Source organism: Cyprinus carpio, chromosome A4, assembly GCF_018340385.1.
Source record: "Cyprinus carpio isolate SPL01 chromosome A4, ASM1834038v1, whole genome shotgun sequence".
NCBI classification, from domain to species: Eukaryota; Metazoa; Chordata; class Actinopteri; order Cypriniformes; family Cyprinidae; genus Cyprinus; species Cyprinus carpio.
The window spans coordinates 6,991,963-7,063,725 of NC_056575.1; the positions used below are offsets into that span (position 1 = coordinate 6,991,963).

The 71,763-nt window shown below is 36.3% G+C and overlaps 5 protein-coding genes across 20 annotated transcripts in view; 1 reads left to right on the forward strand and 4 right to left on the reverse strand.

Moving 5' to 3' along the window:
- LOC109079849 (endosome/lysosome-associated apoptosis and autophagy regulator family member 2-like) overlaps positions 1-2,279 on the forward strand; it is a 9,187-nt gene extending 6,908 nt beyond the window's left edge. For both annotated transcript variants that reach the window (XM_042748861.1, XM_042748870.1), the window contains 5 exons: positions 54-155; positions 719-845; positions 920-1,098; positions 1,180-1,348; positions 2,208-2,279. In XM_042748861.1, the coding sequence (XP_042604795.1) occupies positions 54-155; positions 719-845; positions 920-1,098; positions 1,180-1,348; positions 2,208-2,276 (646 nt within the window). In that variant the 3' untranslated portion in view covers positions 2,277-2,279. The remainder of the gene's footprint in view (positions 1-53; positions 156-718; positions 846-919; positions 1,099-1,179; positions 1,349-2,207) is intronic.
- A 3,069-nt stretch (positions 2,280-5,348) lies between these two features.
- LOC109079848 (tetraspanin-9-like) lies at positions 5,349-21,568 on the reverse strand. Of its 2 annotated transcripts, XM_042749165.1 has the most exons (8): positions 21,285-21,568; positions 14,406-14,485; positions 8,718-8,909; positions 7,243-7,317; positions 6,877-6,978; positions 6,528-6,659; positions 5,530-5,613; positions 5,349-5,420 (listed from the first exon to the last, which is right to left on the reverse strand). In XM_042749165.1, exons 2-8 carry the CDS (start codon positions 14,466-14,468, stop codon positions 5,355-5,357), a joined length of 714 nt encoding a protein of 237 aa, XP_042605099.1. In that variant the 5' UTR covers positions 14,469-14,485; positions 21,285-21,568; the 3' UTR covers positions 5,349-5,354. The 2 variants fall into 2 exon arrangements, with proteins under 2 accessions (XP_042605099.1, XP_042605095.1); XM_042749161.1 differs by lacking the exon at positions 21,285-21,568 and having other exon boundaries at positions 14,406-15,644.
- Positions 21,569-22,146: 578 nt separating this feature from the next.
- Positions 22,147-44,766, reverse strand: LOC109079851 (protein-methionine sulfoxide oxidase mical3b-like). Of its 14 annotated transcripts, XM_042748720.1 has the most exons (32): positions 44,241-44,739; positions 41,403-41,737; positions 41,100-41,307; positions 40,066-40,179; positions 39,888-39,989; positions 38,974-39,129; positions 38,672-38,772; positions 38,331-38,588; positions 37,354-37,469; positions 37,129-37,255; positions 36,970-37,054; positions 36,750-36,897; positions 35,081-35,277; positions 34,876-34,982; positions 34,727-34,798; positions 34,404-34,571; positions 33,017-33,127; positions 32,258-32,441; positions 31,652-31,737; positions 30,879-31,156; positions 30,604-30,794; positions 30,242-30,319; positions 27,887-29,107; positions 27,695-27,783; positions 26,353-26,460; positions 26,177-26,270; positions 25,352-25,402; positions 24,761-24,826; positions 24,547-24,639; positions 23,260-23,359; positions 23,023-23,096; positions 22,147-22,907 (listed from the first exon to the last, which is right to left on the reverse strand). In XM_042748720.1, exons 2-32 carry the CDS (start codon positions 41,661-41,663, stop codon positions 22,723-22,725), a joined length of 5,229 nt encoding a protein of 1,742 aa, XP_042604654.1. In that variant the 5' UTR covers positions 41,664-41,737; positions 44,241-44,739; the 3' UTR covers positions 22,147-22,722. The 14 variants fall into 14 exon arrangements, with proteins under 14 accessions (XP_042604654.1, XP_042604651.1, XP_042604648.1 ...); XM_042748717.1 differs by having other exon boundaries at positions 30,604-30,791; positions 36,750-37,054; positions 44,241-44,763; XM_042748714.1 differs by having other exon boundaries at positions 36,750-37,054; positions 44,241-44,744.
- Positions 44,767-45,731: 965 nt separating this feature from the next.
- On the reverse strand, positions 45,732-51,603 carry LOC109075445 (putative transporter SVOPL). The gene is made up of 16 exons (XM_042749025.1): positions 51,249-51,603; positions 50,627-50,775; positions 50,402-50,493; positions 50,211-50,309; positions 49,893-49,964; positions 49,690-49,814; positions 49,231-49,294; positions 49,027-49,152; positions 48,818-48,946; positions 47,962-48,035; positions 47,544-47,740; positions 47,334-47,445; positions 46,406-46,487; positions 46,225-46,314; positions 45,995-46,108; positions 45,732-45,888 (listed from the first exon to the last, which is right to left on the reverse strand). The coding sequence occupies exons 2-16, from the start codon at positions 50,748-50,750 to the stop codon at positions 45,877-45,879; spliced, it is 1,512 nt and encodes a 503-aa protein (XP_042604959.1). The 5' UTR covers positions 50,751-50,775; positions 51,249-51,603; the 3' UTR covers positions 45,732-45,876.
- A 3,455-nt stretch (positions 51,604-55,058) lies between these two features.
- The window catches only part of LOC109111267 (UPF0606 protein KIAA1549-like), a 17,385-nt gene continuing 680 nt past the window's right edge, over positions 55,059-71,763 (reverse strand). Inside the window, exons 2-22 of the mRNA XM_042749372.1 lie at positions 71,221-71,447; positions 65,176-66,516; positions 64,513-64,601; positions 64,262-64,436; positions 63,979-64,109; positions 63,622-63,808; positions 63,464-63,523; positions 62,714-62,868; positions 62,456-62,633; positions 61,828-62,012; positions 61,427-61,632; positions 60,867-60,994; positions 60,558-60,572; positions 60,245-60,471; positions 58,944-59,173; positions 58,712-58,853; positions 58,291-58,644; positions 58,163-58,215; positions 57,789-57,934; positions 57,463-57,599; positions 55,059-56,713 (exon numbers count right to left, since the gene is read on the reverse strand). Of these exons, the coding sequence (XP_042605306.1) occupies positions 56,483-56,713; positions 57,463-57,599; positions 57,789-57,934; positions 58,163-58,215; positions 58,291-58,644; positions 58,712-58,853; positions 58,944-59,173; positions 60,245-60,471; positions 60,558-60,572; positions 60,867-60,994; positions 61,427-61,632; positions 61,828-62,012; positions 62,456-62,633; positions 62,714-62,868; positions 63,464-63,523; positions 63,622-63,808; positions 63,979-64,109; positions 64,262-64,436; positions 64,513-64,601; positions 65,176-66,516; positions 71,221-71,344 (4,494 nt within the window). The 5' untranslated portion in view covers positions 71,345-71,447 and the 3' untranslated portion in view covers positions 55,059-56,482. The remainder of the gene's footprint in view (positions 56,714-57,462; positions 57,600-57,788; positions 57,935-58,162; positions 58,216-58,290; positions 58,645-58,711; positions 58,854-58,943; positions 59,174-60,244; positions 60,472-60,557; positions 60,573-60,866; positions 60,995-61,426; positions 61,633-61,827; positions 62,013-62,455; positions 62,634-62,713; positions 62,869-63,463; positions 63,524-63,621; positions 63,809-63,978; positions 64,110-64,261; positions 64,437-64,512; positions 64,602-65,175; positions 66,517-71,220; positions 71,448-71,763) is intronic.

Sequence of the window (71,763 nt, forward strand, 5' to 3'; positions counted from 1 at the left end):
TGATGTGTGCAATGATATTACATTTATAACACAAAGTGTTTTTTTCTCCTCAGCTCTCCACAGCCCACAGCATCCTGTCTGAACGGCCGTAGCACAGTCGTGACTCTGCGTTGCAATCCTGAGAAGAGTGCACGTGGGGAGCTCACTGTGCCAAGGTGCATGTGTTTCGATGCTCATTATCTGTATTTGTTTGCAAATGTATGTATTTTACGTCCAAATATGTTTATTGCATTTGCATTTTTAAAAAGTGTTTAAAATGGGCATAGCAGAGTGTCTCAGTAAATGTAAGAAAAACGATAAAAATGGACAATCAACATTTAAAAAAAACACATAAATAAAACACAGACAGGATGTGTAACAAAAATTAACATTTGCATTCTTTGTATATTATCAGTAAAGTTCAACAGCTGAAATATTACCTATGAGTGAAACATCATTATTATTATAAACGCTAATTCAAATAGCATTTAAAGTTTTGCCGGCCAGTTGCAAATATGCAATGAAATATGCAATGATTTGCATTTTCAAATTTAAGTTTTGCGTGTGATTTGGGTTAGGAATGCCTTGAAATGAATCATTCAGCTACAAATAGCATCCACAGAAATTGTCGGACTGAATTAACAAAAAACAACTTTGAACAAACAATTTTAATTGCTTAAAGACAATGTGGTAACGTTAATCACGAAAAAACACTTTTTAATTGTGTTTGTGTGTTTAGCAAGTGCCCAGCAGGAACATGTAATGGCTGTGAGTTCCATTTCCTCTGGGAGAGCTCTAGCGCTTGTCCTCTCTGCACTGAAACAGACTACCATTCGATTGAAGGAGCGTGCAAAGGAGGAGTGCAGGTACCTCGCTTTCCACTAATGCATACAATTTATTTGGCATCTTTCTGATTTTTCATGTATCCTTCTCATAACAGGACACCCTCTATGTGTGGAACGAACCAAAATTTTGCACCAAAGGAGTACCGCTCCCGAACAAGACCTCCGCCCACTGTGAGGTGGTCAGCCTTTGGGTGAAGGCCGGAATTGGGGGCGGAGCCTTCATGGCTGTGCTCTTGGTTTGTCTCACATGTTATTTCTGGAAAAAGAACAAAAGGTAACAAGCTGTCAATGGAAGTTGAGCTTGAGATGCAAAAAGTGCTTTTTGTTTTTTGACCCTCTTTTCTTTTTTGTACAGGCTTGAATATAAATACTCCAGGCTTGTGATGTCGGCCAATAAGGACTGTGAGTTGCCAGCAGCGGACAGCTGTGCACTAGCAGAGGGAGAGGGGGAAGAGAATGAGGATGATGTTGTCTACTCAAATACTCCTTCTTTACTGGGTAAACTGAAAGCTATCGCGAGCAAGGTCAGTTAATTGTTATGAGCTTGATGCCATGACCAGATGTTCTCAGTATATGTTTATTTATTTTATATATATTATATTAATTGAAGTGCTTATGGATATAGCTAGTGGACATACATAGATATCATGTGATATCATATATTATTACTAAATTACTGGCAGCACAACACAAATCTGCAACAGACAAATATATTTTATAATTAAAATAATATTAAAAGAAAATAAATATATTAAAAATGCACGCACTCAATTCATCAAAAATAACATAAAATAAATTCATAAAGTATTTTTAAAGAAATTTAATAGTTTTATTCAGCATGGACGCATTGCATTGATCAGAAGTTACAGTAAAGGCATTTAGAATGTTAAAAAATAATTGTATTTTAAATGCTGTTCTTTTGAACGTTGTTCACCACATATCTTGAAAAAATTTATCATGGTTTTCACCAATATATTAAGCAGCTCAGCTGTTTTCAGCACTGATAATAATAAGAAAATAAAAAAAATAAAAATAAAAAATTAAATTTAAAATTTTACAGACCCCAAAAGTTTCTTTTTTTACTGTATTGATCAAATAAACAAAAAATTTTTACAGACCCCAAAAGTTTGAATGGTAGTGTATGCTGCAGAAATGGCTTTTGTTAGAAAGAAAAAAACATCATGAGAATCATGAGAAACTAAAAAACAAGACATTAAAAAATAATGCATGGCCTCTTAAGACTTCTGTAATAACTTGGAGATGATACAAACATATTTTCTGTGGTAAGCGACATGCCACAGATGCTTATTGAGCTTACCTAAAATAAATCTGGTATAGTTTTTGTTTTCATCTGATGTTTTATTTACCTTTGTTTGGCTGCAGGCAGATGGAGACAACAGTGAGTCAGTACAGCTGAAGTCTTCTCAGTCAGAGAGATGGGTTTGGGGATAACTGGAAAAAAAAAAAAAAAAGGACCGCCACTGATGGAGAGAAAGAGACAAATACTCATGGAGTTTTCAGTGTTTTGACACTCCTTCTTCAGTTTCTCAATATTTCCAGCCATCCCCCGTCAAATGTCTGTAGGGTCTCAATACAATATGCTGTGAGTTAAAAAGCAGTAAATCTCTCTAGTTAAAATAAAATTCACCCCATAAAGTAACTGTATCACATATTTACAGCTAAAACATGTCAAGAGTATCCAAGCACTGCTTTCTGAAACACATCACAGTATACTAAGAATACACCCACAATCTCACCCACAGACACAGGGGCATCAGAGATACATTTGCATCATGGTTTGTGTGAACAGTTGAAACCACTATACTGCAAAGTGAGCCTGAAAAACCGTATGTTTGCTGGTGTCTGCATAAAAGTATGTTTAAGAGAATTTCTTTATTTTTAAGGGGGTTTTTTTCCCTGCTTTTTCACACACACTAGCATTCCTACAAATATATCTAGTGTTTGGCCAACAGATGGAGACAGAGAGACTTACCGCCAAACAGAGCTTCTTTAGTTTTATCTCAGCGCCATTGCCAAATATCACAAAGCAGAATCTCTAAAAGAGAGAAGAAAGCCCCTTCCTTTATGAATTACAGAGAGGTCCATCCTCTCTCCACATCTCTCCTCTGAGGAGAACATGAGACGATACTGTTTTCTACTTTGTATTTTGTATTGTTGTGTATTTCGAGCTGTATAAAGTTATGTTGAAATATATGTTGTTTTACTCCCTGATTCCGGTTATGATTTAATAAACTTTAAGAGTGCTTTAAACATGGAGCAAGTGTGTTAAAGCATACAGAAAAACACTTCAGACCAGCTAACAATATTAAAATATTAATGTTCTCTGAACATTAAAAATGTCCAGTTTTTAAAGTGTTTTACTTTACATAAAAAATAAAATAAAATAAAAAACATTAAGGTAACTTTCCATTTTATAATTTTCCAAATATTATGGGAATGCTTTGTTCTCTGAACATTCTAAACATTCTGTAATATTTAAAACATGTTAGATAACGTCCAACAAAAACATTTCTTAAATAAAACATACAATGAATGATGTATAAATAACACATTTGTGCTAATGTTTTTAAAACATTAGTAAAGACTCTGAACGAACATTATATTAACATTACTAAAAGAACATTTGTTCATAACTTTGAGAGAACCTTGCCAGAACGTTAGCCAAAGTTCCGAGAATGTTGCTTGTTAGCTGAACAGCATTTCACTAAAAGATACTTCATGTAAATGTCCAGTCTTTTTAGAGTCAATGACTTGTAGAATGAATTACAAAAATGATAAATATTGTAACACCCTATGAAAACACAAGATGTGACTCAGCTGGCTCATTCCTTGGTGACATAAAAAAAAAATCGATGGCCACAAGTGAAGTCCATAAGTTTGAAAAAGAGACTAATTATCGGAATATCCCATGGTGTGAGATCTACTAGACAACCAGTTAGACAAATTACGTTTGCACTCACTAATATTAGCATAAAAAAATACATAAAATTGGGCACTAATATGCATTTATTTAACATGTCTGAACAATGTATTTCCTAAAAATCTTCTTTTTTTTTTATTTAGCTTGCCAGTGCTTCACTGTAATGCATGCTAAAAATAGGAATATTTCATATTTCTCCTAGTTTTTGGAGGCAGTTATTTTGTAATACTCATTTCAGACAAGAACAAGTTACTTAAAACATTTTTTTTCTTTTTATTTAAAATAATATGTTGATTAAACAGTAATGCAGATATGTCATTTGGTAATAAATTATCCTGATAATTCAATACTGTGTAAGGATGCAACTATTTAATCTGTGGATCAGAATATACCTATAGCACTCACAAAATGTATATGAGTAGGAATGTATTTTAGGAAAATGACAGGAGCAACAAACAGTTTACAGAGGTTATGGCTTATAAGTTAACTCTCATTGCACTCTTTTAGGTGCCACTGCATGATACTGTTTGTTTTCAAGAGAGGCCGTTATTAGGGCTTTCTCCCCCTCTATTTCCTAACCTCTATATCCTGCATCCTTTGATCTCATCTCCCTCTCTTCCCTGACAGTAGGCGGAGTAGGACAGCTCATTTGCCTCCCAGCAGTACAGATGCACTTTGAAAAGATCAGTGAGTGAGAAAACAAAGAGAGTAGACAGAGACGAGTAGAGAGTCACCAGGACACAAAAGCCCCAGAGCGAGCAGATGACTAGTCCAGACTCTCTCTCTCATACATGGAACATACTTTTTACAAATAAACACATTCATACTTCTAACAAATGAAAGCAGGGAAGAGTGGGGTAAGCTGTGACACTTTTCAAATGTGAAATCAATTTGAAATACCTTAAAAATATTCAGAATATTTGAAGCCAATATATATATATAACAAATACATTTAGAGCCTGTCTGAATATCTGATAATCTGACTATTTATTTTTTTTTTTTTTTTGGTAGATTAATGGGGTGACATGTCTTACCCCACTCTCCATAACACTTAAGTCATCAGACAATCAAAGGATTGTTTGTGTGCAATTGTACAGTACTTTTATGTGAATGTGAAATATATACAGCATGCGATTGATATATTACATCAGCAAAGAGAACTGCGCCTACGTGTACACAAGTGTCCAATAAAGAAATAGTGAATGTATCCGCTTACGAGCATTGCAGATATCCCAAATCCAATTTAAATGATGTGGGCATCTTTTTTAACAGTTCATATGCTATCAGACTATTTCCAAGACTGTTCGGCTTAACAGCTGCATCCATAACTACGTCTCACCATGTATCTCCTTCATTAATTTTCCTCTTACAGTTGCTGTTAGCCCTCAGGCCAAAACAATTAGCCACTCAGCAGCCAAGCAAAAATATCTACAGTCTGTTCTACATAATTAAATCTGACAGAAAAAAAATCCAGCTTCATTTTCACTGGTTATAGTTTGTGATGGCATGAAGCGGGGCTTGAAACAATACATTAGGTGTTCTTTGAGTTTTTTTGTAGTGTAACACTAACACTCCTCTACCCATAATAATCATACCCCTTTCCTTGTCCTGTGGATTTGCTGGTACAAGGTCATGGAGAATGCCATCCCGAGCAGCTGCAGAACAGAGAAGATGGCATCAGCATGGATGTGCATCAAACAGGATGTGGCATCATTGGAGGCACAGCTATTTTCCAAAACAGCTATTTTCCAAAAATGTTTGTACCTGTAAGACCAGCACACACATCGCGATGGTTCCCAGCAAATGTTTGTTGTCGTTCAGCCATTCCTCAACCTTCTCATAGCAACCCTAAGAGTCAGAAAGAAAAGTGTGTTGGCCCACAGATGTGTAGTAACATTATGAGTTACGGTTGGGAGGCTATTTTGAAACTCTTCCTAAATTCTGAAACTTTACAATGTGCACAATATTAATAATAGTAGTAAGCTACCGTATGAGCTAATAACAAAGAGTAGCTAACTACATTAAAGCTATTTAAGCAGGAAATACAGTTACATTATCAAACTGGATGATCACAGAGTATTTATGACAATCTCAATTAGGGCAACTCACCCCGGTAAATTTTTTAATTACTTCTAACTACTAACACTAGCTAACAAAAAGAAAAAAAATCTAATTTCTACAACTGAGTCAAAAACAGTGTAGTGTTTAACTAAATAATTCTGCATTAACTACTGTTTATATTTGCTATATTTGCTGTTTATATTGCTATAAAAACAGTATAATGTAATTTAAAATAATCAAGGCATGTTTCCAAATTAAACTTATCAGTGTTAAATTATTAATCATTTTTTATTTATATGCACCAATAAACCGCAATATTTACCTACATATATTGACACTAACATATCTACTGAAACAATCAGTTTGATTGCTGGAAATGAGTCTAGCTCAAATAAATAATAATAATAATAAAATAAAATAAAAAAAAAAAAAAAAAACTAAACAAAAAAAAATAATCATAAAAATATAATAAAAATAAAAAAATAAAATATAAAAAATAAACTATAATTAATAAAATATAAACTACTAAAATAAAATAAAATAAAACAAGATTTAAGATAAAAAAATAAAATAAGTTTTACTTAAAATAGAATAAAAAATAAAATAAAATAAAATAAAATAAAATAAAATAAAATAAAATAAAATAAAATAAAATAAAATAAAATAAAATAAAATAAAATAAAATAAAATAAAGGCCATACCTGTGACCAGAAGACGTTAGTGGCATTGCGACCACACTCTCTGTAGTGTTCCTGGCAGCATTTGTCTGGAACTGTTTTCTCCTGCAGGGCATCATGCCAGTCTGTGTGACCAGTTACACCACAACACTGCCACTGAGAGACAGAGTGAATATTCAGATTCATCATTTACACACTAAGCAAAGAAAATTTCTGCAGACGCCTGCATATTGTTCAACACTGGAGGGCTTCATGAGTTATCTTCCATTATTCTGCGGAGAGCATCTGCAGATAAGGAGCAGCTGAACTCACAGTGACCTGCCATTTCTGTCACTGAAAACTGTATATCCCACTTGCACTCATCCACACACACCTCAGCTTGGATAATGTTCCAGGCGTTGCGGAGGCCGATGTTATTGTCCGTGTTATAGAGCCTCAGGCCATCTTTAAGATCCTGCTTAGCGTTCTCGCTCACCTGCACAAGAATTTAAAGTCACATGATGCATTTTTAATCCAAATATGAGTTAATATGTTGAGTCAATGTTTGGAAATGAAGAAAACAAGAACACTCAGAGAGTAAACTAGAAGAGCAGGTGTGTGGGCTGTTGTTGTTGTCAGGATTCGTGTGGGTATTGAAAGTCTGTGTGCGGTGGGGTGGTTAGTTCTGTGTGTGTGTGTGTGTGTGTGTGTGATAGATGGATTGAGGGGGTGTGTGTGATGCTTGGTGTTCATCCTGTACCTTGTCCGTGTACACAAAGAAAAGGATGAGCAAAATCAGCTCTGCCAGCAGAATAATCAACAGAACAATGAAGAACTACAAGAAAAGAGAGTAAAGTAAGTAAACTATTTATATACAACAATAAAGTGCTTTACAGAAGACATATATGTAGTTATTATAGTATGGAATATTTGATTCTAATCAGTTATTGAGTCGATATGAGTTACATATACATTATATGAGTTACATATACATACATATGTGTGTATGTGTGTGTGTGTGAAAACTTTTTTCCCCACATAAAATAAATAAATAAATAATAATAATAATAGTATATCACAAAGCATGTTTTAAGTCAACTGTGTCACATCTAAGATGATTTAGAGAGTTCACATAAGCCAAAGCCCTGAAACTAACCATGTGTTTTGCCAAAGGCTGACAGAAACTATAAGCAAGTGGGATATGGCATGTTTTTGCACTATTCATGATGATGGAAACAGTTTGAATGTGGGACTGGAGATGCTTTTGTTTCTCACTTGCAGCATCTGCCTTTCCCTACACTCCCACACTCTCCATCAATGTAGCGCTTCAAAACCCCTGGTGTTATACTGTGTATTGTGAAGCATTTACATTAGGTACACCAGTGGTTCTCAACCACATTCCTGGAGGACCCCCATCACTGCACATTTTGCATGTCTCCTTAATTTAACACACCTGATTCAGGTCACCTGCTCATTAGGAGAGATTCACAGACTTGAAATGGGTGTGTCAGACAAAGGAGACATGCAAAATGTGCAGTGCTGGGGGTCCTCCAGGAATGTGGTTGAGAACCAGTGAGGTACACAATGGTCTGCCAACTAGTTGATTACTCTTCTGGACAACTAGTGTAAATGCTTTACTATACAAACATACTCATTTACATCTTTACATACATTTTGTCTGACAAACAAACCAGACAGGAGAGTAGATTAACATTGGTGTACTTGAACTTGAAAAATGGTGTTTAATGACATCTATCTGTGGTTGAAACAAGATAACTTCTGATGTTCATTCATGTTTATTTTGTGCTATAACTAGTAAAGAGGAAGAGATGATCAGTTCATGTGCTGATTTAACTGAGATGCTGCAGTGATCCATCACGACACATTAAAGAGCCACAAAACGCTATTTATTGTTTGAATTTCTTAAAAAAATGACAAAATTTGAAAGCTGACACTTTGTTTCACACTGAAAGTAATCTGCTCTGTCTTCTCTGTCGTTGTCTATTCATTGCTTGAGAACATGATGTGTGGAGTAAGGGCAGCATGGCTTGTCGAACGTAGCAACAGTTACTAAGGGGGGCAGGTCTTTGTGAAGGGTCACTTTAGACAGAATTTGAAAATGAAATCTCAAAACCTGACAACTCAGAATTACACCAACCCAGGGTTAAAATAACCCTGGATTAACAATAAATTCCTCATGCATTGTGCATTGTGGAAGTTTAGGTGTCGACTTACACTCAGCAACAGGCACTTGTTCTCCTTGATAGCACCGAGGCAACCAAGAAAGCCTGTTACCATGATGACGGAGCCCAAGGTAATGACCAGATTGGCAGCTGAGAGGGAGGGGAAGGAGGGGGAGAATGTGGCAAAACTGCCCTGAGAAACGGACAGCCATATGCCCACACCTAGCAACCCGCAGCCCGACAGCTGAGGAGAGACAGACAAGGCAGAGCATTTCATGTTAATAAACACACAGAAACTCATTCATTATGGATCAGTCGCACATAAACATTCAGTTGGACAGTGTTTCCTCAGGCTTTTACGTGTGAAACTGACTCTTCGGTTTCATTCACTGAAGTCAGTAGGTCTCAGTAGGACCTCAGTGCCACTTTGTGAACTCAAGTTTACTCAAGGTAAGGTGTATTTACTGTTGCAGGACTGAGGAAGGTATGTGTGCGCATGCCTAACCAACAAAACAATACAACAATCCCTGCTGTGAGAGCAATATAAATGCTAATGGAAATGCAATAATGGTTTTTGTTGAGTTTTGAGGTGTGAATTGTGTGTGTGTGTGTCTATACTGTAGGAAAGTAGAAGGTATGCTTGTTCACATCTCATTTTGGGAGAAACTCTTGTAATTTCATGCTCAGGTAACCGAAATGTAAAAGTAATCCAGTCTGCTAAAGGCCAGGCAAAAGGAGAAAGTTAGCTAACACACCTGGACCAGCTCCAAACAGAAAACTAGAATATGCTATGTTTGCAGCACAATGTTATACATGTATGCATGTGTATGAGAAAGATTTTAAATTGAATTATTTACTAAACTGTTGCAAAATCATATTTTAAACTTTAAATATAAACATGCTTTTATTGTTTTAACCCAATTTACCCCATTGTAGAGTCAAATTAATATTGAAAAATAAAATATAAGTATCTATTTTTGTTAAAAATCATTTGTTTTTTAAGGGCAACATTATAATGGACAGTATGCCAAATGGATAGTTGTGCTAAAGAATACATTGAAAAGTGTTGTTAAATTATTAGAATTTAACTAACTGAATTGTTTTTGTTATTATAATTATAATTTTCATGTTATGGCCAATGATCTATAAATGTTTAATATTAAAATTCTATGCTATTTTGTCATATAATATATATATATATATATTCTATATATATTATATATATATATATATATATATATACATACATACATATATACAAATTATTATCATAATAACAAATTATTAAAAAATAAAGTAATTTTAAATGCTATAAGTAAATGTACAATATGAAAAATATTCTTGCTAAAGATTTTATTTAACAGTGTTATTAAATTATTAGTGTTATTAAAGATTAACAAATACAAGTTATATTATGAAAGAAATATTTTTAAGGTCTTAAATGAAAAATTTAGCAGGCCAAGATGTTCTCTGTTAATCCTCCCTTACATAACATGTGTCATTGCGAGATATGCCCTACAGTGCAGTGGTAAGGCTCCCCACACACTCTTCTCTTGAGTGTAACTGAAGGTGAAAAGCTGTGTCATTCAGCTCCCTCAAGAAAATACCCAGCATGCACTCTGAGAATCACTGAGAGCCACGAAGAATCTGAAATCAGTCAGAATCCTTGAACTTCAAAAATGATGAGTATGAAAAATAAGAGATAAAACATGTGTGTGTGTGTGTGAGAGAGAGAGAGAGAAGCAGCAGAGCACGTCAGAAAAAATAGGTTAAAGATGATAAAAACTTTAAAATCCATGAAAATGAAAAGTATGACACATTAATCAAAAAGTCTGAGGGGAAATAATTAGGGAGAAAATGCAAGCAAGAAAAATAAGCCAAAGAGCACAGAATAAAACATAAACAGGAAAAGCACAGAGTAAGACTATTCTGTCCACAGGAGCAGACAGCTTTTAACCCAAATTTTAGTATTCATGACGCACTACCAGAATGAAGACACACAAACAAATTGAATTCAATCTATTCTCTCTGGCTTTGGAAAATCCTACATAATGAGGTTGTTCTTAATCTAATCCTGCACTCCAAATTGGGGGACTATTCGTTCAAGAGGTTTTCTTTACAGTGCACTGCATTCATATGTAGACTGAGGCTGCAGGGATGCAGGGAAGTTGGGTCAGGATGGAAAGTAAAGAATTGGGTTAGAAAGGACCAAGGACAGGACAGGACAGGACAAAAGGAAAGGAACAGGAATAAGACAGAAAAGGACTAGAAAGTGACAGGAATAAGGAAAAAGAACAGGGCAGGAAAGAAAGGACAAGGCAAAGAAAATGAACAGAAAAGAATCAGAACAAGGGGAAAATAAATAAATAAATAAATAAATAAGGGAAAGGAGAATGGACAGGAAAAACCAAAAGACTGGAAATGGCCCAGGGAAGGACAAGAAAGGGGTATGAAAAGAAATAATAGAAAGAAAATAAATTATCTGGAAAGACAGGGAAGAAAATTCCAAAATTTGCTGCCGGAAGGAACGCAGGAGACGCGGAGAAGTGTTAAACAGTCTTTAAATGAATAAACTCAGAGGAAAATCCACAACGGGAATGAGGACTGACACACGAACATAATTTGTAGACCCGACCAACACAGACTGCACAGACTGGGGTTTAATACACTGGATAATGAGGGACAAGACGAGACACACCTGATATCAATGAACAATCAATGTGAGGGATAAACTGGGTCAAGGAGAGGTCCATAACCCTGACAGTTTGAAGGCGGGGTCAAGTTATTCGCAGCCGGCAAACATAGAACGTAGGCGGGCATTATGCAAATATGTTACCCAGTGACTTGTAGGCGTCACGGAAGTAAGGTTTGAATTCCTGATGACTTGTTTAGGTGATTCAGAGGCAATTCTTTCTTTTTTGACAGACAAAAAAACCTTTATTTACCGTGCACTGTCGGCTTCACAAATCTGCAGATAGTTTACATTCACACATAGAGGTACATTAAACACTGCATGAAAGGCAATATTTGAAATGGCATAATAGAAGCACTTTAAATGACAAAGGAAAGGAACAGGGTAAGAAATGAAAGGAAATACATAAAGGAAAAAGGCAAAGGACAGGAAAAATGCAAAAGAAAGGAAAGAACTTTTCAGTAAATGTAGGCAGAATCGATGAATATGTATTGCAAATAATAGACCAGAAGAGCTAGTCGTTCATGTTAATAACAGAGCCCACATGCAGAACTGACCTCACACACACTAATGAGTGTACTGTGTTTGTGACCTTGTGAAGAGTGAAGTGAGTCTGGCCTTAACTTTCTCACTTATGTATTAAACATGAAGCTGTAAGGCTCAGTAATATCAAACACATGAAATATAGATTACCAGCAACCAAAAACACCTCCTCAACTCCACTCAGAAACATCATTACCACCCCATTTAAATTCCAGATAAAAATATAATAAAAAACAACACAACAAATCAACCTCACATAACAAGCAAGAACAAAGATCAATGTAATATGTTAATATAATCAAATAAAACTAAATCTAATTCAAATCCAAACCTTGTAATTCAAAACAGAAAAATAATTTCTCTTCAACGGAAAACTTAACTCTGAAATTAAATTCCAGTGAACCAAAAGAAAACCACACCAGCCCTTTGACACACCATTCCATCTCAAGGTAATTCTGTCTAAAGCTTTCAAGCTACTTTTATCTTTCTTTCTATCTCACTCCTCCATCTTTCTGTTATTCCCTCTCCGCCCCGCTGTTTAAAGTGTACATGGTCAAATCTCCAGGCATTTGCAATCTTTCAATAATTTCCTTATTCTTTTATGTTCCCTTTTCCATCTTTATATTGGTGTATATGTGGGTGTGCGTGCAGTGGGAGATTTTAGATCAATTGGGAGTTTTTTCTCAAGTTTCCTGCTTGTGTTTTGGTGCTTCCATCATTAAACTGGCTCAGAATCAACAAACAAAACACACAGCAGATCAAACGAGTAAAATCTCACTACTCACAGAAGCATAATCTGACACACAGACTTCCTGTTGCAGATACACAACACCAACATAGACACAGATGACTGAGAAGTTAAACTGGAGGACTTTAAGAGATGTTTGAATGCAAGAGAGTGAGAGAAAAGGTGGGGGGATTTGTTTGAGTGCTCTGGTTCAGATGAATATGTATTACTGCCTTTGATGTAAGAGCATTTAACCTCCTTCCCTCAGCCTCACACTGCAGCATGTACTGTATACATAAAGGACATTTTCACAAACGGTGACTGTGGTATCCATTTCATCAAAATACTACAATTATTACCAGAAGCATCATGCCCATTCAAAGTGGTTTCTGAGCTAAGTGGATTTTAAATATAATTTTATAATTAAGTAAATGACAATAATTGATATGTTTGAAAATTAAAGATAGAACGTGTCATTGGAATGTTCATATTTTGAGGGATACATTTCCATGCATGAGTTTCCAGTTGTTTGTGATTATTGGGATCTTTAGAAACCGTTTTATACAGACTGCATTCACAACTACAAGTTTCTAGCCACTGATGTATTTTAGAGCTGAACAATACTAGGAAAATATTTCTCTAGCTACTTCCATGACTTGGTATTTAATCCATCGCTATGATTGTTTTCTAGGCTGAAACTGCTTTTTTTTTTATATTTACATGATTGTGGGACCCTGCTGCGTGCAGCATGGAAAATAAAAACACATTATCTTTGCACAAAAAAAACACAAACACCACACATCTTTTTATCCCAGACTGAATCTGACAATCATCCACATCAAAATCCAACTGTTTAAAAAAAAAAAAAAAACCATTCTCTGGGTTAACAGTTCATCCAAAAATGAAAATTTGGTGAAAATTTACTCACCCTCAGGCAATCCAAGATGTAGATGAATTTCTTTCTTCATTGAAACAGATTTCTAGAAATGTAGCATCACATCACTTGCTCACCAGTGGATCATCTGCAGTGAATGGGTGCCGTCAAAATGAGAGTCCAAACAGCTGATTAAAACATCACAATAATACATCCTCTTTTGTCCTCTCACATCAAAATCCACCATATTTGTTTAGAGCTGTTTTGACCCTTTTTTTCACTTATAAATGGTGCTTGGTCTGTGCATATTTCTCTCCTGATTCCGTTGAGAGCATTTTAACTGATGGACTGGAGATTGGGAGTCATGTGTGGATCATTGTGATGTTTTTATCAGCTGTTTGGACTCTCATTTTGATGGCACCCATTCACTGCAGAGAATCTATTGGTGAATAAGAGACGGAATTATTTTTTTTTTTTCATTTCTTCAAATCTTTTCAGATGATGAAATAAAATTATCCTCATCTTGGATGGCCAGAGGGTGAGTAAATTTTAAGCAAATGTTAATTTTTGGGTGAACTACTCCTTTAATACTTCAGGGTTAATATTAAGGATTATGGATTCAGACAGTTCTCTAACCCCAAGTATAAGCAATAATAACAGTGATGCTCGCCTCAGCAAACATCACTAATGATCAGCCTTAAACTCACATCATTGGCTGAGCCAGAAACAGTCATTGCTGAACTATTCAAACAAACAGTGCATTGTTTTGAAAACCCCACAGAGACACCATGCTCACTTTTTGGGGAAATCATTGTACAAATAGCTTGCACATTAAACTTTGACAAGAGAATGCATTTTGACAACAAGTAAGTGTGGATCATTCATGCTGTACTTTGATACTCACCCAGAACAGCAGGTTGAAGAGGAACATCATGTATTTGACACAGCACAGGCATCCACGAGCCATCTTCAGCTTCTCGAACTCTAGGAGCAACACAAAAGACAAGTCCAGGTAAAACACAACGTACTTCCCACCGGCAGACACGCGCTTATCCGGAGGCTTCCCTCCTGGTGGGACCGTGACCACGGCTCTGTCACTCTGTGCTGTTTGATCTTTGACATTTGACCCCCGGGAGCCGTAGAAGGCCCCTACGGCCAGGCGCTGACCCCGACGGGCCGCCCGGGTGAATTCTGACTCTGCGCTGTCCAATGAGGGGCTCCGCTGGACCTCGGATTCGTGGCTCTCACACCTCTGCATTATCAGATGAAGGCCGAGCGGAGGGCATGTTTCACACAAGCTGCAACTTAACACACATGTCCAAAGTTGCCATTTGAAAGGGTCGGACTTAACTTAAACAGACGTACTCTCAAAAACACAAGAACTTCAGAGGTCAAAGCTTTCTAAGGTGAGGTTTTTCTCGAGGTCTTTGCTCTGTAATTCCTTTGCACTGAGAACATCTTTCTTCCTGTATTTCCTATTTGTCTTTTTCCCCTTTCCGGTATGTGGGAAAGCAGAGAATGTGCTTTCAACTTTCCCCGCTCTCGCTCCATCGCACTCTTTCATTGCTTTGCGTCTGCATTATTTGCTTTGTTGCATGTACCACTCTTTTCTCTGCACGCTCTTGCTTCCTTGCAGTGCTATTATTAGAGATCTCCTCTCCCGACTCTTCACATCCCAACTAGCGCTCCGTCCCTCTCTCTGCATCCTCCTACCTTCATTCTTCATCCCTCTCTCTCTCTTTGGCTCCTCCTCCTGCACTCCGGCCAATCTGTTTGCAGGTCAATGGATCCGTTATCTCCCTTCCCATGTATGTTTAAAAGAGTCAGTAGCCAAGTGGGAAGAATGAAAGCTAATTGAGGGAATAAATCAAATCCTAGCTCATGTATGTCTCATATGTATGATTTTGTCTGTATGTAGATGCCGTCTCGAGCAATTCTGCAGAGAGATCATGCAGTGCCAATGTTTCCTGTAATTTTTCTGTTGCCATGCTACATAAGGGTAAAGAGGGCATCTGATTTGTTGTTTTTGGCACTGTATGATGTTGATCTTCATGACCTTTAAACACATTTACACATTAAAATACACTTTAGACACAAAACATGCATTTGATTTGTATTACTGCCTGCTGAAAATATTAATCCAGGGCTTTCATACTGGGGCAAAAATTTTGTCTGTGCTGATGATATTTTAAGATAGACAGATAGATAGATAAAAAAACTACTGTACATGCAGTTATTTAAAACAACAACCAGCCAACTACCAACAACCTCAAAAAAATAAAAAATAAAAATGCTTAGCAATGCCATTGAAACTACCTTGAACAGCTTCATATTAATAAATCACCTTCAGCTTTGTGGAGTTTAAACCTACAAACTTTCAAATGCGAGTTCAGGCTTCAGTCTCTCATTCCCATTTCAGTCTATCAAACCAATGTCACATTCAATAAGAGTCCTTTTTGTTGCTAGTGATCCTGATTTAACCACTGGCTAGGATGCTTACTGACCTCTAACGTGAGCTGCAGTGAGGCGTGGATGAGACAGCTTGCAAAACAGACTGATACTAGGTCTAAATTAAGCACATACAGTACAGTCTGTTCAACAGATTGTACTGTCTCAAGGTGATATGTCATGTTTAATTTACACAATACATGTTTCCAGAGTTTATATATATAATATATAATATATTTTTTTTTTATTCTAAAATGCAAAAAAGGTTTCTATTTTTTAGACTTAGCCTGAAGTATTATAATTTGGTTAATATAAAAGCAATAAAAATCATGGTATGTCCCTATTTATGTATCTAAATATGCATATGTGTGTCTGGGGGGAAATTTCTGTAGAGATCCTCCTGTGACTATACTTTTAATTTTTTTTTTGTTGCTATAATTCTTTCCCTCCGGAGCTCTTTCCACTCTAATTAAATGGCATTGTGATCTTGTGTAACTCAGTGTGTGTGTGTGTGTGTGTGTGTGTGTGTGTGTGTGTGTGTGTGTGTGTGTGTGTGTGATATGGTGCTGACTGTGTATTTCACCCTGCGGTGGCTTTGTGAGATCTGATGTTCTCAGGAAACTCATTACACAGGATTTATTAACTGAACAGTGTTTACTTTGCTGCAAGGGTGTACAATACTTTCCCACAGCTGCACACACAGGCAGCAAATTTATACACCTATACTTTTGAGGACCTCCCATAAATGCATATTGTTACTCAGTTTTTAATTAGCCTATTCTGAAAAGGTTTTTTGTGTGCGTATTTTTTTTTTTTTGACCTCACAGGTCAAATACACATTTATCTACACTATGTTCAAACATTTAAAATCACTGAGAAATGTTTTATGCTAAATTGTTTTATATTAAATACATTTAAAAAACACAATACAAAACATAATATTCTGTAGTAAGATTAATAAATTATCTTTAACAATGGACAGCATTTTAATATATGTTCATTTATTATAGATTAGCTAACTAATATTAATTTATACATCCAGAAACAACTTTGGTCATGACTGACAGATAGCTATAACTGGGCTGTTCTCAAATCAATATCTATAGTAATCAATATCTCCCCCCACCATGGGTTATTGCACTCATGGGTATTGCAAAACAAGTACACAACAACATGCTTTGGGCAAACTATTTGTTGAAATTAAACCGATTCTGTTCTCTGCATCTTGCGGAAACAGGCAGCACATGTAGTAATACACTTCTGAGTGTCAGGCCTGAATAGCAGCACATGTAACACTTATGGGATACTCTTGTTGAATATTTTATGGCTTGTGCGTCTCACGTGGCTGATGTCTGGGTGCCTGAATACAGCATAACAGAATATCTGTTCACAGGTACTTAATGCATCAACAGTCAGGAACAGCATTCATTTATTATACATACAGAGAAGAGGATTGCAAGATATCTGATGGAGAGAGAGAATGAAAACGACAGAGGGAGTAAAAGATGTGTTTGTAAAGTTCATTGTTTCCTATTAATATTAACCTAAGTCTTGTTGAACGTGTATTTCATATTGTTACTGTTTTTGGTACAATTTCTTACATCTTTTGATGTGCATGTTGGTGCTGAGACATTATGTAAATCATGCCAGAAAAGTAGGAACTTTGTATTTTTTGAAAAGTCTTCAAAAGATGACTATTCAGTAAGCATACAAAAATCACACATGCACTAGTTTGAGAAGTTCTAAAATGTTTTATTATTTTTATATAATTATTATATAATTATTATATTATAATTCAAAATTTTGGGGCCATAAGATTTTTTACATTTTTGAAAGTCACTTATGCTCAATAAGGCTTCAAAAATATATTTTTTTGTAACATTATAAATGTCTTATGTGACATTATAAGTATCACATTTGAACAATGTAGGCTAATGTTTCCTTGCTGAATGAAAATATTAAATTCTTTAAAAAAATCTTTGAAAAATTATATTTTATTAGATTATATATTTTATTATAATGGTGCAGAAATAGTGCAGAATCTTTAATTTTTTTTTTCATTAAATTTATAGAATAAATTTGAGGTCTTAGATTTTTGGACTCCACCGTATGTGGTAAATGCTGCCCAGATGTGTGTTTAAGGAGTGTTAATTAAACAGACTCTGAGGAAGCACAATCTGCCACCTCACAGAGCACTATAATGAACATCTGCCTGCCAATCTGCTCAGTGCTTCACACACACACACTCAGATATGCCTTCTCTCTGTACACTATTCATTGACAATGTAGATCCTTCTGAGACAACAAGCTTTTCGTCTCTTTATAGGAATGTTTCTCATCGCACATGACTGTGGTTTCAAAGAGGCCATTTCGTTCAGCTGGATGCGCTGGCTTGCATGTAAACCACACTCTCAGGCACTCAAGGGGGATGTATTCCCGAACATTCTGCCCTATATGTAAATCAACTACCATTAACTCCCCATCCAGGGAACGCTGGTTGACTTGCTGGCAAAAAGCACATTCTAACACTTTCCAGGGAAATGGAAGTTGCGTGTTGGGAATGAAGAAACAAAATGAGTGCTGATTTCATCCTCCAGCAAGCAAAAGGCTGTTTTACTATATATATATATTTTTTTTAAGAATTAAACAGTAGCTACACCATTAAAAAATGGCATGAAGATACAGGTGAAGTCATGTATGGTCATAAGCAAATATAAACTGCACTGTAAAAAATATTTTTTTAGGTTATAAATAAAAATGATTGGAGTTTGTTTTAGAAGAAAATACTATTTCAGTCCGTCTGCTTCAAAATTGTACTTTTATTTAAATGTTACTTGCTGTTTCTTTGTAATTAATTGTGAAATGTGTTAGCCTATATTCTATACCTCTTTTATCCCTTGCATACTCAGACAGAATCCCTATTTGAATACTAACTGTGTAATAGTACATACTACATCACGCTAGATTAGTATCAATAGGTCACAAATCATAATATGTTAAAAACAGTATTTTGCAGGTACCCTAAATGCATAGTCCACATATATACTGAAACATGCATGCTTTTAGGGCTTATATTACCCACAGCACCCAACAAAGGTTTTATGATGGTTCTTCTGATGCCAGTTTATATAATTATGCAGCAAAGATGTCTGTGATATAATCTTGTTATGCAATATACTACACACACTCATGTTTTAAACACTTCATGCACACATGAAAGCCTTTGATGCCATTCTCTCGGGTTTGTACCTTTTACATTAATAATGAGCTTTTGGATCATTGAAATATCTGTCAACACACATCTCGGTCATGCTAGAGAGTAATACGTGTAATATTATCTCGAGTCAAACTGAATTTAAGACTTTATGACTGTATGCAGCATGACTAAAGCAACAACAGAAACAGGAAACAGCCTGGCTGATATTTTTATAACAACTGGCATTTTAATAAGACCAACTGTTTAAAGCAATGGCATTTCTAATAGCTTTCCTGCGCATGCATGAATATTGAAGATGCCTTCCATGCAGAAAATTTAATTTTCATATTCAAAACAGAAAGAAGGCCCTTGATAGATGAGATATTAGCTTTAAAAACAGGTGAATTAGTTGCCTCTCAAGCACCCGAAACCTGACCAAAATGCAAGCCAGTGTGCATACGTTGTTTTGCATGCGTGTGGATTTTAATGTTAGCTCAAGAACTACATAAAAGGTTCATGCCCTTTGATGCAAATATTTAGCACAGGACATACTCTTCTTGTGTATAACACCCTGAGGTCATGTTCTGTCTCCGTCCTTAATTATGTCATTGGCTCTTTTTTTCTGCTCTTTATTCAAAAGAGGTTGTGCTCTGACCTGCTGCAGTTCACACTTGAATAAGACTTTTAGCAGTTAACCGTGTGACCTCTTTGGAGGTGCAATGATTTTTGGGATGCACTGCCCTCTAATGGAATTAAAATAGGATACTGTGCTTTCTCTATTATTTGGCTTTGGGTGAGACATAGCCAGACTGATATGCATACTTGCAAGTGGTAAAGTATGTAAATTAGATAGACTTAATTCAACAAAAAACATACACACACAAAGATAAAACATACATGATAAATTATATTTATATTTTTATATTTTTAGAAATTATATTTTTTTCTGGATCATCACATTTAAAGCGACAAAAAAATCAAAAATACTTATATTCATATTAAACGATGAATATGTTTCTGTTTTCTGTTTCTATATACTTATATATATACATACATAATTGTGTGTAAAAAAACGATGAAAGAATCTATATACTTATATATATACATACATAATTGTGTGTGTGTGTGTGTGTGTGTGTGTGTGTGCTATAGTCTATATAACATACATACAAACAAAAAAAGTGTGTGTATGTGTGTGCTATAGTCTATATAACATATTTATTATCTTCAACAATTACCCAAAGATGAAAACAACTTTTGTCCATAACCCCTGCCCCTGTATTTACATGCACATAAAAAAAAGAAAGAAATTAAGTCATATTATGATTTTGTATGCACCATGGAAACATATTAACCTGGTTGCCATAGAAAGATTTGATTAAGAAAATTAAGTTAATAATTTAAATCCGAATGAAAGAGCTGTGTTAATTTGATGTAATATAGCTATGCATATTCGGAACATGCTGAAATATACAGTAATATTCCAGTAGCTGTATAGAGTTTTATCAGATTAAAGGCTTAACCAAAACACGGTCCATAATAGCCAAATGATGTGTGTGTAAATATGTTCAGACTTTCCATGAGTCTGCAGCAGCTGCTTTCAACTAGACATGCGCTTTTTAGATGCGCCAGTTCTGCACATTCCAGACAGTGTAGCGCTAATCACGCAGCCTGCGGCTCCCACACACACACACACACTGAACAACTCATTAAAAGTTAATTGAACGCCAAAGTCTAGTTTGATTAAACTGTAGGCCTTGAACAGATGCACTCCTTTTAGTAGACATGCACGGCACCAGATCTGCTTCATCTACTGCACGTCCACATCTGCGTAAGTCGCATATCTTTCCATATCAAGACGTTTCCGTAGTAGCAGAGATTTTCCTATTAAGACAGACTGATCTAGTATGACATTTAAACTTCCACATACGTTCGTTTTTTTGTTTAAATACCGCATTATAACCACTTAACAAATCAAAACTATAAGTATTTGCTTAAACGGATATAAGGCTAGCAACTGATAAACATCAACAACACAACAAGCTAAAAGCACGTACTTCCATAGTAGGATAAACAACCGTACATTTTAAAAAGTACTGACAAGAATAACACTTTTGACGTTTTTTAAGCCTTACTCACCTTATTGGAAGCACAACTTGTGTTTTACGACTTGCGTTCTTATTTCAGAGTAACTCTCCTCACTTTCGTTTGCTTTTGTACGGAGATAAAGGCTGTTTTAACTGTGACCAATAGAAGCAAAACGCATATAAATGATCGGTAAGCAGACCTTTGATTTCATGGTAGTCAAAAAGAAAAGTTCTGGAGCTCGAAAAAACTATTGGAAAAAAAAAATACGGAATGGCAGTAAGTTTTCCCACGAACGGAAACAGTGTATCAGGAAAGATGGAGAGGCGTGACTTCACTGCGTTTACGTTCAATACACAGGAAAACACTGCTGGTCTTTCCCAGCAGGGGGCGCCCGTCCACACGCAATCACACACGAGGGTTATTCATTTAAAATGTTCACAAATAACGAGGCTTGTAATTACTAAATATATGGTGAATTTAGAAGTGTGCAAAACGCACTATTTAATCCTCTGAAAAAAAAGCGTAGCCTTTGGAAAATGTTAACTTACGGCTTTAAAGATGTCAAACTAAATTTTATGAGCTGTTTATATATGTGTAATGACATTTTTACTTCAGACATTTGGGTCTAAACACAGTTAAAGCACTGAATTGTGTAATACTGTCATTTTCTGCAAAAACCAGGAATATTAACAAGTTTTATTTTTAATTTTTAATAAAATAAATTGTTAATTTTAAATAAGAATTTTATAATTTTGGTAATTACATCCATTATTTTTTATTACTTATTAATATTAGCATTATAACTGCTGCATTATAAAGGTTATAGAACACCAAAGTGTTAACACATCCATGGTTTTCATGCCAAAAAAACAAAACGGTGACTAAACTCCAAATGAAAATGTAATAGTCCATACATTTTTCTTAAAAGAATGGTTGTTTAATGCAAGGAAGTTTTACAGAATTATACATAACCGCAATTTCAAATAAATTCTGTGCGAGTAGATTATGCAGAGAAAATTACGATAATTAAAAAAAGCACATTTCATCCAATAAATGAACTGTGTGAGGTTAGCTTATACAGGTTGTCCAAAAAAAGAAAGAAAAACATCTTAAAATTCATTAATAAACACAGGTCTTATTTTGTATAATTTTACATGCATCAATCTGTACTGTATATTGACAATGTGGTTATATATGCCATTCCATATTAATTTCCGTTAAGTCAAAACATGGTGGATCTGGGTAAAACTACAGATGTACCTTAACTTTATCAACAAAGAGAGCAAACAAAAAGAGGTTCCTTTGCATAGTACCGTAGCAGTCTAGAATAGTAGTATTTGGCAGCAAGACATTGCCATTTGTCCTATTCAGGGCCTGTATTTTGCACCTCAAAGGAATTATTGCCTCTGGGTCAATCTCTTGCTGTGTCCCGGGATTCATTATTCAGACACCCATGTAGTTTAATGGTAGAGATTCGTGCATGTGCGAGTCAGTCCCAGTGCAGACTGAAGCCCTTAGAAAGCATGACGGCCTCCAGGTCACTGTCCTCCTCTTTTTCCCTCACTCGCTGCTCCTCCAGCAAGACCACCAGCGCATCCCTCTGCTCCACCACATCCAGCATCTCACTCAATATACGCCTCTCCTCCACCAGCTCATCCTCCCCCTTCAGATGGTCTGAGAGAGAGAAAGAGGTGCTGTGAAGTTGCTATTAATTAAAGAACCACTATGAGAGAAAACCACAAAGGAGTAAGGGGAATTTGAATAATTAATATCCTCTGTGTGCTCTAACCGTCCACCGCCATGCGCTCTCTCAGCTCTTGCTGCAGTCGGCTCTGCCTGTCCTCCAGCTCCAGTTCACGTGCACTGTGTACAGACCACACAGATGAGAACAGAGCGATCAAACAATACTAGACCAAACCGAGAAGCTGAACACTTACAGTATGTAATACCTGATGTAAACACACAATGCCAGATCAGTCTGCACAGTTCAGACACTATTTAAACATTCAAACTGTTGAATACTCACAATATCATGAGCTCAGATTCATAGCGCACGAGAGCATTCTTCTCCTGCACCAGTTTAAACCACTGATGCATTAAGCTAGGATCATCTTTCTTTCCCATTCCTGTAAGAGAGAAGAGGAGCATGGGACACTGGACACGCTAACATACATATGCATAAATGTGTCTAAACAGGGTCCAAATTATTACTTTATAAAATTGGCTTCGGCTTTGGTCCCTCAATATAAGAATGATAGCTTGAAAGATAAAATGAAAGACATGCAAGTCAAATGAAAGACATACAAAAAATAAATAAATAAAATTATATATATATATATATATATATATATATATATAATATATATATATATATATATATATATATATATATATATATATATATATAATAAGAAATAAATTTAATTTTTAACTTAAAAATCTATTATAAATTAGTTTTTGTATGTATGTATTAAATATTTATATTTTATTAATTAATTTATTATAATATTAATTTAAAAACACTTTAAAAAGCTAATTTTGGACCCTGCTTATAAACTTCACTACTGTTCAAAAGTTTGGGGTCAGTAAATCCTTTTAATGTTTTTGAACCTCTTGAGTCTCTTATGCTTACCAAGGCTGCATTTATTTAACAAATAAATACATTAAAAACTGTGAAATTTGAATACAGTTAAAAATGTTTTCTATTTTAATATATTATAAAATGTAATTTATTCCTGTGATGCAAAGCAGAATTTTCAGCAGCCATAACTCATAATAATTTTCAGTGTCACATGACCTTTCAGAAAAATTTCTAAATTGCTGATTTGGTGAAACATTTCTTCTTATTATCAATGTTGAAAACTGCTTAATATTTTTATGGAAACTGTGAAGATAAATAGAAAGTTCAAAAGAACAACATTTACTGTATCACTTTCGTAACATTACAAATGTCTTTAATGTCACTTTTGATCAATTCAGTGCATCATTTGCTGAATAAAAGTTAATTAAAAAAAAAATAATAATAAAATCTTAGTGTCCTTAAACTTTTGAACAGTAGTGTTTTTATCAAAACATGCAAGCAGACAAAAACAAACAGTGAACTGATACACACTAGACAATGATACAAAAAAAACATCTGCGCACACACACACACACACACACAATGTCAATTCCCATCATTTCCCAAATAAAACAGGGTGTGACATTTTAGATGTATGGACAGCCATGCAGATCAATAAAGTGTCATGCCCATGCAACTCCATCGCGGAAGGTTACAGAATGAAATTTGAGATTACAGGACAGAATAACGTACTTAGCTGATGAAGTGGAGGTTCTTGCACTACATAAAGAAAAAAGACTGTACAGACATAAACTGAATGATCGTGTTCTGTCCCTTTAGCTTTGGCTGCATACAGCAGGACACAGGAAGAAAGAGGAAAAAGAGAGAAAGGTAAAAGGATTTAGAAATGGTTGGTATTACAAAATCCACACTAGAGGTGTGAGACAGGAAGCTGGGGAGGTGTTACCTTCCGAGGAAGAGCAAGGACAGAGATAGACAGGCCTTCTACGAGGGGAACCTAGAAAGGGCTCGACTAAGACCGCAGAGACGGCAGAAAAAAAGAGGAGAGGAGCAATTCAGGAATTCAGGAACGCAACAAAGCAAGGATGGGAACAGTGGAGGAATGTGAGGTGCGAAGCTGAAATGGGTCGAGTTGGATGTTCATGTCCAGGCAGTGGTCTGACTGACAACCTGCTGTCTCAGAAAGTAGGCCACCGGAGAGGTAAGCTGAAAGTAAAAGTTGAAATAACTTCTAAAAATACACCATCGATCTACCCCAACTAACATCTCATCTCATACAGTCACACCCACCAGACGATACAAGCTAACTAATGCTACCACGAGCACCAAGATCCAATTTAGACACAAAGCTAATAGCAAGCAGACAGGACAGGGTCCACAGCACGAAAAAAGCCTGTTTTTACACCACCATGTTAACATAAAGATTCTAAAACGGCTGTTTAATTTGTGTTAACTCATTAACTAATGAGCCTGTAAGTTGGTAAACGTGTTTGTTAGTGTCATTAGCATGAGCGCCAAGTCAAATTGTCGTACATACCACCCAGATGTATGTCCAAAAGATTAGATGTACTAGAGTCTCCCCAGAAGTCTATATCATGAGGAAAGACAAGTCATGAGGATTGTGACCATTAGAAGTCAAAGAAAACAGAATATCTTGCACTGCTCTGTCTCTGTGTTTTATGAAAATACGCTAATGCCGTGAACAGTAAAAGATGATAGGCAATATGTTTTTGATGAATGTAAGACTTTGTTAACAAACATATAATGAGTATGAACAATGAGGGATGATGACATTTCATAGTACATCATATATATTGCAAGAATGGCTAAAATATTAAATAAAATAAATTAATATAATAAAAACATTTGTGAGGTTTAAGCTTAAAACACCAAATACACTTATATTCAAGATACATCTGAACCAGCTAAGACCATCTTACACCAGCAAACCAGATTAGGCTGGTTTAAGGCTGGTATCATAAAATTGTTTTTTTATTTAGATATTTTTATTTTTTTGATTATATTATATAAAATTATATATTTATGATTTTTAATGCATTATTATGTATTATTTTTATTAAAATATATATTTTTTTTTTATTACTATTAGCCTATTTATTAGATAAAAACTGATTAAGAACAGGACTGATCACAATTTGCATGGAACGACATTAAAAGATATGTAAAATAATATAATAAAATGTTGTAAAATAAAATAATGTTTTGAATAACTGAATCCAATTTAATCAGTTCTGAATCTTTAAATTGCTAAATTAATTAATTATTAAATTATTTCTATAAAATGATATTATTGCTTAGGCTCATCCGTTTGACAAGGAAGTGACAGATGATTGACAGGTACCTGCTTCGCCTCTTAGTGCTTTCTCCACAGCTACACCCTTCTCCTCCAGCTGCCTCTGCTTGACCTCCACCTGCTCCAACTGACGCTGGATTATCTGAGATGACGTATACAAAAATAAATACATATTGTTCAAGAGGCACATTAACAAGCATGCTTCAAAGACGACACACACAGACCTGTGCCCTGTGCAGCCTCCGCAGCTCCTCCTGCTTGGCCTGTCTGCGCACTGCTCTCTGCACTCGGCGTGTCAGCTTGGCGTTGAGTTCTTCCTCCGTTTCTGCTCTCTGAAAAAGCGTGGTACAGAAACTTATGCTGGAAGGGTCCGGGAACACCACCCAAACACCTACCACCTCTGACGGACATGACGACACTGGTGTGGCCGCCTTGGTCGGCAGCTCTGGCAAAACACTGCGTTTCTATTAAGGGACAAGATGCTGAATGTTGCAGATTCAGCCAATGGGATTAAAGACTGAAGGGGCTCAACACGTGAAATAAAAAGCTGCTACCTTAACAGCATACGCCCTCTTGAATGCCAATGCATGAGGCACGTAAAGCGACTCGGGAGAGAGAAGACAGAAACTGAATTAATCTATAAATAATCCATTAATCTGTATTATGAGTACAACAACTAAACAGTGCTAAACACAGCACAAACTCCATTACAAAATACACATCTATGAGCTATAATCACAGGAAACGGTTTTCCAAGCTACTTTAAGCATCACAATCTAAACTCTGTAAAAACAATTCATTGCCATATTTGATACCTCATCCCCTTCATGCACCTTCTCATATATTGTTTCTTTCAAAAGGTCTGACTTGATATCAGACAGTTCTTCCTTCAGCTGAGAGCACATTTAGAAAAAAGACATTTAATTACCACAAACTTTCAATAGGAAAACTCACGAAGCATTAAATTATTCCATTAGTCCAGCTATAAAGCTCTAAGGAGTCACGGATAAATGCTAGGCAATGAGTTGCATATTGTTGTATATAGAAAATATCTGAAGACTAAAGAGGGCCATGAGAAAATGTAAAGGACAAAAATCAATTACAAAAGTAAAGTGAGCAGCAAAGATAAATAACAATGGAGTCATATTGTGAGAAATCAAACTTTCCTTGATTTTTCAAGTTCACTGAACTGTGAAATAATGGGAACTTTCAGATAAAATCAATTTATTGGAACTAAGCTGCAAAAATGACTCACTCTGAAGTCCTTGGACTTCTGATATAAAGCGAAAAGGCCAGTTACATAAAAGTCTTAAAGACACACAGCACAAATTGCCTGTTTTATTCTAAAGGTAGCAGAATTTTCATTTTCTATTGTCAATAATGTGGCAATATATGAAGCACAGCTAACACAGAAGTCACTTTCAAACCAAACAGATATCCTTTGTGAAATTTCCAGTTGCATGGATTTCTATTGAAATGGCTGTATTTTGCCCTTGAAAATATGCAGAATAATGTTTAATGTAGCCTTAAGGATCAGAGAAAGGAGATAGGAGTGTTTTACTCTACCTGAGCTCTAAGAGGACATCTTTCTAGAAGAGCATGGCAGGACAAGTCTGTATCTTCAGAGAAACTTGGATTTTTTCGGAAACACAAGTCTGCAATGTAGAAAGTCATGTTCATGTCATGTTCATGTGGTACAGTTTATTTATAGATCCATCCATCCATCCATCCATCCATCCATCCATCCATCCATCTCACCTGAGGTTCTGTTGATTCCCGACACTTTCCGCTTGCTCTCTGTGTTAGTTGCGGCAGGCTGAGTTTCCGCCACCATCACAGCCTCCTTCCTCTTTTTGTCTTTCTTATGCACCGAAAAAACGGTCTTCCAGAGCGATTTGTGCTTTCCTGGCTCCCGCTGAGTCTCAGCCCCTGCGTTCACACTCTTGCTGTTTTTACAGGGGGAAAACAACGAGTTGTACTTTTTCTCTTTCTCCTCCACACGCGTGTCTGCCCCCCACAGCTTCATCTCTGACTTACGAAGCCTGACCTCCGGTCCCCCTGCCAGCAGAGGGGCGACCATCCGGTCTGGAAGTGTCCTCCTGTGCTCCAACCTACGGTTGTCCATCTGGCCAGCCGTGTCCTCGGTTTCAGAGACACAGGATCTTTCCGGCAGTCTGGAAGCTTCTTCCGCCTCATCTCCACATAGGATCTCAATTTCATCCGGAGGAAGACTCGCTTGATCGAGGTCGGGATTAAAACCGTCCCGCTGTGGAACAGGAATAGCGCAGGTCGATGAGAAGACCATGACCTCTCGGCCCAGTATCGGTTCAGAATGGTGAAGGGCACGAGGGGAGTGAGATGGGCTGTAGGGAGGAGTCGGAAGACCTGTGTCTGGATTTAAAACGCTTTCATTTCCAAATGAGGTGGAATTTAGGTCCAAATCCTGCTTGTCCCCCATCACACAACCTTCTACAGTGATGCTTAGTCGGTGGATTACAGAACAGCGGCCTCTCGTCTCTTCTAAAGCGACGGCTGCATCGCCGTCCGTAGTGTGAGATGGTTCAGGCGGGGATGTACTTTGAGATTGAGTTTGTGTGCTGGAGTCGCAGTTTCTTGGCATTTGGTAGGCAGAATTGGTATTGCAGGACGGTATGTAAGTGACTGAGGTGTAAAAGTTTTCTTTAATGTTAGATGTTTGGGCTGCCGTATGTTTGGGGTCACATTCTCTAGGCAGCGGAGTCAGGCCTAAACTCTTCCTGATCTCTGCACTCTTCAGCCAGAACTCCTCTACGACCTCTAAACTCTTGACAGGTGGGTTCTCGGGGTTCGTCGATAGCTCAGGTGTGGGAGTGGGGCCTGATTCTGGTGGTTTCAAAGAGGTTGGGGACTCTTCTTGTTGCTGTTGGTCACATGGTTTGGACTCTCCGTCTGAGCTGGTGTCTATATCCGTGTCATCACTGTATCCTTCAAACGACTCTGCTATTTAAAGAATGAAGGGATAAAGAAAAAAGTTTAATGAAAATTTGAAAATTCTAGATTAGTTCTAGAATCTTCTTAACAAAATTGTTTTGTGGGGAAAGCGGTGCAGCCTTTCAGGTGCTCTTAAACAAGCAGTAATATAAATCAGCCTGAGAAAAGATAAGCTTGTAAAGAGGGTTTAATCATGGTACAAATAAACTATAGAAATGCTAATTTATTGTTTTGGACGTTTTCCACATTTGGCAGATCCATATTCTGGAACTATATTTCAAATCAGTTCTCAAACATATAAAATGGCTAAATAATATATATTTTTTTTATTAATTTAGAAATTACACTAAGGTCATAACAGTAGCAATAGGTAGATGCACACTTATAAAAGAAGCTATTTGTAAATATATATATATACATATATATATATATTTATAAAAATATAAATAAAATATAAATATAATATATATATATATATATATATATATATATATATATACATACATTATATTTTTTTCAAATAGTTTATTTTATAAGTGTGCATCTACCTATTGCTACTGTTATGACCTTAGTGTAGTACATTTCACATTACTTGTACCATGTGCATCATTTTCGTGTACATTTTGTGTACATTTTTTGCTGTGCATCAATTTTTACTGTCTAGTATCTATAAAGTAGGTCATTTCTTTATTTATACTTCATAAACCGCAAAAGTCATTAAAAGTATGTGCAAACCAGGCATAGTGAATTAAAGTTGCTTTTTGTTATTTCTGTTTCTGCTCCCTTAGTGCAGTCTTACTGGTTCAGAATCTTACACTATATAGCAAATATGTTGGAATTGGTAGTGATTGTTTGCATTGTGCAGCATTATTGCTTTCTATGTGGGAAGATAAATAAAATTTGAAAACATGTCATGTTGTGCTAAGTTAGGACACAGTTCAAGTTAGATACTAATTTGCAAAATATATAAAACAGGCAAACTAAAACAACTGCAAAATATTTCTAGAGCATAACCAAAAACAAAAAATGCCAACTTTAAAATATACAAACATTAAAAATGCACCATTAATCATGCACAGCCTGCAAATGAAATAACCGGCAAACAAAATGAAAGCCATCAATTGTCATCAGGGGCGGTGCTACCTTTAACAAACCCCGCCTCTTCTTCCTCAAGCCACACCCCTGAGAGTCGTTCCCTCTGCCAAGGGCAGTACTCACCCTCTACATGTCAACACACCCCAAAATACACACACATACTGTGGTGAATACACAACAATAAACATACAAACAAGCATGACAACATTCACCTCGCACACAAACAAACATATTGTGGAAATATGACACAAAAATACATAAAGACAGACATTAAATTGAACAATACCTCATCTTAAGATGATTTTTCTGAAATAAACAAGCTATATAGTCAAAAACAATGTCAGACAAGATTACTTTGCCCATTTTATTAGAGACATTTCTAAAGAAACTGAATAGAAACAAACACCCACCATCACTAGAATCTCCTTCGTCTTGTTCTTCTTCTTCCTCCTCCTCCTCTTGATTTTCCTGGTTCTCTCCTCCCTCTTCCTCCTTTAGTTCCTTCCCCAGGTCTAACTCTCTCTCTCCATTGGTCCTGATGTTTGGCCCCTCCTCCTTCTTCCAGGCAAGCTCCTCCTCCTCTAAGTCTGACTCAGAGCTACTGAAGACCCAAAAAAGAGACAGATTTAGCCAGGGAAAACATGCCAGTAAATATTAGGAGCATAACAGGAGTATGTTTGGATACCTGGACTGCTCCTCTGTGTTCTTCTCCTGCACGCTAGCGCTGAGGTTGTGCTGTGCAAGCGTCTCCTCTGGGACCTCCTGCAGTGGGCTGTCCTGTTGCTTTGGACAGGGTTTGTAGTTCTCCAGCTCAATGCGTTCTGGGGTACCACACAGTCTCTTGGCCAGGCTGGATACCATGTCTGAGGGGGCGATGGAGGACCAGCTGTCTGGTGGGGTGGCTGTGCACACTGACCCTAGAGAGGACAACGACGTGGAAGCCGAGGACGGAGCAGGGGGAGCCTGAAGAGACAGAAACACACACAAGTCTGCATTACACATCGATAAAAGCAACAATACTTTTTTTAATCAAAGAAATGGATATTACAACTTTTCTATGATTTCCTTTCCATTTTTATTTATATAATGGAAACTAAATTATATAAAAAATATTTTAAATAAAATACATACAGCATGTTTGAATGCAGAATAAACAATGGTAGAGTTATATACACACATATATGTGTAAATATATATACAAAAATAAATATTTATTACAAAAAGTATAAAATAAAGTAAATAAAAATGTAAAAAAAAAAAATACATTAAAAATCATAAATGTATTTACAAATCTGTCTAACACATTCCTATTTTAACAAAAAATCATTCAAAAACATATATAAAACACGCTGATATTACTCTTATATAATTTTTTCTAAAATATATCTAAAAATAAAAATCTAAAAACAGGCACACTGAGGATCTTAAAGAAGTGTAATGGTGATATGATGAGGTTACCTGAGTAGGTCGAGGGACCACAGGTGGGGCCAGTCTCTTTCTCTGAGCCATTCTGAAGCTGAAGTGATGCTTACAGTAAAACTTTCCTGTACAGACCGAAAGAAAGGATAAGACGTGAGAGAGCAGTAAAATAAAAAAGTAGCTGATGCAGGGAGTAAATGTCTTATTTATACCGTAACTTACAGTCTGTCTGAATGCCGCTTCTTTTTTTAAACTTGAAGTATTTGAATCATGTGATCTATACGACCCTATCACTTGGAACTTTTTGTTGTTTTGATTCCTGTTTTTAAAAAATGCTTAAAAGGCATTTTGCTGAGGGCCTTCAATGTGTGTGTGTGTGCCCTACTGTCATTGTCGGACAACAATAAAAGCCCTGTCCCAACAGACACATATTTCAGACCTTATGACTGTGCAATGGTAACAAAAGAGCAGTTTGTTTTGCTGAAAACAGTCGCCTACAGGAACACAGAACAACAGGGCATTTTCACACAATGTATTGCCCATCTTGTGACAACATCCATTAAAAGCTAAACACCTATTGTTTTTGATATGAGCATAAAATCTTAAAAACACTAAGTACTGAAAAATGGTTAATCATACACACACCATGTAGCTGGTCGTAAGCGTAGTTGGACAGACGTAACGTGGTGCTGCAGTGGTCACACTGGAAGCAGCTCCTGTGGAAGAACTTTCCCTCCGCGCTCAGCCTTTCCATGACATAAACGCGACGGCCACAGAAATAACACACATCGCTGCCGCCCATATTCACAGGAAACTCCTTTCGACAACCCTACAGGTGAGAAGCCAAAGGTCAAGAGTCAAAATAAAGATGCTTAACCTGGGCAATTACAGCACTCAGGACAGAACTGGGGTGACAGTGTGCATTCAATCATTTTTTTATTAGTATTACTTATTATAATTATTGTGTTATTTATTTTTTGCAAATAATTTATTTTATTATTTAATATTTTATTCTTATATTGCATTTTATTTTATTTTTTCATTTATATAGAAAATAAAATTTATATATTACATAAAATATGGCTAACATAATGAAATGCTTCAAACAAAGTCTCCGATTTCACCACATGCCATAGACACAAGTTTGATTATTACAATAAATAACATTTGATTGCAGCACTTCCATGGAACAACACTTTGAGTGTGATCAGTCTAACAAAGCCGTAAAGCGTTGTGCCTTCTTAGAGGAACTGGATTACAGCAGGAACTCACACACTCACAGAAATTAGTAAATATAACACCAAACAAAAGTCAGCACTGGGTTACAGACCTCATACACACAGTAATACAGACACTAAAAGGGACACTATTCACAATGTTAGGGCACTAAAGGTGAACTCTTACCAACTCCCTCCTGTGAAGGAGCATGGGAGCTTGATCCTGCTGACTCTGAATCTGATTGGCTATCTGCTGAGCCAATGAGCTCACTCCACCCGTATACATCTGAATGTAGCTCTACAAATCAAAAGATGAGCATGGAAAACAAGCAGGAATGCAAAATGCTTCAGAGATGAAAACCATCACAAAAGACAAAAGAAATGATGTATGAATAATCATATGAGAGCATAAAGGTGTGGAAATGACAGATTGGTCTTAGAAAATAGAGAAAGCCAACAAAAATGAATACTATAAAGATAACCATAACAACAGCTATATTAATGTCCACACCAAAGGGCAATAATATAAGCACACTCTTCAGTTATGACGTCTGCCGCTTTAAAGTCTAATTGGTTTTTGATTGGAATTTGGCTGTAAATGTTTTCATAGTTCATCAACTGGAAAAAAATTCATTCTGAAAGTGATTTTGACAGTGAAATTGAATCTATCTATCTATCTAGAAATAAACCTGTCAGTCAAAGGCAAAGCCAGAAAGAAGCATAGAGGATTAGATAGAAATAATAAATAATTCTGTCTGAGATTTTTCAGTTAAGACCCTCAAATAACAACTAAAAACGAACCCAGTTAATACAAGTCATATGAGCCCCAGGCCAGTTCACACACAGAGCTCCTTCATAACTTAAAACAGCTTAAAACAGAACCAGATTAGCGATTTGCCATTGGTATATAAAAATGTACACTACTGGACCAAGTCATATAGCACAGACCTCACCGCTTCAAGTCATAGTGAACTTTGACCTTTTTCAAACTCATCAGCTACTGCTGTGTTGTGTTTTTTCTTAAGTAGGGTTGTTGGACATTAAAATGTTATTCATTGTAGAGTAAAAATTCCCAGTGCAGTCTTCTAATGCCGCAGGTCACTGACAGTGGCTTTTAAACTAATAAAACACACCTTTCAACTCTGCCTAAAGGCTTTGCCAATTCTAGTTCAACCTGTTAAAGTGTGTATGTAAGTTTGTGCAGGAGCCACTCAATCAATCAGCAGCTTTCGCTGATGAGGAGGAGGGAATGTCACTCATTATTAAGGAAAACACGCTTCAAAACACCATAAAGCAAAAAATCCTTACTCAATCAAAACTCTTTTTAATCAATTAATTTTTTGAGTGAATTAAGACTGTTGTTAATCAAGTCAGATGGACACGATGAAGCATTAAATCCTTTCTCCTGCTTAGTTCTTTTTTTTTTTTTAAAGAAAGCAAATTTAAAAAAAAACATTGTGTTGCACCTCGTCAGGACATGGTGTAGCTTAACTTAAACAAATATATGTATGCACAAGGAGACACACCTTTATACATGTTAAAGCACACATGCAATCACACAAATACTCACACACCTGTCGGCGTGTTGCAGTGGCTGAGGCTGACAGTGAGTTCTCCTCAAATTTAGCCAGCAGTTGCGTTGCCATGGACCGAACCTTGCTGTGACCCTCAGCGACCTTTGGTTCTGAACCAGGAGTTAATTCTGAAGTCTTATTTTCTTTGGTATCATGAGGAACATCCTCCTATATCAGGAAAATATCAGGAAAATATCACAGATAATCAACATAAACTCTATGCTTAATAGAGGAAAAAACTACAGTATATATACCATATACAGTACAGTATACAGTACTACAGTATATATATAAAAATGTGTGTATGTGTCAAAACAACTCACCTCCTCTGACTGGTCAGTCTGACTTGTTCTCCTCCTCTTCCCAACACTATCTGCTTCCTTCTCTTTCTTATCCTGAAAAACAGCACATCTTAACATATAGGTAACGGCTGATAAAAGATTGTTGTGTAATTGTGAGTGTGTGTGTGAACCTTGGGATTGCGTTTGCGGGACAGACTCTGTCCCAGTTTGCTGAGCAGTGAGATGGGTGAACTGGTGCTAGAGAACAGAACAGCTTTCTCTTCTGAGCTCAGGTTTCCTGTTCGGAGAAAAAAAGTGTGTATATAAATAAACATTAAAGGTTAGAAATATGAAAAAAATTAAAAATTAAAAAAACAGATAATGCCCTATCCTGACCGCCAGCTGGCGCTGTGTCTTTGAGGAGCTCATAAAGTTGACTGAGGTACATGACCATGCTAAGAGAGTCACTCTCTTCCAGTGTGCTCATCTCCTTGCCGGTCATTATAGGACAAATACCAAATTCCTGCTCCGCCATGTCCAAACCCAGCTGACCATTGAGCTCCGCCTCACTCTCCTCCAGAGACGCAAAATCACTGCAAGAAACAAAGACGCTAGTGTCAGAGTCACACATTCAGAAAACCTCAATGCAATAAAACAATCAACCCACACTTTTAGTTACTAAATTTCCTTTTGAAGAACTGAAAGCACTTAAAGGGTTCATATGATGCGATTTCAGTTTTTCCTTTCTCTTTGGAGTGTTACAAGCTCTTGGTGCATAAAAAAGAACTATAAAGTTGCAAAGACTAAAGTCTCAAATCCAAAGAGATATTCTTTATAAAAGTTAAGAGTCAACCACACCCCCCTAAAACGGCTCGTTCTAACACGCCCCCACATCTCTACATCACTATGTGGGAAGATTTGCATAACGTCGCCCAAATGTTCACACAAAGAAAGAAGGTGTAACTTTTATTCTCTCTGTTGCCGCCACTGCCATGTTGTGGAGTTGCTGTGTGTTTTGTTGTGAAAGCAAAACTACTTTGTTTGGTCTTCCAAAAGAGGACACAACTACAATGCATCTGTGGCACAACGGCTGTTTCTATAAAGTTGGGCAGTTCAAACTTTGCAAGGACAGTCTGGCGCTTAAGACTCACAGCCTGTAAGTATGTTTTTTATATTTAAATAATTTGCCAATGATGATTCAAACGTGAGTTTTGAGCAGTAGAGTAGGCTTGTTGTTGGTTGTTTCTTAGATAACAAATGCAGACATGATTTTATGTTTACGCAGCACTAAACACAACCCAACTCGAAAAAACAAATTCCAAGTCAACATAATCATCAATTATGTCCCCACTGGATGCAACAAATGCCTTGTTTGTAATGGGTTTTATTGGTTTTGTCTCATCTAGTGATGTCCGGATCGCGAACGAATCTTTCTGTTTAACTGGATCTTCTTAGTGAAAATGACCCCTTTAAGTCCTCTAGTCCAATAGAAAACGTAACTTAAATGCGATTTATTTATTGACAAATTTCCTCATCTGTTAAATATTTTTTTATAGTGTGAAGAAATAACTACGTAAACAAACTACAATAAATAAATAAATAATAAAATATGTATTTATATTATGATTTAATTAAATATATTATTTATAAATACAACACTTAATAATATGTAATATATTTATATGTATAATTATTTATTGACACATTTCATGATCTATTTAGCTACTGATGCTTTTAATCAAATATTTATTAATATGGAACTCCCGAATCCTCAATAAATAAATAAATAAATATATATATATATATATATATATATTTTTATTTTTTTTTTATTTTTTTGTTTTTACCAGATATACATATTTAAAATGGTCCCTTCTGGGAAGTAGACCAAAAATATTGACGCCACATTCACATCATATACATTTTAATCCAATAAAATGCTAGCAAAAGAAAGAAGTAACTCATAGTTTTGCCAACCTGTGAAATAAACCAGTTTACCAGCCCAGATGTTTTACCACAACGCCACAACCCTCATTCATACCCAGAGTAAAGAGTGTGAACTCACATGAGGTCAGGTCTGAATCGGTGAATGAGAGCGCACAGGGCCAGGCCGCTCCTCCAGGAAGTTGTGAAGTCCGTCACACACACGTTCATGTAACCGAGTGTTTGCTCCTGACACCAGCTCAGCAGCTTACTGTAACGAGCAACTGACTCTACACACACAGTCAGCATGTTATTTGTATGAATGTATATGTGGGAGACGGTATATATGACGTCACACATACCTTGGCGTGTAAGTCTTGGGTGTGGAGAGCTGACTGCATCAAGGCTCAAAACTGGACCCTCACCTGTGTCTATGAGATGACACACCTGTACACACATTTTCAACATCATCATGATCACCATCACTGATTGTGACTTGATTAGAATTGCAAGTTTCTAACCTGAGCAGCACCGACAAGTTGCATATTGATGTTGGGATAGCGGCTAGCAGGATCCATGCTGTACTGGCTGTGGTTTTTACTGACGTTTTCTGGTGTTGTCTGAGGAAGCAACCGATACACACTCTCTCTGAGACGGGGAAGAAACGGAGGGGGTATTAGAATAGAATCCTACATTGTCAAAACTGTTTGTGCATAAATCTGCCTTGACTTCATTCAGAATCTGACCTCTCAGCCAGAACCTGTGAAGGGGTGTTGCCCTGACCCCAGCTGCGAACCATCCAGGCTGTGTCCATGGCTGCCAGGAAGCCCCGAGCAATTCCTGTTCCCATTGGCCAGAACGGCTATAGGAAAAAGAGATGTGTAAATACACTAAAATGCTTAAAATGAGGAAAATCAGAGCAAACAACTCAGGAAAATATCGCAGGTGTTTTCAGAATGTTTTTATATTATTAGTAATTATATTACAATAACTAGATTTAGTGACTAATTTTCAAAACATTTTAAATTTAATTGATAAAACTTACCAAAATTAATTATGAAATGTATCATTGAGTGTCAAAATACATTTATATTCTTTAAAACAAGGGATACCAAAAACTTGATCAATATGATGTTATAGTCAAAATAATTGCAAATTAAAATTCTATACTATTTTTATATAAAATCAATAATTTTAAATGCTGCAAGTGAATTTAAATAACAAAAAAATGCTACAATATAAATTACAAATCAAAACAAAAAAAAATAAAATTAAATTTATGAAAAATATGGATATTCATTTTGAGCTAAAAATAAAATGTAATAAAATCAAAGAATCAAAATAATATGTTGAAATATAAATTATGCATTTAATATAAATTTACTTATAAAATTATTAATGATTTTGTTGAATTTTAGTGCAAATGAGAAATTTAAAATATTTCAAAATAATATATTAAGAACTAATAAAGAAGGAGGCGGGAACCCCGGCGAACATTCATATATATATATACACACACACACACACACACACACACACACACACACACAGATAAGGATACCGAAATTTTGTGCATTACTACCAAAAGCAAGCCTTAATATCTTATGTAATATTTCTTCTCAGATTTATATCTTGTTTTAAGGTTATTTGGACTTTCTCTAGGAAATAAGGCAAAGAAGCGTATTAATAGTAGCATTTTTTTAAGTGATCTTTGTTCTCTCACCTCTAGTAAACTATCCCCCACCAGAGCGACCAGCAGAGGGTGTCCCCTGCGCTGACGCACCATCGCCGCATTCTCAGAGGCATACATGCAGGTAAAGTCAAACATGGCCACATCTGCCTGCCCATAGTGGTTGATGGCAAAGTCCAGCATAGGGAGCTGATGATTGGTGGAGAAATCAGCCGCTTCACGGGCGTATGAGAGCAGTGCATTCTGGTCCACATTATTCCTGGACAGCAGCATCTCAGTGTCAGCATAATCCTGCAAAAAATACACAAGCGAATAGTCACTCAAAACAGCGATGTGTATGAAACGCGGATTTATGCACACAACATTAGACTCACGCGCAGAATGACTCCTTTCTCCAGAAGACTTTGCTTTTTGGCAGTCATTACAAAGTAGTGAGTGTCGTCTTTGTAATATACTATATTCTCCAGATCAATTCCTGCACAGAAAAGATGTTGACTGAAACTCATTATTGTTTACATAATCTTAAACACATGATAACTCATTCATATTTGAGAAGACAAACGTGCTTAGCTATACAAAAATGTATACTGCTTAAAACACATTTGAGTGCAATACATGAGCTTTTGGTATCTTTAAACTGTAGTAATGTTTTAGTTACAATGAAATAATTGAGTACCGGTAGCCTGCCGGAGGTCCTGGAAAAACCTCTGGTTGAAGATGAAGGCAACACCGCTGATCTCCTCCACTTTAGCCTCGGCAGTGGTGTTGCGATTGATGAAATTGGCCGTGATGGCAATGGCCAGTTTCCCCCGAAACTCCTTCCTGCGAAACCCTAACAGACCCAGATGAATAAAACCATCATAAAGAGGCTTTGAAACCCAGAAAATGAATTAGTGACGTCCAAAACAGGGTAAAATTAGAATAGGGGAACTGTCTGCTGTAGATGACTGTGAAGCATGTGATATGCTTCTTGCCACCGCTAGACACTTTTCAAGCATTTGATGTTCCTCAGTTTATGACGACATCGCACAAGATGATTTTTTTTTACTTTTATGTCTTTATATTTTATTTTAACAGCAGAGTCACGATAACAAGAGACACTGAATATAAAATAGCTTTTCATTTTAGTATTACACTATACATTCCCTAATATATTCCTTAATATTATTTCTGGATGCTGATATCTTGCTGATAAATCACAAATACATCATATATTATCTCATTGAACAGTGTAGGTAAGTTTTCATGATCGATTTTCTCTAGTCTGTACTACATCTTTTACATTTCTTTACAAGTTAAAACAGTAGGGGTTTATTTTAGCTTGTGCCACTAATAACCACAATATGAGTGGCGTCATTTCCTATCGCCAAACCAGTTAGAGAACAAACTGTGTGCAGCAATGCATGTGTGAGAGAGAGAAAAAAAGGGAAGACCATTGAAAATGAGCAGAGAACTTGGGAACTAAAGTTACGAAATGGTGTGAAACCAGGAAGACATATAAACCACTGACTAAAGCGTCTGTTGCATTTCTGATTGGATAATCTGTTATCACAACAGGCCTGAGACCGAGGTGTTTCGCAGATACTGTACCTGGTAAGGTGTTTCTTCTACCATCTGCCCCAATAACCACATCAAACTCCAGCTGACTGACTGGATGAGAGTTGGGGTGGACTTCTGCTCGCCAGCCAACACCTGAACAGTACAAATGTGAAAATCAATTTTGTTGGCAGTTAAAATTAGGGTGAAACTGGTTCAATTATGTTCTTACATTTCTCTTGGTCCTCTGGAGGCTCCACTAGATGTTTGAACTCCACATTCACATGAATCTCAACGCCCAGTAACAAGGCCACCTTCAAAAGTATCAGCTGCAACTGACGAATACCTGCACAGACATAGATGTTGATCAAATCAAATTAACATGAAAATGGGATTTAAAATGTCTTAATGAGCATTAAATGGCATTCAAAAAAAAAAAAAAGTTGAATAACTAGTTTTTTAAGTATATTTTATATTTGTAGACTTTTAATCATAAAACTCACAAAAATTAATTATGACATAAATGAGTAAAATTAATAATTAAATGAATTAATAATTAAAATATTAATAATTAATTAAATGGAAAGTGCCTTTAGTCTAAATACAGTAAATTAATAATAAATTATTTTAAATACTACAAATATTTAGGCAACGCAACATGATAAAATATAAATTTAAAATTTTATATAAATCTACTTATTAAATGTTTAATGCTTTTTTTTTTATTAAATTGTAAATAAAGTAAATTGTAGATGAAAAAATAAGAAAATGTACATTTCATTTAAATATCAAATTTAAATACTGATAAAAATAAATAAATAAAAAACTATAACAAGGCCACTTTAAAAGCAAATAAATAACTTTATTATTTAAAAAAATATTGGGTAAAAAGTAGGTTGGGACTTTTATTCACTGGGAATTGATTGTGAAAAGATTGTGAAAAGTGGGCGTTAACCAATAGCCTGAGTGGACACCACCAAAAAAGGAGGAGAAGCATTTTTTTTTTAAATAAAATAAATCTCACTGATACACTGTGTGCAATAAAACCACAAATGTGTATTCAACTCAGTTCACAGTGCTCCTGTAGCTCAAGTGGTAGAGCATTGCGTTATGAAGTGCAAGGTTGGGGGTTCGATTCCCCGGGAACACATGATAGGTAAAAATTGATAGCCTGAATACACTGTAAGTCGCTTTGGATAAAAGCATCTGCTAAATGCATAAATTTAATTTTAATTTAATTCTCAGTTCAAGTTCACATTAACTTACTGATATGGTCTATGGCTCCAGCACAAAACTTCCCGTAGAACTTTTTGGCCCCCAAACCACGGAGGTCCTGGATGGTGAAAGGCCAAAGGTGAAGAACATTGTTCCGTGAGAAAATATCTCGCTTTTCCACCAGAACCACCCTGGCGCCCAGAAATCGCAGCTCTATAGCTGTCCGCAATCCACACGGACCTGCACCTATGATCAGACACTGAACACACAACAAAAACCTGCATGTGAAACAGTTTTCAGCACACTAGTGAAGAGAACTCTCTCTTGCAATGCACTGCAGGTGACTCTTTGTACCGTGGTGCTGGTGCAAGCATGCCCTCTCATGTATTCTCTCTGGCTGGCTCTTTTATCCAGTTTGGCCCATAGTGCTTTGGCCTTCCAGTAGTGCAGTCTGCTCCTCAGGGTGTGGTAGAACTGCGGCTGACCACCAGGATGCAGCTTCAGCTCTTCACACAGCTCCTGGAAGGCCCTGAGGGTCTCCCTGCATGTGGCGGCTTGAACAAAGGCATCGAATAGGGCGTGCACATGACACGTTTTAGACTGTCCGTCCCACATATCTGCTCCTCAAATGACCCTGATGACCCGCACAGGAGTCAGCTCACCTCCAGAAGATACCAGACACAGGACATCTGAGGAAGAGAAATGATTTCTGGTGACTGCAGGGTGATTTTGGACACATGGGGAAGAGATGAACATGGAACAGGGAACAGAGAAAGCAATCTGCATAGATAGGCTGTGAAGCAGATTTTTTTTGTGAAGTCAGCAAAAGTGCTGCCACATTCTTATTCCGTGCTATCCACCTTCACATCATGTTCCACTCAGACACATGTCTCTCATTAACTCCTCAACTCAATGTGTAACTGCTTATAAAAGAGAAAAAAATATAAAATCCATATAAAAGACACTTTAAAAACAAATTAAATCAATAAACTAATAAAATATCCTTGGAAATTTGTGATATTTAGTATAATATATGATTAGTAATATTATTTAGTATACTATATTAATAAATTAGTTGATACTTGGATATTTTGAGATCATCAAACAAAAAAAGCATTGGTGAATTGATAATGCAAAATCAAATAATTTTGAGTAAATAAACAAATTGATAAATAAAAACAATAAAATAATGTTTCATTTCACCAATTTTGTAAATCTCATTACCTTATATTGTATTATCTGAATGTATGTTTATCTGTATTATATCAAGCATAGATAACTATAGCTACTATGTGTGTGTGTGTGTGTGTGTGTGTGTGTGTGTGTGTGTGTGTGTGTGTGTAAACAGGTACAGACAGGTAACAAACAGGTAAACAAAATGTGTTTGCAGTAGTCTGTGGCTCCAGCACTGACACCAGTGATCATTCTGATTGGCTGTTGAGTAAAAGGGGTGGGGATTAAAGTGCTCCACAGAGTCAGCAATAAACACCAGACAGTAAAACACTTCATTACGCACATACAAAAGATTACAGCAACTGCACTGACTCAGTTCATTCAGGCCTTTTACTCAGCCGTGCTATTCAGTCTGGATGAAAAGTCTGACCTCTAAGCGCCCACATGAGAATGAGTCATTATATGAGCTTCCAGATGATGCCTGATTTGATATCTCATGATTATATGCAATGATAAGGAGACTATTTAAGCGCAATTTTGGTGTCCAAATCCTTTTAATGGCACATTTCTTTACCCTCTTGCACCTACTTGTCTTTTAAATTAATGACAGAATAATCTGTGCACATCTGTGTGTTATCTTTAAGAAAGAATATGATACAGCAAGTGTGCTTAGATTATTTAAATGCACTAAAGCAGATACTGATATAATGTCTAAAAGAATGGAGCCCATTAGAAACAGGGCCAGCCTGGTATTAAATCTTGGGAATGCTACACACTGGAAAAAGAGGGGGATTATGGGTGAGACAAGGTGACTGTCAATCTAATCGTTCTCTTATCTTGATGAAATGAAAAGTCTGTCATCAAAATTGAATGGTGACCAGGAGCTGTCAAGTTCCCAAAATAACAAAAAACACCATAAAAGGATCATAAACATATATTCTAAGTATATTCTAATCTTCCTATTCTAAACTCATTTGCCACACCAGGACACGTCACACCAGGTTTGACATCAATTTGAAAAAAGTTTTTATAATTATAGGTTCTTGTTACTCATAACTGCTTGTGAAGTGCCACGTCTCAATATGCACACAAATTAAACTACAAATGTGAACGTTTTAAGAGCTTAGAGGTAAAAAACTTCAGTCTGATCCTCATGTAAAGTTATTTTTGGACTTTGGATGACAGACAAGTCATATGGACCACTTTTACAGTACTTTTTTTCATTTTTGTAGTTTGACTGACCCTGGTCACCATTCACTTGCATTGTACAGAAAAGAACAGCATGAACATTCTGCTAAACGTCTCCTTTTGTGCTCTGTGGAAGAAAAAAGTTAAACAGGTTTGAAGGTAAGTAAATGATTAAAGAATTATAATTTCGGAATGATCTATTCCTTTAAGCAAAGAATATGGTCACGAGCAGTTCATGGAAACTGTGCGTAAGAAGAACAAGAAGAAGTTACTCTCAAAACGAAAACTCACGATTTTATTGGCGGTCACTGACACATGATTCTCATGTCCACTGTAAATGGAGAACAAAACCCTGAAGTATCATCATCATAAAAATAAATGACCTGGATTAATATCCATATATTCCCATCTCTCTCCTCTCAAATGTCTCAGTGACTGACTGCTGTGCAGTTTGTGAACACAGGATTACAGAACACAAGGCAAGTGCTGCAGAAAGAGGATCGATCAGATTTTTCTCTAGTCAGCCATTCAGTCATTGATTACACTGTGAAACTACTGTATATAGGAATTTGCACATATTCATTAAACTATACAGTCATTCATTGAGTATGTAGATTCAAAGTGTTTCCATAAAAGCATGCACCAAGAATGACAACCCAACAGCTGCAGTCATATGCTTTTTCAGCTCTTTCCACATTCTATCGAGCATCTGAACTAATATAGGTTTCTTCAGATCCGGTCACAAAGCATCAACATTGCTGCACTGGACTGACACATGCACGCACACACACACACAAACACACAAATACATTCAATGCAAGTGAGACTTACCGTGCTGCTTCTCTGCGCTGTGCACATGCTGCAGACATGCTTTCCTTCCTCTTCTCTCACTCTGTTTTTCTCTGGCAAGTTCCCAAGTGGATCTAAAGCTGTTGGTGCCACATTAACTCTGGTATCATATACACAGCTGCAGTGCAAGAATTAGCTCCACCGCTTCACAGACACACACACTGTCCTCTTTCTCTCTCCATCTCTCAGTAGCCAAGGTCAGAGGAAGGAGCTACCAGGCACATGCTGACTCCTCCTCTACACAAACGCTTTCAAGCAGGCAACAACCACAAACATTGTCTTTCAGGAAACACACTCTATGTCACATACTGTACACCCTGTAGATGATTTGCATTTTGCAGGCAGTGCATGTTAATTGTACAGATTCATTATTCAGTATTGCTGCAGAGCTGTTAGTGGAAGGTGTTGGAGTGTTATAGAAAGCAGCCCTAAATCTAATCTGATTTACCCCGGGACTGAGAATTCTTAAAGAGATTACAGACAGAGCACAGATGAGGGAGGGTAAGAGAAGAGTGGTGGAGGAAAGACAGATCTGGAAAACCTAACACTTTTGATTGCTACTGAACACAAACGTAATGTCTAATGTCTCCCTCAAGTTGTTGTTATTGTTTAGATTAAAGAAATTCATGATTTCAGTGGTTCATTCAGAAATTCAAATTCTGTTTGAGGGCTAATTGAAGGCTATCCCTAAAGAAACAACAGGGAATGGTTTTCTCCAAGAAGAGCATGAGGGCCCTTCAATTACATAAAAGGGAGTGCTCATGTCGTCAACTAAATTGCACATGAAAATGGTCATTAACATGACAAGAATTACATCTTTCTTAACACTGTTGACAAAATGACGAGGCACTCTGTTAGCAGGATACTAAAATAAACAAAAATCTGAATCAACAAATTAAAACATTATAAAACTCACCCAGATGCAACCTATATGAGATTAATCAGAAATATTACAACTTGTATCGGCGAATGCAAACATTGTATCATTGCATCACTGTATTTCAATAGTTTACTACTGTATTATAATGTTATTGCAGGATTTTAGGTTTCGACATGGACAGTTTTGGTTTTGTTATAGTTATGCTGATAATGCTTATCTATTTTATATACTATAATGCTGTTTTATGCAACAAAAATGAATGGCATTTTAGAAAAACTGTCTAAAAGTAATGCAATATTGACTAAATATAAAGGATATTTTTGCCAAAAGGTGAAAACTATGACTTAAATAAAATCCAATGCAAAATGTTAACAAAACAACATTTGAGCAGATTCCTTACACCTTTGGAAAAATTGACTAAAAATATTGATGACTAATCTTGTTTATAAGAGCATATAAAAAGTTTTGTTCAATAAACTGCCCAGTAGCCCCTTTTTCAATACTACCTCCCACTGACTATAGCACGTAGTAAACTGTGGTTTTGCCAGGCTTTGATGTGTCCTTTTCCAACTTCCTGTTAAAATAGGAAATACGCCAGATTGAACAGATTTTGCATAATTATTTATGAAGAACCCAACACATGCAACATAAAAATTCATAGAAAATTGTTCCAGCTTTAATATGAGATCATGTTTTGTTACAAAAGCGCAATTGTCCTTCATTTCCATTTGGCATATTTCAGGCATCTTGCTGAAATAGAGGAACAAAACAAAATGGCAAGTTGTTAAACTGTCTCAAGTTAACCCCAGTTAAAATCTGTTTTGAGAACTGTGGGAGGAAATGTGAAGATGCTTACTAGTAATGCACGTCCTCTGGTCTCAATGGGCAAAAATGCCACTCCCACCGCACAAATCACACATGCTATGGCGAACGGTGACAGGGCCAGAATCACAGACTTAGACATCAACACCTACGACACATGCAAACACAGTGTTATCTTTAAGTAAATCAAATGTGTTAAACACACATTTGAACACAGATATTTATGTACACAGACACACATGCAAAGTCAAACACATAGAGCACCTGTGCTATAAAAGGCGCAATCATTCCCCCAACTCGACTGAAGGATGTGCAAAAGCCCATTCCAATTGAGCGCACAGATGTTGGATAAACCTGTGTAAACACACACCAATCATAACAATTTTAATTTTGTGGTCAACTTTTCCATTAAGAGTATGTGGAGTGTTCATATGTTGGGTCTCACCTCTGCTGTGTAAATATAGACCACATTAAAATTCATGGAAACCACAGAGCGGAGAAGGAAAAGCAGTACAGTGAAACCAAACCTGCACAAGGAGAGACACATTATTCAGTTTTCCACTTCAGCTGCACTTCTAACTTATGGTCACAAGAGGGCCACAAACACCCCCATTGTGAGTAAATGGCAAATGCATAACAGCATACTATCATCCTACTTTTATTTATTTTTTTACAGTATAGTTTATGTGCACAAATAGAATATGTAAAACTATTTGTATTTTAAAGACACAATTTCATCTAGACATACACACTAGGTTTATGTATTGAAGACAATGAATGGTAACACTGCATCTACACAAAACATATGGTACTATAATTAATTACCATATGTTTTTACAAGCAGCCAAACAATATAATTCAACGTTAAGTGCACATACTTCATTAGAATTTCAGAAATACACAGAAAATTTAACTAATGGAAAGCAGTCAATTTTGGTATCTTTAATATATTATAATTTTTAATTATATGTTGAAGTAGTGTTTATATATAAATTAAATATATGTATTAAATATTATTAGAAATATTATATATTAATATATATATATATATATATATATACATATATATATATATATATATATATATATATATATATATATATATATATATATATTAAAATTTATATATATATATATTAAATATATATATATTAAAATATGTATTTTAATTAATGTTTACTTTATTTTAAGCAATAAAAATGCATTGGTTCTGGATTTATTTAACTATTATAACCCTAATGAAGAGCATTTCAAATCATTTTACATAACAAGAACATTTTTCAGCTTAGGACCTCCTTGAAAACAAGATGATGCATCTCAAGGGGTTTATCCCAAAGAATAAATTTGTTACAACTAGTGAACAATATACTCACATTGTTGTGCAAATATTAACAAGCATGAAGAAAAAGGCCGAAAGCAACTGAAGTATGGCGAAGCTGGGCTTCCGCCCGAATATATTTAACAAGCCAATATTGAGGGGTATGACTGCAGAGGAAACACATGGAAAAAATACATCAGCTTTCAACAGTCCACTCGACTGAGTATGTGAAACTGGGTCAAGTAAGAGGTCAAAGGTCACTCACGTGCCACCTCGCCCAAACAGCTGATGAGGAGAGTCTGGTAGTCAGCCATGTTGAATGGGATACAGTAACACAGCGCCTCCTCCTGGTTGTGTTTGATCTGGTGCTCTGCATCAGCGTCCGTCATACACAGAAGATTCTTCTCCAGTAACTCAGAACTGCTTAGAACCGAGCCGTAATAGGAGAAGGAGGCCACAAACCTGTGGATGAACAATGTAGTACATCACACATCTAGCATACAAGCTGCACAGTAACCGAAAAGTGTATTAGCTGATTTCACACACACACACACACACACACACACACACACACACACACACACACACACACACACACACACACACACACACACACACACACACACACACACACACACAAAACACCAAACAAACAAACCAAAGAGAAGCGTGCTAGACATTACCATGAGTACCACAGCAGAAGTGATGTTCTTCTAAAAGCCGGGCTGATCAGAGTGATGGCATTTCCTCTTTCTGTCTGAAAACAAATAGTCCTGTTAATTGCACTCAAGTGCGTTTACACTCATATAAATGCATAGATGAATGTGTAGAGTTATACATACTGTATAGAGAAATCTTTTCACTACCAGATACTTTCTAACCATTCAAAAATACTTACATACTGTCTCAAACTATTTATATATTTTGAAATGAGGCTTCATTATTACATATTACATATAGAAGTATATATGATATATACACACTTGAACATTTTTCAAAGCATTTCGGTGAAGGATTTGTGTCTGTCTGTATGTTAGTAATGTACAATATATCAGCACCATATCGGTTATTGGCTGATTTTTTTTTCTATAAATATTGTATATTTAATTGTGCATGCTCATTTTCACTATTTTTACTTTTAGATTACCTTTCTCATCCTAAAAATGTGATCATATACGTTAAATGTTAAAATGAGATCTCGAGCTATAAATGTGATCTCATACTATTATGTTGTGAATTCACCTGTTGCATTTAAAATGACTGATTTTAATTTTTTGTGTTTTAATTGTAATTTATTTAGAATTTTTATAGCTGTCATTTACATGTTGTCGTCCATAATTTGAAAATAATCAATTATTGGCTTATAGTTTTTAGCCTGAGTTTTTACTATCAGAGCATCCTTACTATATATAATCTATACATTACTGAAAATGATATTAAGCAATATAAAATGATTTATATTTTGTTTACTTTTGCTTATTGCTTAACTGAAACTCTCTTAAGAGTCATAAAAGACAAAAAATAACTTCTCATACACACCACTTCAGGTTCCCGTAGTTCTCCTTCTGGTAAGGTGGCGCCATTCATCCTAGCGATCCATTTGAGTGTAGACAAGGCTCCTTGTATGTTTCCTGCTGAGACCTGGAACCGTGCAGACTCGGGAATAACCTAAAAAAAAGAGTGAGCCAAGTGAGTCAAAGACAAACCTCTACTTCCATTTCCTTCAGCACCATCAAGATTAAACTCACCATGAAGAGTCCAATGAGAATGATGCTGGGGATGATAGAAAAACGGATCATCCAGCGCCAGCCCATTGTGGGCACCACCGTCATACCGAGAACAATAATTAGCATAGATCCCAGCATCCAGAAGATCTGTCAACCAATCACAGGTAAGGTCAGTAGAAAGTTTCCCAGTTGACGATCAAACATAACTTCACATGTCACACTCACTGAGGCAAGAGGCAGCAGGTACGCTCTGTATTTGGATGGGATGAATTCAGTCTTTAAAACAAACCTTTAGAAAGAAAATAACATTTGCACATGCATTTGAATTACTGTATTTATGCATACTAGAAAATCAAGCTTTTTGCAATTTATGATCAATGAATTTCCATGATCTTCCCAGTTGTTTTATGATTAGTGGATCAAGGTGTGATTTAGACAGATTTGCTAATGAATCAATTTATTGAAACGAAAAGAACAATTTGCTCACACATTTACATTTTTATTCCTTCCAAGTCTAACAAAAAGCCAAAACTGTATATGCACATGTATAAATGGATATGACTTTAAAGATTTTATTAGTTTCCATAACTGTCCAGGCCTGAAATTTTTTTTTTAAATGAAATTCTCTAAGATTTTCAGGTTTGTACGTATGGAAATTATAAGAAAATATTTGCGTAATCTCACCCTTGAGATGTGGCCGCGACACCGCAGCCCACCATACAGCGCAGGAAGATGAACCAACCGTACGATGGAGAGAATGAAGTGAGCAGAGAAAAATAGGATGCCCATATAAAGCCACCAAACACCACCTGTGCACACATACACATTTATTTAATCTAATGTACCCAAAAACTTGCCTCTATGTGTCAAACGAGACATCAACTGACCTTCCAACGTCCATATTTGTCGGCAACATAACCACAGAGGACCCCACAGACCATAAAACCGAGGAACACCATCTAAAATCATACACAAACAAAATCAGGCTGTTAATTCTTATTTCTGCATTTTGTAGGAAAAAAATGTAATGCAATGAAAAATATATGCATACAAAAATTTCTCTCAGTTTTCCATATAAATCTTAAACAGAGGGAACCTAACTAGTGTGACGGTCACATGTGTGCATCGCGCACTACAACATCCCATTCCTGTCAAACTTCAAAGCGAAAACAAAATAAACGGTTCTGACTGGACGAGCTCCTCACCGTGGAGACAAGGGCCACCTGCCAATCCTCTAGACGCCATTCACAGCGGATCTCAGGAGAAACCACAGCCAACAGCATGATCTCCATTGCCTCCACTATCTACACACACACACACACATCAGCAATAAAATACGTAAGCAGTACAAACACAGTATGCTGGTTAATAAATTACAGAGATGCAGTTTTCTTACATTGGCACTACCCATGATGACAAAAAGCAGAATATGGAAGCGTCCAAAGCCAATGCTCTCCACAGCCTCCTCCACGGTGTAGCATTTTGGTTCTGTTTGGGCAACAGAGGTCAAAAATCATTTGAGGTGACTGGATGCTACTTGACTGGTCACAAAAAGTTATGAAGTTACAGTAGTATAAGCACATGTGTTTTGTGTAAGTTGTTTTATTTGTCTGTTCTTCACCTTCGGCTTCGGCAGGAGTGTTGTTATTGCTGCTGGTGTTGATCTCTTCCTCCATCTCCACTTCCTGAAGCTGGATGGCATTGACCAGCTTGGTCTTCATGGAAGACGAACGCTTTAATGCCATCCTGTTTGAAAAGTCTACTTACTTCCTGAATAGCAGACATAAAACTTTGATGTTAACAAAAAAGGCAAAAAACCTAAAAAATAATAAATTAATATTTACAATAAATCAATAAATATGGTTTTAACATAGTTGTTGGACACAGTGCCATAATAATTATATAATGTTTTTTTGTATATTTAACATGGTATATTTAAGCTATTTTTAGACATACACCATTCTAAACACACCAAGATAATGCCTTTTTTTTGTCAGTACCATGGTAATATCATTGTATCATTTAAAGTAATTTACTAAGCAAATACCATGGTATGTGGATAAGCTAATCATCATTCAGTAGCATCGTATGACTACTTGATACCTTGCCTGTACTGTATTTTTTGAAGTGCTGTATTAACTATTTATGTTACAACCATATATCTGAGAGACAAAAGTACATCACAATAAATTTATTAAGAAACATGTTGCTAAGTATTTAAGAATAATAAAATAAATCCTTACTATAACATCAGATAATTAAATGAGATCAAACACGATTCTCCGTCATGTCGAAGCTTTTCCCATCCAGACTGACACTTTTAGGATACTGTATTTCCCCTGTTCGAGAATTCCCTTATGTTGTGCCAAGACTTCAGCGATTTATGCAAATCAATCTTGCAAAGCGTTGATAAAATGGTCCAGCAGATTTCAGAACTATAAATCCAACGTGTGTGGTGTGTGTGTTTTCTCAAAAGTACGAATTTAGCCTGCTATAATACAAATTCTGTCTCTGTATAAATGTTAAAACTCCCTTTGAAAAGATGCATCATCCACCTCGCCCGCTGTAACACCTGAATACACCTGCTAACAGGTAAACAACGTCACACACTTCAGCGTATAAAGGGTCGGCTTAACATTTAAAGGGCCATGTCTCTTTTTTTCTTTTTTTCTGAGATAACACACCCAAGATCGGGTTTCTTTGCTGTATTTAAAAGGAACTGATGGTTATTTAGTAAAAGTGGACAAACAGGTTTTAATTGAGCTATTCTCCTTCCTGTACTATATATTGTAAACAGAGCTGTGGACACTGTTTATTCACGTCAGAGGAAACAATGTATATTCTGCGGACCTGTTAAGACATTATGTTACAGGTTTTGGCCGAACAGCGCGTCGACAAAATATCCTGATAGGCGACATTCAATTATTTGCAAAAGTATCGATGTCCGATTCGTGAATGAATCATTCTTCTGAGTCGAATCTTTTTAATGAATACGTTCAACCTGTTTACAAAACCGGTCCGAACATTCGTTCACGAGTCGAACTGAATCGGTCCGAGCAGTTCTCGAGTCAACAAATCACTACGTAAAAAGTCCCAAACTTTACGCACTAAATTTCATCTTGAAAGTTCAGAAAGAAGCCTCCTATATTCTTTAGGTAATATATGCAGATGTATATTAGGGAGCATACTTTTAACGAAAAAGTATGTTAATATGAAAAAATGTCAAATTAAATGTATGTGGATACAAGAAAAGCAAATAAATCAGTTGTTTTGTTTACAAATAATAAATAATCCTATTTTATACAATACAATTTTAATTTAAGATTTAATATCAACCATCAACCATATCTCAATCTTAATCTACTGAGTATATACATACAAAAAATAAAAAAAAAAAAAAAATAGATAGATAGATAGATAGATAGATAGATAGATAGATAGATAGATACAAAATCAAGACCAATAGCTTCAAATAAATTTGTATTATTTTTTGTATATTTTTTGATTTATGTTGCATTGCAGATTGTATTAGACAGATGACCTCTACCCAGCACTGACACAAAAGAGACATAACTGACGGCACATTGTTTATTATTTAATTTACACAACAATATAGGGACATTAAACATCAAATACTAGGATGCAGTTTGCAGAGACCAAGAGAGAAAGAAATAAGACAGAATGAGAGAAAGATACATATCCCTCAATGATAGGATCACAAAGATGATCTTAGCATCAGCAAAAAAGATGATAATGTCATTAGATTTCAGGTAGTTTACATGAAATGAAAAATGAACTTTATGTAAGATTTCGTTCACATTCCTATTAGATCCTCTATGGCACCGACATAGGGACGGGGGAGGTATACTATTGCAGATACACACACACACACACACACACACACACACACACACACACACACACACACACATTGCATTCATTTAATCTCAGAACTTGTACATTGTAATTGCTATAAATGTGATTAGGTTCAGTTCAGTGCTGTAAGGTTTTGATGGTTTCAGACAGTCACACACACACACACACACACACACACACACACACACACACACACACGCATGTTGAGTAGCACCATGTTAATCAATTGACAGTAAATTCAACACTATTTCTCTTATTCTCAACTTAGTATATTATGAATGCATACAGTTCAGGAAATCAGCAAAACTGAAAATAAAAAAGAAAGAAAATAAATAAATAAATAAATAAATAAAAATTCCCAGTTGGTCTTTGCACAGTGGGAAAGGGGGGCATCTACCAATGATGTTTGCCTCTTACTGGTCAACTGTGGACTACATACCGAATATTTAAATATGGAGAAATGTCCGTTTACACATTAATACTCTTTTTTTTATATGATATATTGATAAATACTGATTTTCAAATACTTTCAAAAATATTATTCAGGTTTATAAATGACAAAATACTGAAAATTTCTTCTTTTTTCTTTTGATGATGATAAGGATGGTTTTTCTGTGCTTTGACCATTGGTTTTTAGTCTCATGAACCATTACATAGTAGTCTTTCAAAGAAGGCTAAATTCTATTAAGCTTGTTTGTAGTATTTTTCAATATATTTTTAAAGACTTTTAGCATGCCCATCAAGACATTAGCACACAAAATAAACAAGGAAGAAATAAAGCGTAATCCATCACTTCACATGCGTCCTGATTTAAGGCCTGCCAAGAGTCTATCGATAGAAAGATAGAAAGAATGAAGGAAGTACAATTTAAGAAGAAAGAAAAACTTAGATATTAAGGAGAATAAATAAATAAATAAAAGACAGAATCTAGGGTTTCCACAACTTTTGGCCTAACAAATTTTCAAGACTTTTAAAGTCGTTTGTGAGTATTTAATAAATATTTTTAAAATCATTTTATTGCACTTGCAAAGAGCATTTCAAGCTATAGAAGACTATAGAAAATATTACAGTAATTACAGGAGTTTTGATTATTTTTTCATGACCCCTTTTCAAGCTTAAGTGTGGGAACCCAGTATGGGAGAAAAAAAAATAAAGAAATTTACAAAAAAAAAATAAAGAGAGGAAAAAATAGGACAGAGATTTGAAATAGAATATTGATGAAGGCCTTTAACCTCAACACATTTCCTTATAGGAATCTTTACTATACCTCAAACCTGTGCAAATCCACATGACCAAATACATGAAAATACATTGAGAATGCCTACCAAATTACGAAGCTAAATGAACTATATGCCTCAACAGTGATTTGGTCTTTTTTTTTTTTTAAGTCCCATAGCGACACTTTTCCCACATCCTTAATATCTAACACTTTCATAACAATAAAAAATAAATACAATCTAATATGCTTAACATATAATCTAACATATAATCAGATTGTGCTCAATGAGTTGATACATCAATATGCAATATAAATATCTGTATATGAACTCATATCATTTATATAGTTACTGTATAGTTGTCTCTCTTTTCCTCAATAAACTCTTTAACTGATTGACTTCCATCATCACCATGACATGAATGTGCAAAGATGAGAAAATGTGCAAAATTAATATCTGTAAACTGAGAAACTACCTCAGCCATACTTTAAAAAGAACTGTTCGGACAGCCAACTTTCAAAACCCACTGACAAAAAGAGCTTAAAAGAATACACACAGTTTGGACAAATTAATTTGATGTTATTGGCATGAGAACCATGCTGGTCGGCAGCTAAGGCCGCTTGTTGATCATTTAAACATGTGGGCTGACTCAAAAACTCAGAGTATGTAGAGTGACTTCACTGTTTACAATCCCAACAAAAAATCTTCTTCCCTCCCCTGCAGAGTCTGAAGAACCCAGGGCTCAAATGTAAGGCAAGACCTGAAGACCATGACTGATATTAGCTCTGTTCCAAAACCCAGTTAGCTGCCGCTCTGCTACACAGGCAGTCAAGGAACCTCATAAGTGGCTCATTTTGAACACACTATATAGGCAGCAACACAAACTGACTCAATTTTGCAATTGATTTCAATTGTTTAACACAATCAACATTCCAATGCCAATAGCATGACAATAACTAAACTAAGTTGGGTACAATAATACAATTAAGTTTTTATGAACGTTATCGAATTAATTATTACACAATCGACATTTCCCTGTCTAGAGTTTGACATTAACATTTTGCTAAGATAATGGTGTGATAATCAAGTAAGTATAAAAAATACACAGTACTCGCAAACGTTGGGTAGAACATCGCATTTTACGTTTTTATAAACGTTATCGAATTAAATATAACTGATCATATTTAATCAACATTTTTCTTTTACCATCCAAGTATAAATATAAAACTCGCATCTCTTTATTACATTTTATGAACGTTATTGAATTAAATATACATTTATAATCAACATTTTTCTTGCCTCGTCCAGAATTGGACGTTAGCATGTTGCTAAGCTAATGCTGTGATATTCTAATAAATACAAAAATACATAGAACTTGCAAATGTTGGGGATAAATAACACATTTTACGTTTTTATGAGCGTTATCGAATGAAATATTACTTTATGATCAACATTTTTCTTGCTCTGTTCAAGGTTTGAGATTAGCATGTTGCTAAGCTAACGATGTAATACTCTAAAACTCACCAATGTTGGCCAACATAATACATTTTTAAGTTTTTATGAATGTTATTGAATGAAGTATAACTTGATAAATGATATTTCTCTTGTTTGTCCACCATGCTTGTTGCAATGTATTCTGGGTTTGACTTCTCTGTGAACAATACATGCAATGCTGCCTTAGAATTTGGCTAAAACTTATTAAGGTATCTTATAAGGGAACATAATTAATTTGGCTAACCTTTGGAACTGATTTCACATCTAGGTGTTGGAACAGAGCATGTTTCCACCTGATAAGCCGCCGTGGATAAATGGGAGAACACTAAGCAACAAAAGGGAAGGACTCCACTTCAGAGTTTTTAGACAGGGCTGAATTGTGATATCGTGGCGGAGGCCAGAAATTATGTTTAGCACCAGAGGAAGTCCGGAGACATGAAGATGACCCATTTGGAGGAAGCACTCTGAGAGACATGGAACTGATGGGGAGGGATTTTCACATTAGCAACAGTCAGTACGAAGTCTTGAAGGTTCACAGCTCTCAGCATGCAAATTGAGAGTCTGAATATGGGGAAACTTTGTCTATGTTTCTAAACAGTCTGGATATGATGTTTAGGGTGAGTTTTATTGTTTGTGAATTATAGGAGAGAGTATTTAAGTTTATTTGCTGCATGTCAGCAGTGGAATTTAAATTGCAGATGTCCTGGCAATACAAGTGATTGAGAGTAATTCTTCATATGTAACAGACCAGCCGTACTTGAATTTGAAGATTTTGGTTCGGATTTTGAGTAAAGCAGCTTCTCAGCCATGGAGCTGTGTTGGGATTTGTGAGGTTGTTTATGTGGAACATCGGGAAATTAACCAGGACTGGGGTTTCGGGATGGTCTTTCTCAACTCTGGTAGCTGACAACAGCAGCCTGTTTCTGAGAAAGTCTCTGGAGTTCTTCCCTGATGGCCTTGATGAGAGAGGCCGAGGACTGGGGGGGTGGAGAACGCTCCTCAGGGGCAATGTACCCCACGCTCGAGGCTTCCAGGTGACCCTGGGGTGTTATGGGATCCTGCAGGGACGTCCTGGACATCTGGAACAGTGGTGATGAAGAGTATTCTGGGAATGTCAGTATCTGTGAGAAACAGAGGGAGAGAGAATAAATGAATAAATACTAACAATTCAGAAAAATTTAGACATAAAGATTATGCCTAAACACAGGCTATATATATATATATATATATATATATATATATATATATAATATATATATATATTATTTTACATAATATAATAATTTAAAAAATTATAAATAAAAATAAATTGTATTAAAAATCTTATTTAAAATTAAATAAACAATAAAAAATACACTATATAAATATATGCATTTAAATCTACATTTTAAATAAAAATTTAATAATTAAAATGTAAATTAAATTTAAATATATACTGTGAGAATCAGAGAGGGAGAGATAAAAAAAACTATATAAATAAATATATATAAATAATAAATATATATAATAAATATATATACATTTAAAATATACATTTGAATTATTTGTATTAAAAAATAATTAATAAAATTAAATATTATTTTAAATAAATTAAATAAAATTAGATAAACAATTCAAATCAATTAATTTAATTAACTTGAATTAAAAATTAAATTTACTTAATTAAATTTAAGTAATTAAATGATGTTATTGCTATTATTACTTGTCCATTCACATTATTTGCTTTATACTTTATATTATTTTTTTCATTACTTTTATTGAATGCAATGTTTTGGTAAACCAATAGTACAATTTTGGGATTTTATAATATCCCATATTTTATGATATATACTATTACATATACTATTATGAATGTGCATGTTTGATTTACAGCCTCTCGGTTGGATCCCGGTCTGGAAATCTCCTCATCTGAGCGGTACTGGGCCCAGCTTGATCCTGAAGGTCCAGATACACTACGGCCAACTCCAGGATACAATCCAATCCGACTTGACAAGCCCACTTGTGTCAGTTTAATCGTAGCACTGAAACCACACATTGACCCTGTCCCAAATAGCACAGTTCATGTGCACTTGAGTGCAATTTAGGACATACAAACACTAAATCACTAAAATGACCATTAACACATGAAAGTGTGGAATCAGAGGATGACTGACCGCGAGGGTTTAGTGTGCAATTTAGGACAGGGCCACATTAAATTACTATTAAGACCTTTACCTGTGCTGCCCCCTACTGGTCGTGGCCGAGAAGAAGATGGCATCTCCTCTCCATACTGCCCCCTGCTGGAGTATCCAGGATCTGACTGCATCTCTGCTGACACCACATACCCAGAGCCCTGCGCCTGCCTGTCAAATTATACAAACAATAGGCTGAGTAAATATTATATCTGACCCTGATGGATAATAAACTCTAGTAGACAAATTGGTATGTGCCAGCATATTTGCTTTTCTGTACTCAAACTTATTTTGTTGACTTAACAGAAACAATGTGCTTCTTTATCATGTCCTTTTTTTAACTTCCTCCTGACTTTTCTGGTTAGTTTATTCAATGACACCTTCCAGAATCCACCTCACCTTTGCAGTAAACCTTCGACCGATGTGGGAGACATTCCTAACTCGGCATACCTCTACAGAGCAGAGAGAAATTAAATGAAATTTCACATAACTTGAATTCCATCATTCAAATGTCTATAGTCACGCACCGCAGAGAAAGGACTGTGTGCAGGGGCTGCTGGGTAAGAAGAGGAGCCCCACTGGCGTGCGGGACGTGATGACGGACTGGAGGGTTGACCGGGGCTGATTACTCCGACGCCAGTGACTGCCGTAACGCCAGTGAATGTCAGAGGTGCGGAGCTTCCTTGAGAAGAAGGTGAGACCAGAGCAAACGCGTCATCCAATAAGGAGTGCATCTGTTGCCGGGCTTCTTCGATGGTTGGCTGTTGGGCGACGTAGGTGGGCGGAGCAGGGGCGGGGCCTGACGGCGGTGATCCAGGGTCTAAAAACACCTCATCAGTAGGAGAAGGGCTGCCTGCATCTGGGAGCTGATCTGCATCAGACTACAGGAAGAGGAGTGGTGAGTTTGTGTTTTAGTTGAGTGAAAGCATGTGCATGTGTGTGTCCTACCACATAGGCTACATTGTTGACCCCGGGGTACTTCCTGTACGTGGCATCTCCGTCAGTAATGAGACGATCTTTGTCTCTCAGACTTCCGCTTCCACTCAAATTCTGTCTTTGTCTGTGTCTGGGAGAGCGTCTTCCTTTGGAACTGCAATTCATCAACAAATTGCATTCATTTTCCTGGATGGCAAACTCTAGATGTTTTGCAGGCAGTGCAAGAGAGATTTATTATACTGACCTTTTGCGTGGCTCTCCGCACGATGAAGGTGTGTGTTGTTCAGGATGCAGGATCTTGTGTATCTGTTCTTGAGCTTGCTGATACACTCGCTGTTGTTCGGAGCTGTCGGCGAACGCTGCCATGATGTCCTCCATGGAGGGGAACTCGTAGTGGCCCTTTCTCTTGGCACGCAGGCGGATCTTATTGCGATGGTGTTCGATCTCGGATTTATGCCTCAAGGCCACTTGAATCTGTGTCAGTTGGAAGAATTGGATATATGAATGTTTTCTTTTAGATGACATGAAAATACTACATTATTATTTTTTCTCTGGGAAATATATCACATTAAGGTGATATAAACATTATAAACATTAAGCTTTTCTCTCCCAAAAAATTATACCAGCAATTCAGAAAAAAATATACACAGACTATACTTGAACACAAACTTAAATTGAATTAAATTTAATTTAATATACATTTTATAAATATATACAAATGTAGAATATACATTTTCGTTATTAAAAATAATTAATACAAATAAAAATTATTTAAAATTAATTTTATTTATAGAAATTACTTTTATTGTACGGCCATGAACTGCAACGCTTTAGCAATCCGAAATACAGTATTCTGATGTTATAGGAAAAGTAGCTTAAAGGCACAGCATGTAAGATTTTCGTAATAAAATATCCAAAAACCACTTGCAAATTGTTATATATTTCATGCATTTGTGCACTTACAATATCCTAAAAGTTCCCAAGGATTTGTAAATCCAGAGAAATTAAAATGTAAAATAATGGCTCGTCCTGATTCATTGTCGCCTATCATTTACGTAATATCCGCGCTATCGGTTTCCACTTGTAGAAACTATGTGAACACACGTAGACAAAAATGCTGCTGCAGTAAAACTGAGTCCATTACGGCAGTCGTGATTAAAATGAAAATGAAATGGAAAGTGTTGACTGCAGCATTAAATTTAGATCTGCTCAATGTTGCACCATGAATCAGCGTTTTTAGAGTGTTGCGCGTTATAACCAATCACACACAAGTCTGTTGAGTTTATGAATGCAGCGGCCAATCAGAGGCGTTTAGATGAGTCATCAGTTTTGTTCAGTGCGCACGCTCGCTGAGTGTATTCTCTCATCATAAACAACAAAGTGCAGATGTATGTATTAACACAAAAAGGCTTTTACAGACACTTCATTATAGTGGACATCATGTATCAGAGGGTTAAACATCATGTGAATGCCACTTCTTTGTGTCTAAGGTCTGAGCCTGTCATTTACGAACAAGTCTGTGTTTGCGAAGAACAGTTTCCTTACCTCACTATTGACCTTTGCTCCGTCAGGCATCTTGTCTGTCAGGTTTGGACTCAGGGCTTGGTTATGAGGATGTGAGGGAGGGCTTGGCATGGGCTGCATGGCAATGAGCTGAATCTTATTGGACACTCTGCGTGTTCCATCTGATGAACCTCGAGACAGACGGTCCACATGCTCAAATATGGACGACGAGGACAACTGCTCATCCACACCACTTCCAGGTTGAGCACCTGAACATCAAGGCCAGATGTCAAAGGTCACAAATGTGTAACTAACAATATACAAATGCAACATGTCTATAGGTAAAGAGACTTACCAAGTTTGTTTTTTGCTGATGAACCGATGGAATAAGAGTAGGAGAGAAAGAGATTGATTTTTTTTAAATAAAAATTGTAATAATTATAATAATAATTTATTACTATTTTAAAAAATAATATTATTTTAAATTACTATAATAATTGTTCATTTTAATTACTGATTTTTTTTTTTTACAATAAATAACTTTATATTATACTTTTAATTATTAATAGTTAAGACATAGTATAATAAAATATAGTAAATTAATATATATAGTATAATATATTATATTATACTACAATTAGTGTGTTTTTTTGTCGTATAATACCATGCTTGCTCTTGCGATGTTGGGGTTTGCTGTCACTTGGCGTCACAGCAGGTCTGGTGCTTTCTTCTGCCGATTCTCTACCACTGGATGCTTCACTTCCTAATGAATCTCCATCAGATGGAGACAATCTGGGAAAAAATACATAAATAAATAAATGTTTTATGAGTTTAAAAAAATCATATAAACCAGGGTTTGTATAGTTAACAAAAACTAAAACTAAAGGCTGAATATGAAAATAAAGATGAAAACGAATGCCATGCCTTGGCAACTAACTGAAATAAATTGAAGAGCTTAAAATTATTAAATGGTAATAAATAATTGCTTAAACTGAAAATAAAAAAAAAACTAAATAGCAGTATTTAAACATAAAACAAAAACTAATAAAAATAACAATCGCACATAATAAAATTACACTACAATTAAACTGAAAATATATAAATAAAAAGCTACACAAACTACTACTGTATGTAAATAATACTAAAATTAAATTGATCTAAACAGAATCTGCTCACACACAATCCAAACATCATCATGGCACATGAACACAGACAGTTCCTTACCGGCCTCTTCTCCGTGCTGCGCGGGATGCTTTTGTAGATGAGCTCTTCGATTTTGGAGTGTTCAATTCTCCACCCTCTGAGGGCGTGGCCTCTTTAACAGGCGGCGGTAAAGGGGCGGATTCTTGGATTACCATGATGTCATCCTTACTATGCTGCCCCAGGTGTAACTTAGCAAAATCAAAGCCTTTAACACTGGGAGGCTGCAGCTAAAATGACAAACACATGAAACAACAAAAAATATAAAACAACCAAAAAAAACTACTGCAAAAAAACAACTCCTTTTTCCGTAAAAGCCCTTGACATGGATGAGTAAAAATGAGCACAGTCACTATACATGGAGTGTCTATGAGTGGGCAACATTTCACACACACACACACACACACACACTTGGTAACCCCAACCTTCTGTCTCTGCTGGATGGTGCTCATGGCGTCTGGCTGAAACTCCAGCTTCTCAGAGCGGCACAGTTTCCAGTAGAGGATGATGATGATGAGGATGACCACAAGAACTGGGACCACAACTCCAACGATCAGCCACACGTTACTGGGCTGAGTCTCAGAGGGTGCCAGGGCCAGCTTCTCCACCGCTGAAAAGAGTAATGTGATATTTGGCACAAAAAAGATCATACATTTGCTTCATTAAAAACTCTTTTAAGGCCGGGGCACATCAAGTCAGTCAAAGTCATAGTCACTGAGTGCCTGTCAGCCCAGTTTTTGCAGTGTGTCCCGCACCATCGGCACTAGACGGACACAGTTGGCAACTTTTTGGGCGATTGACAGAGACAGTGAGAGAGATCACTCTGATCAAATTAGTGAACCAGTGCACAAGAAGAAAAATTAAAGTTATTAAAGTGAGTAAACCACAAAGTCAAGAGGACACTCACAGAGCATTCCAATACGTAGTTTGCGGTGTGTTCAAGTGTAATTCTTTGGGCAGATGCATGCGACACAAGATGACAACACAGTCTGCTTTAATTGGTGCTAGCTCTTTGGTTTGTCACGGCCTTTGGTTGATACAACTTTGACTCACGTGTGGCCAGAACTCCATGTACTCTGTAGCCCAGTACGATGGCGGCTCTCTGCAGGTTCAGTCTGTTGAGCATAGCCGCAGTGGCCTGGGCTGGCAGCCTCTCTCCTGACCCCGCTTCCACAAAATACACCAGCTCCAGCGGGTAGTCTGGGCCATCCAGACGGGACACTCGCACAATCTGAGGCACACCAGGGTTCGTGCTTATGTGATGTGTGGGAAAGACAAGCAAACTGTGCATACTAATGTGTTTGAATGTACCTGTACACTGTTGTTGCCAATACTAGTAGCTCTTCTCCATCGTCGACTGCTAACCCCGATCCCAAGTCCCTCTCCAACCAGCAATGCTAATCGCCTCTCCATTTTGGCCTGGAAGGTCCTCTCATTCACACGCTGGTCCAACACACCCAGTAACACTAGGACAGATGCACATTAAAAAAAAAGTATCAGAAATGTGTATGAAGTACTAAATTATAATAATCATAAATTACAGGCTGGTGTAAATCTTCCTGCCATCTTTTAGTAAAATAAACATTTATAAGTGCCTGTACCATTAACAGACTTATAATGAGAAAGATTAGATCATAATATTGAATTTTATACAAGGCGTAAATAAATCAAAGAAAAATCTATTATAATTATATTAATTAATTATACATAAAAAAATGAAAAACTAATTATATAATTATATTTATCTCACATAAGAACTCACCTCAAAAATAATATTATTGACTTAATTTTTATAAATCCTAATTAAATTTTTTCTCGTATGGTACTAACTATTTTAGCTAAGTGAGAACTATTAATATATTGTATATATTATTATAATTATGGGTCAAACAATACATCAAAATGTGTTAATCGAGATTTTTCTTTGGATTCCAAGATTTAAAAAAATCTAAATCACAGAAGAAAAATACTAGACTTTTAATAATAAAATAATAATAATAATAATAATAATTGTTATATATCAAAATCAGTTTGTTTGGAATTCCTAACACACGCACATACCTGTTTTCACCCAGGATGTGTGTAACAGGTGGGACACATTCAGTTCAGGATAATGAAAAGCTGGAAGACAAAAATTGAGAATACGATAAAATGAGTGATTCATGATAAAGTTCCTGAGATATTGAGACAAAGAGCCTGTGTGTGTATTTGTGACTCACGTTCAGCGATCTGCAGGGTAGGAAAACCAAGGTAGAAGCTGAACTCCACAGCGCTGAGCTGCCTCATGTGACCACTCACATCTGATCCCGTCAGGAAGCCTTGGGAATCACGCACAGCAAAAGTGATGTCCACCGGTGCCTTCTGCTGCCGCTGACCTTTAGGAAGGCTACTAGTGATATTCACAATCTAGACAAGCAATCATACAACATCATCACTACTATTTAAATGTATGAAATACAAAGAATTCTAGAAGATATTTTTGTTAATAAGCTTTTCAAGAAAGAACAGCGATATAAAGTGTGCAAAAGATTTATTTGGAATGTGCCTCTACCAACTGCCCTAAATGATTTACGTACATGAACTGTGAAATTTCCGGTTTCTTGCGAACGCTTGCGTACTTCCGCATATGCCATGAGTAGCCCCTTCTCCACACGCTCGCTGAAGCTACACAGACGCACATCCACATGACTCGGTACAAACTGCAGCACTGCAAGCCAAACCAACTAATGTTATAATATTTATATATGATATTATGCATTTATATAAAAGGCGTATTATTTATTTTATAATTATTGCTCAGTTTTTCGTGTTAGCCACACGTTAACATGCCATTTATTGGTTATACTGTGTCTCTCTCACCTGTGTGGACCTGATGTTTGTAATCAGGCACTGCATATATGGTTGTGACGGACAGTATGGAAGAAGAGGATGTGCTGTGCACTGATTGGCGGACAGCATTAATGACAGAGATAGCAGTGTACACCAGTGGACCGGAAACTGCACGGAAGATGAAATTGGGCGGGGCTTTGAGGACCTGGATGGATGGCACAGATCAGTGATCCTAGAGATAAATAGCTGATGTGTGATCTGTTGTGATCTGACACACTCACCTGGAGCTCCACTGAACGGTTGAACTCTCGTCGAAGAATCTCCCGCACATGAGCTTTGGCAAACGCCACCGATGACCCACTAGGCATGCCTGCAAGAGTCAGACAAGAAGGTTGTAAGAGATGGTAAAAAATTTATTTAATTAATACTTATTTAAAAAAAAAAAAAATCTAAATATATAATATAAAAATATATAATAAAAATAATAAAATAATTAATCATAATATTTTTTAATTTTCATCACAACATTGAATTATTTAAGTGTTAATTTAAAATTATTAGTTTTTTTTTTAATTACCTAAATATTAAACTGGAGGAAATTAATGTGCAAGATAATGATAAACAGGATACTATAGATAGATCGATAGATTAAAAAATAAATAATGAGAAATAAATAAATTCTAATTAAAATGAATTGTTTTAAAATCTACAAGAGAATTTAACCATCACAAAAATGTTAAATATTACATTTAACACTGTTAAATATAAATGATTAAAACAACTAAATCATGCTATTAGCAGTTTTAAAAAAATAAACAAAAATGTAAAAATAAAGAAAATGAATGTGCACAATAATACTAAATAATATGATAAATAAAAAATTAAAACTATAAAATCGGTAAATGACTAATATGATAACCATAATATTGTGTATATTGTCTTACCCACTCTGACCAGGTACATGTCCGGTTTGGTGATATTGCAGACGTACTGCCGGGGTGCGATGGACAGAGGAATTCTGGGGGTTGTAGGCGGTAGGCTTTTGGTAGAGAGGCTGGTGGGGCTCATGGTAGTTGTGGATTTAGTTGTAGTTGTAGTTCTGGTGGTGGTTTTGATGGTGGTCATACGGGGTTTTGTAGCAGGGGGCTTCAGCGTGACAGCTTGTATTACTGGACCCTCTGAGGTGCCGGGTGGAGGCAGGGCGGTTGGCACTAATGGTTGGGTTTTGCCCACATGGGATGTGGGTATGGAAGGAACACCCTTATCTGGGCCTTCAGGAGGTTGTTGGGTCTCAGTGGTTGAAGGGATGGGAGGCTTCGTAGGTTTTTGGGGTGGAGTTGGGGTTACCGATGGAATAGGTTGAGGAGTTGTCCGTTCGATTTTGTCTGGGACTTTTCCCAATGTTGCAGTGGGAGTTTGAGTGGGTCCCACAGTGTGTGTTGGGGTAATATGAGGGTGTGTCCTATTCCTTGCAATACTAGCATTCTCTTTGGCTTGCAACGTGTTGTAGTATTCCAAACTGTTCATATCGGGAAGCAGCACTTCAGTCGGTTCAATGGGAAAAAGCTCCGCCCAATCGAAATCCAAATCATCGTTCATATCGCTCGCTTGGGCGGAGTCAGGAGCTAATGGGAGGCGGGGATCAGCAGGATGGGCCGTCCTTAAGTTAGTCCCATATTTTACAGTCACGCTGGGCTGTAGGTCTCTGGACGAGAGGGGCAGAATGGGACGAGAGGGGAAAGCTGTGTTGTAGCTGACCATGGCCTCATCGTCCGTATCATACGGATCGTATCCATGCGTAGGAAGGGAGGTGACGAGAGAAAACTCCTCCCCTTCCGATCCCATGAACGTAAGAGTTTCAAGGTAGTCTCCGGAGCCCCAGTCCACCTCAGCGGAGTGGACGGGATAAAGGTCTTCGGGTGACACCAGGGTTGGGGGGGCTGGTGTCGGTGGTCTGTCGACATGGAGGGGAGGCATCTGGCTTGGCGTTAGAAGGTCTGGGGGCCGTAACAGCAGGTGGATGCCCTGGGCCCCATCACCTAGGTTACCCGACCCTTCGGATCCAAGGGACGGGGTGGGATCTATGCTGGAGGCACTGTCATGGTGACCAGGGGATGAGGGATGTTTGGCACCTGGAGGCGTATGAGCTGGACGCCTGGTTCTTTCAGAGTGATAAGGAGATGAGGAAGATGATGATGATGATGATGAAGATAAGGCAGGAGGTGAATGTGTTCTTGTTGGAAGTTGATTGAGGCTCCTTCTGGACATGTTGGATGGGAGCTCCACTTAGGAAAGGAAAAAAAGAAAAGCTTGAGTGTGCTGCAGGATGGCACACAACCAAACCACAAGAAATTCAATATTTGCAAACAGCAGAAGCACAGATTGTAAATATAATTCATCCAAATATCTCATAACACACAGTACTGAAGAAAGCCCAGACTGGAGACACAGTAATTTTTAACAACATCCCTATGGGAACTAGTTCTGTGGACGAGTATTAAACTTTTGATCTAAAACCATTTATCCAAATCAATCCAAAATTTATGCAAATTAGTCCAACTAAATCTACATGATATGAATAGGCTCCATGAAAAAAAAAACAGGGCTTTTGAAAGCTGTAACTATTTTAACAAATATTGGGTCATTTTGAGAAAACTATTTGTGCTCCCATGACTTACAGCTCTATTTAGTATAATGCAAAACGAAAAAGAAAAAATAGAGGATTTTTTTTTAAAATAAATACATAATACTAAATATATAATAATAAAACCAAAACAACTACTACAAAATATTAAAACTAAAATATAAACATATGGACATATTTAAGCAAGTGATTACTAATTACCAAATACAAACAACTTACATGATGCTTATATTTAAATTATGTGATTTCTAGACTTACTGTATGGGGTTAAAATAATGTGAATGTTTTAGGCTGGAGGTTAAAATTCTTGAATGTATTATACAAATATACTAGATAAACATAGTATATATCAGTAACAATCACATCACATAAAATCTAAAATTAAATAGAAAACTGAAAATATAGAAATAAAAGCTAATTCAAAATATAAATAAATGCTATAACAGTATATAACAATACTAACACTGCTAACAATAAATATACAGTAACCACATATTTAGGATTGCAGGTGATGATTTAGGAATCTGAATATAAGCACACACACCGCCCTCTGGTGGTCAGTGTCTATGGAGGATGCGGATCTGATTCTTGAAAGTGCACAAAACAATCATTTCCATTTTCATACACAAATGGCACTGTTTCCTAAAAATCATGATCATATTATGATTTTGCATGGACTGATACAACATCAAACTAAAACTCATATCATAAGTCTATATAACAATAAATGTGACACTGTTGACTCTTAAAATGACTGTTTTTTTATTTCATCGAGCCATATGGTACTGAGGCTGGTTATGAGAGCTGCCCTTTTATAAATGTGACTGTGATTCATCTGCATTGTGGGCTGCTGAGGGTAGAACTGAGGGTTTGTGGGTAATGAGGCTGATTGAATGGCACACTGTGGAGGAGCACTGACATTAGTAGGCCAGTGTGTCACACTAGCTGAGGACCCAGAGGGAGAAAGAGGAAGTCAACATCACATACACTGTACAGTATCAAATATGGACTTTTGCTTTATAGACAGACATCCTCCATCACTGCAAGCTGAAGTCGAACAGCTTTAAACTTCATGGTACCAGACAGCGCCAGACACAGACATGCCCCGTCATGTTTCCTCTGGCCAAATATCAAGTTGTTCTTCTTGTTAAAAAAACACTTTTCCAAAATAGCAATCCGTCTGTTTAGTGAGTCATAATGACACTAACTGCTCGAATAAAATACATATTTCTGGAGCTGTGTGCCAATCATCAGATATCAAATGTTGCTAGCTAATACAGTATGTGTTTCCTATGAGAACACCAAAGGGGTCTTTTCTTTGCACAAAAAAAAGTATTCTTGTAGCTTCATAAATTAAGATTTTTTGATGAAATCCGAGAGATTTCTGACCCTGCACAGACAGCAATGCAACTGAAACGCTCAAGGCCCAGAAAGGTAGTAAGCGAATACTAAAAATAAATAAATATTTAGAATAAACTAAAACCATTAAAAAATTTACTGAAATAAAATATTAAAAAACACTTGAACATATTTTGTTTCAGATAGCTTCTCATTTACATTTACTTGAACTAAATTGACTAAAACTAAAATAAAAAATTAAAACATATAGATGTTGAAAAGAGAAAAGAAAAAAATTACTAAAACTTTCAAATAAATGTGATCCAAATAAAAAACTAATCCAAAATATTAATAAATCTATAGCATCTCAATGACACTAAAATAGCACTGTTTTGATTGTATTTATGTGTTAATTTCTCAATTTCACTATCATTTGTATAAGCAAGCTTTTGGAAACTCATTGCACTACAAATCTACACTTCTTTTTAAGTAAGTTTAAATAAAGAATGTATGAAAAACACATATAAGATGATATTCTGAAGAACGCTGAGGTCCATTGACTTTCATTATATGGACCAATAAAGCAGTCAAATATTTTCTTTTGCAGAAGAAAGAAAGTCCAACTGATTTGGAACTACATGAGGTTGAGTAAATGATGACAGAATGTTAAATTTTGGATAAATTGTCCCTTTTAAATCTAGTCATGTACATCATCCCGTGTATGAAGGCTCTAATGTATGTGTGATGAAACCACAGGACGAACCACTATGGGGAACGACATACGAAATAACTTCAGTAATTAACTTCAGACTCAGTTAACTGTCAGAGCATCCCAACAGAGAACACAACTTCACACAGGGGGAAAGCGAGACCCTGTCACACACACACACACACACACACACACACAGAGTCCTATGAATGGCTCTGTGGCGTGGTCAGGAGGTGTTTCCATGGTGATGCTGTGTGATGCATGTGTGTGTGTTGCAGGAGTATGTCACACGCCGAGCCTTCATCAGTATGCTACAGTCGCAGCGGAGAGAGAGCACACTCACACCGACAGAATGAGCTCACGCGGGCACGTACACACGTATGCTGATTCCACTGACACAGATTCACAGGAGAAACTGCGTCTATGAATAGCAGCACATTATTACAGACCGAAGTCCCATTTAGCTTTGATGTTCCTAAATCCAATCATCAATGCCGACCATCAGATACCACAGAGCCACAGAAATAGAAAGGGGGTGTGTGTGTGAGAGAGAGACTCCATTCCTCAAAACTAGATCAATGGCTTTAATGGGGAGCTTGTTGCACAATAGGACACATTTCCATCACAGCTGTGGGCTCGCCGGGGTGTGTGACTCCTAATGAACCCCCATCCTGTCCGACTGTGTGTGTGTGTGTACCTGATGAAGTGAGTGTGTGTTTGAAAGTTGCAGTGCTACCCTACAATTATGTGTAACTGTAAATGTGTACTGAGCAACTATCTTCAAAATAAAGCTTCTAAAGTGTGTGTGTGTGTGTGTGTGTGTGTGTGTGTGTGTGTGTGTGTGTGTATTTTACAGTTATGTGTAACCAGTGTAAACATGCTCAAGGTAATCAGCCTGCTGTCTCCAGTTACTGAGCAACTATCTTCAAAATAAAGCTTCTAAAAAGGGGTTTTCTCCTCCCAAAAAACAATTCCCCTAAATATAAACACTTTTTTAAACAAAGAAAGAATCTACTAAAAGAACCATTTTTTCTTTTTGTAAAAAACACTTTAAGAATCTACAGCAGGGTTTCCTATGCAGGGGTTTCTAAGTTGAAAAAAATCTAAATGTAAAATTCATATTTTAGTATTTTTTGTATTTATATTATATAATGTATTACTTTTTAAATTAATATGGGTCTAAAAATGGCGGGCTTAGTGGCTTAGACATTATCTCTAATAGTTCTTGTCAGAATAATAATTAAAATAAATATATTTAAATAAATAAATGAGGCTGTGTGATTATTAGTTTCAAAGACTGCAATTTAATTAAATAACAGTATAGTCTAATTAAATAACTCTATATTCACATTCCATTATTATAATTATCAAATATTTTTCATTTTATAGTACAATTGTAATTTACAACAGTAATATATTTCTGTCTTTAATTTTTATAATTAGAGTTAAATATCACTACTACTAATAATTATTATTATTGTTAACTATTAACTAATTATGAAAACTGAATGATTTTATGAAAAGTTTATGATTAAAACAAGAAAAAACTTCTGCCTAACGTAAAAGAAAAATAAACTTATTTTCCTTTGAATTATAAGTTTATTTTTCTTTCCCCAATAGCAGATATTTTTGTTGTTTAAAGCTTACACTCACTTAATTTTGATATTTTTTTTTTCAGAAAACAACACTTAATATCTTAGGCTATTTTTCTTATTAAATATATCTGGATCTAAAAATGTTTAGATATTTGTACTGGAAAATAAAAGAAAAAGACTGAGTAAGAAAATCTTTTATTTAATTAATTTAATTTTTTGCACTGTGGGAACAGCTGATTTAAAGAACCTTTTTTCTTCTTAGAGAACCTTTTATGCAATGGAAAGGTTCTATGAATGTTAAAGTTTCTTCATGCCAGTCAAGAACTAAGTTGACCATTTCTGATCTGTATCATCAGCATGTAATTTCAAGGAAATATCATTTTAAGAATTCACTCTGTGGGCAGATATGTGCTTTCTTCAATGTCAAATCTGTCTCACACACATCTTAATACAATTCACTGTGAATCCCATTCATTCTTCTCCTCTAACTGCGAAAGACATCATTCACACAAAGAGAGAATCACTCGTACATACGCCCACCCTTCCTCTGACGTTCAAATCATCTGTGATGAAAAAGACTCGCTTTTTCTGATACTGACTCACAATAGGTCCGCAGAAACTAAATGAAATGTGACGGAAGTGACAAAAAAAGCAAAAGTACCAGCCTAAAGCCAAACTTTTAGTGCACTCTGTGATGAGATACCTGCAATGGGTTTGAAAGACATCGCCATGAATCCCACCAACATCACAGCGGGGAGCAAAAGCACACAATATCCGAGCAGTCGCCGCGAGCTCCTCAGGACCATCCTTGAACAGGAGCTCTCCATTTTTGCACGTTTCTTATTCAAGACAGGCCATCTGACCCTGATAAAATGTCCCCTGGATAGCCACAGGTCTTCCCGCTTGATATCCTTCCTTTTCTATACGTTGCTGTAAGAAGAAGAAACACATAATCTGTTAGAGAGTAAAGCTAAATTTTTACATATAGCATAGTTCAGCCATCACCATCCTCCTCTCCACACCAATCAATCACTTTAATTCAAAAATGACAATATATATATATATATATATATATATATATATATATATATATATATATATATATATAAACCTATAACACCATAAAGTCCCTATCCACACTGTGAGAATGTAGGTTAGAATGACAGATCATCAGTGCGCGCGGCCCGGGGCTCCCGTGAGGTTAATACCGCGCGCATCTTGTCAGACAGGTAACATTACAGCTATA

What these genes read in the sequence shown, in the direction of transcription:
- LOC109075445 (XM_042749025.1), bottom strand. Translation starts at nt 50,750, where the DNA reads ATGGCATTAAAGCGTTCGTCTTCCATGAAGACCAAGCTGGTCAATGCC. An exon ending in TCATCATGGGTAGTGCCAAT is followed by an intron (nt 50,310 to 50,401) that starts GTAAGAAAACTG and finishes GTGTGTGTGTAG; the next exon opens with ATAGTGGAGGCAATGGAGAT. An exon ending in TCTATATTTACACAGCAGAG is followed by an intron (nt 46,315 to 46,405) that starts GTGAGACCCAAC and finishes GTGTTTACACAG; the next exon opens with GTTTATCCAACATCTGTGCG.
- LOC109079848 (XM_042749161.1), bottom strand. Translation starts at nt 14,759, where the DNA reads ATGCAGAGGTGTGAGAGCCACGAATCCGAGGTCCAGCGGAGCCCCTCA. An exon ending in TCTTCAACCTGCTGTTCTGG is followed by an intron (nt 8,910 to 14,405) that starts GTGAGTATCAAA and finishes GTCTCTCCTCAG; the next exon opens with CTGTCGGGCTGCGGGTTGCT. An exon ending in TGTGTGTGCTGGTCTTACAG is followed by an intron (nt 5,421 to 5,529) that starts GTACAAACATTT and finishes TCTGTTCTGCAG; the next exon opens with CTGCTCGGGATGGCATTCTC.
- LOC109079851 (XM_042748714.1), bottom strand. Translation starts at nt 41,663, where the DNA reads ATGTGGGACGGACAGTCTAAAACGTGTCATGTGCACGCCCTATTCGAT. An exon ending in AGACACAGCGCCAGCTGGCG is followed by an intron (nt 34,983 to 35,080) that starts GTCAGGATAGGG and finishes TTCTCCGAACAG; the next exon opens with GAAACCTGAGCTCAGAAGAG. An exon ending in AGAGCGCATGGCGGTGGACG is followed by an intron (nt 22,908 to 23,022) that starts GTTAGAGCACAC and finishes TCTCTCTCTCAG; the next exon opens with ACCATCTGAAGGGGGAGGAT.